The 71,373-nt window shown below is 40.7% G+C and overlaps 4 protein-coding genes and 1 pseudogene across 7 annotated transcripts; 1 reads left to right on the top strand and 4 right to left on the bottom strand.

Annotated features, from left to right (window-relative positions):
• Positions 1–552: 552 nt before the first annotated feature.
• Positions 553–12,419, bottom strand: dnajc3a (DnaJ (Hsp40) homolog, subfamily C, member 3a). The gene is made up of 12 exons (XM_068328754.1): positions 12,224–12,419; positions 11,605–11,712; positions 11,118–11,242; positions 10,611–10,685; positions 6,617–6,769; positions 6,332–6,513; positions 5,750–5,869; positions 5,327–5,432; positions 5,117–5,237; positions 3,451–3,583; positions 2,954–3,102; positions 553–2,672 (listed from the first exon to the last, which is right to left on the bottom strand). The coding sequence occupies exons 1-12, from the start codon at positions 12,303–12,305 to the stop codon at positions 2,527–2,529; spliced, it is 1,500 nt and encodes a 499-aa protein (XP_068184855.1). The 5' UTR covers positions 12,306–12,419; the 3' UTR covers positions 553–2,526.
• A 266-nt stretch (positions 12,420–12,685) lies between these two features.
• Positions 12,686–14,618, bottom strand: cldn10c (claudin 10c). Its single transcript, XM_068330007.1, has 5 exons — positions 14,274–14,618; positions 14,006–14,167; positions 13,852–13,933; positions 13,437–13,544; positions 12,686–13,345 (listed from the first exon to the last, which is right to left on the bottom strand). The coding sequence occupies exons 1-5, from the start codon at positions 14,503–14,505 to the stop codon at positions 13,159–13,161; spliced, it is 771 nt and encodes a 256-aa protein (XP_068186108.1). The 5' UTR covers positions 14,506–14,618; the 3' UTR covers positions 12,686–13,158.
• A 2,119-nt stretch (positions 14,619–16,737) lies between these two features.
• On the bottom strand, positions 16,738–19,984 carry cldn10l2 (claudin 10-like 2). Its single transcript, XM_068330001.1, has 5 exons — positions 19,658–19,984; positions 18,783–18,944; positions 18,607–18,694; positions 18,365–18,472; positions 16,738–18,291 (listed from the first exon to the last, which is right to left on the bottom strand). The coding sequence occupies exons 1-5, from the start codon at positions 19,887–19,889 to the stop codon at positions 18,096–18,098; spliced, it is 786 nt and encodes a 261-aa protein (XP_068186102.1). The 5' UTR covers positions 19,890–19,984; the 3' UTR covers positions 16,738–18,095.
• Positions 19,985–20,507: 523 nt separating this feature from the next.
• On the bottom strand, positions 20,508–25,054 carry LOC137605361 (claudin-10-like). 4 transcript variants are annotated; one of them, XM_068330002.1, is made up of 5 exons: positions 24,762–25,054; positions 21,652–21,813; positions 21,482–21,563; positions 21,284–21,388; positions 20,508–21,130 (listed from the first exon to the last, which is right to left on the bottom strand). In XM_068330002.1, the coding sequence occupies exons 1-5, from the start codon at positions 24,973–24,975 to the stop codon at positions 20,914–20,916; spliced, it is 780 nt and encodes a 259-aa protein (XP_068186103.1). In that variant the 5' UTR covers positions 24,976–25,054; the 3' UTR covers positions 20,508–20,913. The 4 variants fall into 4 exon arrangements, with proteins under 4 accessions (XP_068186103.1, XP_068186104.1, XP_068186105.1 ...); XM_068330003.1 differs by lacking the exon at positions 24,762–25,054 and adding an exon at positions 22,428–22,747; XM_068330004.1 differs by having other exon boundaries at positions 20,916–21,191.
• A 2,264-nt stretch (positions 25,055–27,318) lies between these two features.
• LOC137604571 (ATP-binding cassette sub-family C member 4-like) lies at positions 27,319–59,584 on the top strand (annotated as a pseudogene).
• The last annotated feature ends 11,789 nt before the right edge of the window (positions 59,585–71,373 follow it).

Consider the following 71,373-nt stretch of genomic DNA (forward strand, 5'->3'; position numbering starts at 1 on the left):
GGAAATGCTATAGTGACTACTTTCTTCCAGAAGAGGCAGGAACATAGGGTGACCTATAAGAGTGGTGGTAGGAGCACACAGGTGGACTACATCTTGTGTAGACGGTGTAATCTGAAGGAGATCAGTGACTGCAAAGTAGTGGTAGGTGAGAGTGTAGCCAAACAGCATAGGATGGTGGTGTGTAGGATGACTCTGGTGGTGAGGAAGATTCAGAGGGCAAAGGCAGAGCAGAAGACGAAATGGTGGAAGCTAAAAAAGGAAGTGTTGCATGACTTTTAGGAAGGAGTTAAGACAGGCTCTGGGAGGCCAGGAGGTGCTTCCAGATGACTGGAAAACCACAGCTAATGTGATCAGGGAGACAGGTGGGAGAGTACTTGGTGTGTCATCTGGAAGGAAAGTAGATAAGGAGACTCGGTGGTGGAATGAGGAGGTACAGGAGTGTATACAGAGAAAGAGGTTAGCTAAGAGGAATTGGGACACTGAGAGGACTGAGGAGAGTAGACAGGAGTACAGGGTGATGCAGCGTAAGGTGAAGGTAGAGGTAGGAAAGGCCAAACAAGAAGCTTATGATGACTTGTATGCTAGGTTGGACAGTAAGGAGGGAGAGACTGATCAACCGGGTGGCAAGACAGAGAGACAGAGATGGGAAGGATGTGCAACAGGTTAGGGTGATTAAGGTTAGGGAAGGAAGCCTATTGACAGGTGCCAGTAGTGTGATGGGAAGATGGAAAGAGTACTTTGAAGAGTTGATGAATGTGGAAAATGAGAGAGAACAAAGACTAGAAGAGGTGACTGCTGTGGACCAGGATGTAGCAAAGATCAGTCAGGACGAAGTGAGGAGGGCATTGAAGAGGATGAAGAGTGGAAAGGCAGTCGGTCCTGATGATATACCTGTAGAGGTTTGGAAGTGTCTAGGAGAGGTGGCAGTAGAGTTTCTGACTGGGTTGTTCAACAGGATCTTAGATAGTGAGAAGATACCTGAGGAATGGAGGAGAAGTGTGCTGGTGCCCATTTTTAAGAACAAGGGAGATGTGCAGAGTGGTGGCAACTACAGAGGAATAAAGCTGATGAGCCATACAATGAAGTTATGCGAGAGAGTAGTGGAAGCTAGACTAAGGGCAGACGTGAACATTTGTGAGCAGCAGTATGGTTTCATGCCAAAAAAAAGTACTACAGATGCAGTATTTGCTTTGAGGACATTGATAGAGAAGTACAGAGAAGGCCAGAGGGAGCTGCATTGTGTTTTTGTAGCTCTGGAGAAAGCTTATGACAGGGTGCCCAGAGAGGAACTGTGGTATTGTATGAGGAAGTCTGGAGTGGCAGAGAAGTATGTTAGAGCGGTGCAGGACATGTATGAGGACTGTAAGACAGTGGTGAGGTGTGCTGTAGGTGTGACAGAGGAGTTCAAGGTGGAGGTGGGACTAAATCAGGGATCAGCTCTGAGCCCCTTCTTGTTCGCTATGGAGATGGACAGGCTGACAGATGAGGTTAGACAGGAATCTCCATGGACTATGATGTTTGCAGATGACATTGTGATCTGCAGTGAGAGCAGGGAACAGGTGGAGGAGAAGCTAGAGAGGTGGAGGTTTGTCCTGGAAAGGAGAGATATGAAGGTTAGCCGCAGTAAGACGGAGTACATGTGTGTGAATGAGAGGGACCTAAGTGGAAGAGTGAGGTTACAGGGAGAAGAGATCAAGAAGGTGGAGGATTTTAAGTACTTAGGGTCAACAGTCCAGAGCAATGGAGAGTGTGGAAAAGAGTTGAAGAAGCGTGTACAGGCAGGATGGAACAGGTGGAGGAAAGTGTCAGGTGTGATGTGTGATAGAAGAGTTTCAGCTAAAATAAAAGGAAAGGTGTACAAAACTGTGGTGAGACCAGCAATGTTGTTTGGTCTAGAGACAGTGTCACTGAAGAAAAGACAGGAGACAGAGCTGGAGGTAGCAAGGATGAAGATGCTGAGGTTCTCTCTGGGAGTGACCAGGAAGGATAGGATCAGGCATGAGTACATCAGAGGGACAGCACATGTTAGAAATTTTGGAGATAAAAGTCAGAGGCCAGCTTGAGATGGTTTGGACATGTCCAGAGGAGAGATAGTGAATATATTGGTAGAAGGATGCTGAGTAGTAGTTGGTGTGAGAGAAGAGGATGCAAAGGACAGGGTTAGATGGAGGCAATTGATTCGCAGTGGCGACCCCTGAAGGGAAAAGCCAAAAGGAAAAGAAGAAGACAATAAATGGACTGGATCGAATTGTCCAAAAATATTACTGTACTTGCACTTCAGGTAAAAGCTGCTTCAATCATTGCAGACATTTGTTAGCATGGCAACAGACCTTCCCCAAATGGAAATCAAAGTTGTTTTATTCAACAACAAAGATGCATCCTTAAGGTTAGTGAACTTAAGTCCCAATCGTCTCCACATTTTGTAAGACTTCGCTGTGTGCACAGACATTCCATAAATCTGTGATCTTCCTTTTAAATAGGGAGAAACAAACAACGCTGCTCCAGCTGTGAGGGAAATGAGCGTCCTTAGTTGAAGTTGAACTTGAAGTTGAAGGGACCAGAACCGAACGGATTGAAACCCTGGAATCCATGGAAACCTCCGTGGAAGCCACGATTCTGCTGACTCTCTGGATCCATGGGGTCCTCGCCATGGTCAAACTTGGTTCTCATCTCTGAAAAAAAACCCCCAATAAATGACATCAGTATAGAGCAACTTAACAACATATACACTGTAATATTTAAGTCTGTACAGGTTGATGTTATGTATGCTACACTAACCAAGACAAATACAGCAGGGCATTTATAAAGTGTGTTCTACATGTCATCAACTGACTCATACACTGTTGTTACATGGATGGATTTTGATCTTCCATCAGAATGATCTGAAATTTTTTTTAAATCTGAAGTTACTTGGACAAGAGTGATTTGTTGTCCCGACCCTGACACTTCCTACCTGGGTCAGTGAGAACCTCTTTAGCCTGAGCAATGTCTATGAACTTCTTCTCAGCTTTCTTCTTTTCTTCTGGATCCTGGAAGTTGTCTGGATGCCACTGCTGCGCCAGTTTCCTATAGGCTTTTAGAATCTCCTTTTTCTGGGCAGTTCTGCGAGAATGGCGAGAGTGCAAGTCGTACATTTATTGAAGACTGAATCAATCTCTCTTAACCATAAGCTGGAACTCATAACATCCAAGTGTCAAAAGAGAAGCTGTTTAGATTTCATTTTGACCACCTTAAATGATGTCTGTTTGGGCTTGTCAGCAATTTTTGATAATAATAATATATGGTATGTAAGACATATGGTTTCTAGTGTAGTAGGGCACATTTGTGGGCAGTCAAAAAACAAAGCAGATAATTTGTAAAGAAATACTTCTAGTTTTTCCCTTAAGGATCTACAAAACTCCCTGGTGATATCAATAGATCAATATCCAAACTCCACTGCGTCGGTCTCACCTCTTCACTCCAAGGATCTTATAATAGTCCTTCTTTTGAGATTGTTTGAGAAGTCGCTGAGCTCTCTCCTGGCCTTCTTTTATCTGACGGTCATTCTGGCTGTGTTTCGCAGCAGTCTCATAGTCTTTAATAGCTGGAAAACAAAAACATAGCATAGAATTGGAATTACTTACTCATCTAAAGCAGCCACTGAGAATAAAGTGCAATATTTACTTGATGAACAAAAAAAAGACAAGGTTTCACATGGATCAGTTCATAGTCATTGTATTATTTTCAGCCTCAATTTAACCAATGTGAGAGAGCATGTGTACGTAGTGTCTTGATTCTTTATTGACTGGCATTTTCACCGATACAGCTGAATGGCACTCAACAGAACCCATATCTTCACCAAGGCCAAACAGTCCCTTTCTATGAAACTGAAGCCTGACGCAAACTCAGACAAAGACGTGCCCAAACAAAGTCCACTCTTGGAATTTAAAGAGGGCGAAGAAAAAATGCATACATGCCTTTATCAGATCTATGTCAAAATTCAGCAGTTCCATTTTAAACACATATACTGCTCTTACACCTCATCAAAATCCATCAGGTGTTTTTTTTGCACATTGGTAGTAGAAGATCAAGTAGAAGGTAAAAGGATGACTGGACAGATTATTCTGAGGATTTCAACACTGTTATCACCGGAGACTGGTTTAACAATAGATCAGAGGCTATTGTTTCAAACTAATCCCTACAGCCAGCCAAGACTTAATGGTGTGTGTGAGTGTGTGTGCTGCCACTTCTACCAAAGAATAGTTTTAGGCTTGATAAACGATAAATACTCCACAATTCCTGCAGCAGTGTGGGGTAGCTCTGAATCTTGCAACGTGCTCTACACCTAATTTTAATTACACTATGGGATAAACATTCTAACAGATGATGTTTGTCTTCTTAGGCATAGACGTTATATACTTTCAACAAATAAAGAAGTGGCATCCTTGCTGAATTTAATCTACATTTAATCCGTTGCTTATTTAATTTCAGAGTCAAATGGAAGAAAAATGTTGTTCATTGAGGCAGACTTTAACTGGAGGTGAGTGTCCTCCTCTGACTGCGTGCTCAATGAAGGTTGGCTGAACTGCAGAAACTCTGCATAATTGTAGTTCAACACCACCATAAATAATGGTGTTTCAGCTAGAATCTAGGGCAGGGGTGGGTAAACTTTTTGACTGGTGGGCTCATCACAGATCTAGAATTTGACAGCTCAAATTGCAAAAAAAATTATATAAGAAGTTTTGCCCTCTAACAAGCAGCAAAGCATACATATGCGAGGCTTATTGTAAAACTTATTTTACAACTGCATTTATTTAACAAAATTAATTATATAGTTTAAACAGTTTGGTGGGCTGGATTACAAAGCATAACGGGCCGAGTATGGCCCGCGGGCTGTAGTTTGTTCATGCTCTAAGGATTTACTACAAAAGTTTTATATAAGTAGAATTATCAGCAGTTTTAATGAGCAGATTTTTCCCAAAATAACTGCTGAATTGATATTTCCTCAATATTTTTTGATAGATATAGGATAGATATAGGATTAGATATAGGATTTAAACTACAGTAGCTCTTAAAGAAAAATCTATACCATTCATAAAAGTAAGATGAACATACAAATACAGAAACCCTCCGTTACCTTCCTCGTACTGTTCGTCCTGGATGTAGGCCTCAGCTCTGTCCTTCAGCACGTTCACGTTCTCTGGGTCCATCTGCAGGGCTTTGCTACACACTGGGATCGCTCTGCTCGCCTGCTGATCCTGGTCACGACACACAGACAACACCCCGGTAAGAAGTCCTGTTTGATGAAGTCAAACTATGAGTTAACATACTGTGGCGGTGGTCTTACCTGTGTTAGCGAGTGGCAGATACGCTCGTTGGCAAGAGAAGAGAAATACTGCACATTGGGCTCAGTCTTCATAACTGCCTCATATTTGCTCACTGCTTCTTCATACCTATAAAAAAAAAACCCAACAACAACCAGGAGGCAGGTTTGAAAAGCAGTATCTCTGTTAGTATAGCAGAATGTAAGATGGATCACTGCCCCCACTTCCCTCCTGCCACTCGTGTTGCTTAGTCTTACAAATATATTCTGTCAGATATGATGTGACATCAGGATAGAAACGTAAGACCAGCGAGCTGGAGTTCTTCAAAGGAAGCACAGCTCTTAAAATCCTCGGTACACAAAGGGATTATAATTTTTAACAGGGCTACACTATGACACACACACACACACGCATGCACGCACACACACACGCACACGCACACACACCTCTGCTCTTGGATGAGCTCCTCTGCAGACTGGATCTGTTTGTTGAGCTTCTTGACCTGCTTGTAATGACTGAAACACTGCTTGTGATCAGGATCAAGCTTCAGGCACTCCCGAACCTCACTGCAAAATCAGGTGTGAGGGGGAGACAAGTCAGTCTGGGTTTATCATCCTTTGTGACTGATCAGCTCTGTTGCTTGGTTACAAATAGTGGACCAAAATTACAGGAAAGGTAATACACAGCATTGCATTTGTAAAACATTTATCCAGATTCAACTTTCTTGGAAACATTTTTTAGTGTAGCATCTACATACAGGCATCTACATGCAGTATTTAAACTGTTCATTGAGAGTCTGGAAATTAGGCTGGTAAAATTAAGATAAATTACTATTAGACGTTTATTAAGCATCTGAAAATAATAATTTCAAAAAAATTTACACGGCAATAAGCTTGAAGCTTGGCCTAAAATCTGTGGCACCAACAACACTTAATAGTTGGATCGAAGTGCAGCAGCGCCACCTAAGTCCTCCTATGTCCTCTGTGTGGCTGCTTCCTCAGTGTAAGCCATCTGTAAACTGCTCTTACGTGAGCGACATCTCGTGGTCTCCGAGATTATAGTAGATGGTGCTGAGTTTGTAGAAAGCCTGGGTATTGTCGTTCTTCAACTTGGATGCAGCTTTCAGGTCGCCGATGGCCTTCCCCATCTCTCCCATCTGAACGAAACACTCTGCTCGCATTTCACGTGAGGTCACATCCCAAACACACGTCTGGAACAGGTAGACAATGACTTACAAACTGTTCTACAAACCAACATAGACAATGTCACGCTTGCATGTAAATTAGTCAATGCTGGCATGGTATGGATCTTACCTCAATGACGGTGTCAAGCTGGCTGGCAGCCGTTAAATAATCGTGGCTGTTGAAGCTGCTGCGTGCTTGAGCCACCAGTCGCTGGAGTTCGTCTGACTTTGTGAGCTGACTCTGGGCTTCCTTCTCCTCTTTGTCATTGGGGTTGGACTTGAGCTGGAGGATCAAAAGGCAAAGAATTACACCACGTACTTATCGTCATAATTAAAATACAGTATTTTCTGCACTATAAGGCGCACTGGACTATAAGGCGCACCCTCAATAATTTGTTTTATAATTTATTTCATATATAAGGCGCACCGGATTATAAGGCGCACATAATAAAAAAATAAATAAAATTTGATAAACTGCAGGGTGGCACGGTGGCGCAGTGGTTAGCGCTGCCGCCTCACAACACGGCGGACCCGGGTTCAAGTCCCGCTCTGTGCGGAGTTCGCATGCTCTCCCCGTGTCTGCGTGGGTTCTCTCCGGGGTCCTCCCACCTCCAAAAGCATGCGCTTCAGGTTGATTGGCCGTTCCAAATTGCCCGTAGGAATGAGTGTGTTTGTGCATGGTTGTCCGTGTTTGTGTGTGGCTCCGCGGTGCACTGGCCCCCGCCTCAGGCCCTGTGCCGCCGAGATAGGCTCCGGCTCCCTGTGACCCGCTGCGGCGGATATAGCAGTGGTAATCTGAAAATGACTGACTGACTGATAAACTGCAGCGGCTGTAGTTGCGCAATCCGTCCACTAGATCAGTGGTCCCCAACCCCCGGGCCGCGGACCTGTACCGGTCCATGGGTCATTTGGTACCGTGCCGCTCAGAAAGAAAAACTTATTTACATTACTTCAGTTTTATTTATTTCGGAGTCTGAAAGAGGTTAAATTTGAAAAGTGACGTCTGTGTGGAATGACGCACTGACAAATTCATGCATCTGTCCCGCTTGACGGGTCTCAGTTACGTGATAGGTTATCAACACACACACACAATGAAGCGCCCATACACGCACCAGTGTTCTGGATTAAAGTCAAGGCAGATTATCCTGAGATCGGCCAAAAAGTATCGAAAACCCCGCTTCCATTTCCAACCTCCTGTCTTTGTGAAGCGATTTTCTGCTGTGACCGAAAACCAAACCAAACTGCGGAGTAGACCGGACACACTTCAGGTGTCATTGTCTCCCGTTACACCTAGATCAGCGGTCCCCATCCACTAATTCTCATTATTGTAATTACTATTATTTGATTGACTTGTTCACCTTTCTATTGGAAATGATCAATATTTCTCCTGCGTTGAATGCACTGATTGTAAGTCGCGAAATTTCAAAATAAACCTCATCAGTGCAGTCACTTGAATCGAGTTTTTAATGTAATTATTTCTTATAATTATTTCGTTTACAGAGACGAAATAGAGATGTTGATTATCAGTTTATGAAAAAAAGTTTGTTTATTGTCTGTTGATGTCTACATTTTACATAAATCCACTGCGGACGATTTATTATTAGACTACAGCTGTCCTGGCATCATTAACGATTATCGAGCAAATGAAGACCGGTCCGTGAAAATATTGTCTTAGATGAAACCGGTTCATGGCGCAAAAAAGGTTGGGGACCACTGATCTAGATAGAGCCGCGATGCTCAGGCAGTCATGATTGCATTCATGACTTCCTGACTACCTTTGAATGGGCCCTATTGTTATGTCAATAAGCCATTCTGAGCCTCATCAAAGAAACCTGATCACTTGATCACTTTGCCTTCTCAGTAAGAAATCAACACGCATATTAAAAAACCTGACATTAAAAACTGGTTAAATTCATTACGAGTGCAGTCAGTGCGAACAGAGCGGATAATTTCCTGATCTGAAATTCGAAGCAGATATTTAAGCTCCGACGTTCGTCTTCGTTTATTAATTATTGTTTCGATGGATCGGTAGTCCAGTCGGAGGTGAGGTGCAGCTATTTGCTGCTGTGTTTCCTCAACAATTTTTTAACTAGTTTTTAATGTCAGGCTGCTAATTTACTGGCAAATATGACGCTGTTTTACTCCTAGAACTGACTTTAACGTCGGTGTCTCACCGCAGTGAATCTCACCGCACGTCTCTGCAGACACAATACACAAGCCTGAATGCGCCCCTGCGCCGCCCCCCCAGAGCTATCAACTACATTTATAAATCTATAGCAGCACACCCGTTGGCACCTTTGTCTAGCAGTGACTCTGCTCTTGAAATTTCAGAAAAGGCTGGAAGTTCAGCTTTGAGGGTCTTTGATTCACCTTATGCCAGTTTCTCCGTGTGTTTCCACAGACTAATAGAATGGACCGTCACTAGATTCCAGATTCCAGCACAAGGGAATTTTTTAGACCAATTAAGTTTAAAGTGGGTTATTTCCAACGCCAAATAGTTAGTAAATACTGAGATCAGTCAGTCAGTCAAACTTTATTAATAGAATTGTTGAAAGTTCCTTATGTTTTGCTACGTAATCACCGGTGCTCCTACAGTCTGCTCTACTGTCTGAGAGCAGCTCAGTCAGAGCCGGGACTTCGGTGACGCCCCTTGACTACCGCTGTTAGGGGGCGTGGGCCCGAGTGCCTTTTGAGGGGGCTCCTCTGGTGGCGGAGTGCGGCATGACTGGCGGCCAGACTGCCGGCTTTTTTTCAGCGATCATGTTTTTAACCAATATTAATATGAATATTAATCCATATATAAGACGCACCGGATTATAAGGCGCACTACGGGTTTATGAGAAAATTTTAGGCTTTTAGCTGTGCCTTATAGTGCGGAAAATACAGTAGTATAAAAGCCAAGAAGCCAAGAAAGAGAATGGAATATGAAGTGAGTCTCATGCACTGCAGATCTGAAAACTCAAACTTGCTTCAATAATTTGATTCGGTCTTTCACTAGAGCATTCAATGTTATAAGTCTTATATTTCTCAAGAGGTTTTGTGCCAACATTGCACTCTTGAAGCGCTGCCTATCAAAGGAATAGAAGGATTTTTTTATTATCCAAGCCCATGAAATTATAATCTTCCTCATTATAGGGATCATCACACTCACAAGAGCAATCTCAAGTAATAGTATAGATTTTACAAATAGGTAGGTGGACATATATAGTAACTGGGCCCTGGATATACTGTATTACACATGATACCAGCAAAGTAAGTACAACTTAATGTATATAGCACCCTCTGAAACATGCTTCCATAAAAACAAAACCAAGCAGTTGGCATTTAGTGGGCATCTCTTCCTCTTAAAAGAGGAAACTTCGCACTTAGTTGCAATTATAAAACTTTTCCATTCCCTGAACAGAAAGTGACTGTTTTACCCCGGTATATAAAAAACCCCCCCAATAACCATGTTTTTTTTACAGCCTGAGCTTTTACATTACAGCCTGACAAACAGCAACACAGAACAAACGATGGATACTTCTACTCAAGATGAACTCAGTTAAACGTTGATTGGCTTCCTGTGTCTTCAGTCTGAGGAAATGTAAACACAAGAAGCTAATGGTCGAAAACATCCCAGGAGGCTTCAGGTCAACCACATGTCTCTAGGAAGCTAGAGAACACAGATAGAACCCACAAAGACATGCTGAGAACACACAAAGCTCACACAGGAAGGTCCCGGGTGGGATCAAATCGGGGATCTTCTTGCTGTGAGACTACAACACTACAGACTGTTCCACCATTCACCTCTTATCCATATGTAAACTTCTTTATTTCAGGCTTAAGCCCCTGCATTTTATTAATAAACCTCATGCAGCCAATCATCATGTAGTATAACTCAATAGTGCAGAGACAAGAATCAAGTCAAGCAGAAAAGAAAACTTCCTTCAATATTTTTAATTTGTTTGTTTCTTAAAATAGAGTCCTTAAGTGAAAGATGAAAAGCATTACATTAAGTTTTCAATTCACATGCAGGTTACAGATCAACACTGACATCTCCTGGTGAACTCAACTGGTCAATGAAAGTAAGTGTCTTCTCTCACTGTGGTCGCTGTAGAGTGGCAGCTGGATGTGAATGTACTTACCACCTTCTTAAAATCACTCTCTGCTTCGTCCAGTCTCCCATGCTTCAGTAGGAGATTCCCCCTCTGAAGCCGTGCCTGTGAAGAGAAGGAATGTGTTCAGCATCAGGCTGCAAACAGATTATCATCACAGCTTACAAAACTGACAGATTGCCAAAGGATTTTGTTTTACTTTTTGTAAATATGTACATGCAAGTTCGTTAATTACTTTAGTTTTTAAAAAATATTTATGTTAAAAACCAGTTTTTTGGTTGAAATGATAGCTTTAGCATTTCCTTTAAACACAAAATATAATCGTGTCTTTTTTGGTGAGGCTAAAACATGAAACTATGAAGTGAACTGAGTTTTATCTCTGTAGCACCACTATGCTTTTTTAAAAACAGTCTGCCCTGACTCAATTTCACTCCAAACAAATAGGTACTCTAATGTGTTGTATCATCTTGGCATTTGGATTAACCCTTCTTTTGACTCTCAGGCTTTCCTTCAATCCAGATGAACAACGACACTCACAGAGGTGAAGTCTGGTTTGAGTTCAATGACTTTGCTCAAATCAGGCAGCGCAGCCTTTGACTTCCCCATTGCGAGAAACACCGTGGCTCTTCTGTAGTAGGCCATGTAGTTCTTGGGATCGCCATCTGATAAAAACACAAACACAACACGACTAAACAAAAGGGCTGCAACAAAATCACCAAATATCATCCAAGCATTGACAATGTAATGTACGCACAAGTCGCACAACATGATCATGCTGTGCACATCATTGCAAGATATGCAATGATATGCACAGCATAATCATGCATATCATTGCATGATTATGCATATCATTGCATAATCATGCATGATTATTATATGCATGTATTAAAGTGTCATTCTTTAATACAGATTATATATTTCAACATTGTTATAAAAGGTGGACTGCATGTAAATAATACAACTGTGACACATTCCTGATGGTTATTACAATTTATCTTACACTCTGCATGTTTCTGTCACTTACCCACAGCAGCGTGGAAATGAGACAAGGCATCGGCTAACTGGCCAGCAGCGAGCAGCTTCTTCCCCATCTCCATGTGATTGTCCACACTCCCCCCGTCACATTTCACTCCTGACAAGTACATTACTGTATGAGTCCTAAATACTGCCTAGTCCTTAGCACAGCACCTACTGGTCCATTCATTCAGTGGACAATGACAGATGGCTTCATGCCATTAAGATCAGACACAGAGGTCTACCTGAACTTCAGTTCGAGTTTGACATTTAGCTTTAAGTAACGCTAGGTGAGCTTACCACTGACACAACCAGCTGTCATGTTAACTGAGAAGTTGTTATATTAACAAACATTTTTGTTCTAGCAATTATGATCAAGATAAACGACTTACTTTTAACCTATAATGCAAAAGTCAACCTGACAGGCTGCTTAGCTACAGCTAAGTTAGCATCACGCTAGCTGACATTTATCGATTTAACTGTGTAATATCTTTCAAGCTCATATTAGTTTGATAGAAAACTAGCTGTGAAGATCTTCTCAATGTTAGTTAACTTAGTTTAAGGTAATGTTAAGTGGTCAGAAGCTGTCACCACCTGGTACAGTGAAGTAACTCTGGTGAGTTTCCTACCTTCATATCTCAGATCAATCAAAACAAGAATATACGGGATGTAAGTCAGTATCTTCTGAGCGACATGGTCGATGGAAACCATGGTTAGACTTTCACTGGGTCCTGTCTCGTTCTATCCCAGAGGATTATTTTGTTTCTGTTTCACTTAGTCCTCCAGAGTCCCATGTGTTGACTACTGCACAGCATTGCTTCTCTCTTCCAGTCCCAGCAGAGCAGCGCTAACGTCCTACCGATCGTGGGTGACTGTGATTGGCTGAAATGCCCTGAAACCCCGCCCATTTGGCTCAGCAGCAGCCACGGCAGCACTAACCCGCTAGAGTGTGGGGACGTGTGTTGGGAGGCACAAGCGTGTTAGAATTAACTGTCCAGTCATAGCGGGAATAAATTATAATGCAAGCCCACTGTCAAATCAATCCATCAGTAACAAAAAAAAGCATCAATACTTTTTGAAATTACTCTTGTTTTAATAGAACACAGGTGCAATACAATGTGTGAAGTTAATATTCCATGCTTCAGCACTTTAAGGAACATTTTTTAAAAAAGAGAACATATAACAATCCCTTATCTATGTTGTTCATTAATAAGATCTGAATACTCTTTAGTTATTTAGCACTGCTTAGAACTTTTTTGCATGTTAGTCTGACATATGTAGGCATACACACAAGATAATGTGAATCAACCAACCAAAACTGTTGGGCTAGTGACTTAAACTGAGCCAAAGTATTGACAAAGAATGATAAAACATGAATAAATAAACAATGGAAATACTACATACAAACACCTATTCTATATTATTGCAAGTAATCTGATTGATTGCATGAATGAATGAATGATTTTATTATGTCACATATAGTTTCAGTATCTTTCCTGTTGAACAGGTTTTTTATGAAGGACAGAAGCAGAAAATTGTGTTTGAAAAGACAGGTGACACATTGTCATATATAGCTCCCTGATGTTTTGGTGGAACTGGTGTTCCTAGAGATGCTGCTGACTCTGCTGCCACTGCTGGTCCCTGACTTCTGGCTATCATTGCTTCCTGTGCCATCCAAAGAAGCAACGCTCTTTTTTCCCGGAACAAGTGTGTAAGGGTCACGATACTGGTACTGAGGAAATGTTTTAGGGCTGTAGGGATTCCAAGAATAAATAATTACTTAAAACAATAGGCAGGAAAGTAAATTCTGGGAACATCAATAACACAACTGCAGCCATTTACCTTGAGTGGCAACCTTCTTTCCCTGCAAAGATACTTAAAATTAGACCTCCAACAACAAGTAAGGTTGAGCCTCCCCAGCCAATGAAGACGCCAACTCCTATTTCAAACCTGGTGGTGAACAAATGAAAATAATATATTAATACACAGTTTTCCTTCATGGAATCAATAGTTAAATGTTGATAGATCAGTAGAAATAAGTTTGTAAAGTGTTATTATTATTATTATTATTATTATTATTATTATTATTATTATTATTAATAATAATAATAATAATTAATAATAATAATAATAATTATTATTATTATTATATTATTATTATTATTATTATTATTATTAATAATAATAATAATAATAATAATAATAATAATAATAATAATAATAATAATAATAATAATACACTAAGATTTGTATGTACCTTTGGGGTTTGAAATTAGGGTCTTGGAATTCTGCTCTTATTTTGTTTCCATAATAGGAGAAGGCGACCATAGCTGACATCCCTGAAATAACAGGCACGTGTTGATTTTATGATCAAATATGTACTATATTTCAACGGGATTATAATTTTTTACCTCCAATGAGGTAGTTCATCCCGCCAGCAAAAGTTACTCTTGCATTAGCAAGCTCTGATCCTCCAATCTTAGTACACTTCATTCCCACTAAGACGAGTATAGATCCAAAGAAAGCCAGGATTATGGAGATGATGATGAGAGCACGGCACATGTGGATATCCCCTGTCCAAGAACATCAAGCAAATGTTTAGCACGCTTTTTAGACATGATTAAAGGTATCTTTCTCTTAATTATTCCTGTGCCTTGTGCTAAGATGCATTTTACTTACAGTTCAGTGCAAGCATAGATGGAATTCCCTTGCAGTCTGATACTCCAGTCGAATCAGATATACAATCTTTCCACAGGTTGGAGAAGTAGTTTGAAGTGGTCAGGACTATGCTGTCCACTTCAGACCAGGTCCAGATCTCAGTGGGCATAGTGGAACAGACCAAGATCCATCCACACACACAGACCGCAAAGCAGCCGATCTCCATGTACATCACTACAGTCCTGTAACTCATGGTTGCTTGGATCCCTGAACAGAGAAAAGGCTAATTCAAATGATGGCACTAAGCTCGTGTCCAGTGCTGTCCTCGTCAAAGTCCCTCCTGAGGTACTGCATGCAGATGGAAACCCACATTTAGCTCAAACATAAAAAGTCAAAAGTGGTTTGTGTATATCATCACATGTTTTGCCTTGAAATGTGATTTGTAAAGGTCACTTTGGTGTGTGTTTGTTGTTGGTATGACACCGGCATGGGTTGAACCATGTGTACCACTTGGCTCACAAGTCTAAAATTGAGAACAAGGAAGTTACACACAGATAAAACAAGGAGAAAGTTTAATCTCATTCTTGAGCGGTAAAAACTTAGTAATTGGTAACAAAATTTGACAAAACGCTACTGATTTTGACCACCAAATAATGTCCCAAAGTCAACTTTCAGGAATGCTTATGAGAAAGTGCATAAATCATTCTGGTAAAAGACCCCTGTGACCTTTACAAATGCAGGTCGTGTCATACAACTACTGACAAAATCTGAAAAGCAAGTGGGCTGTTGTAGGTGAGTGGGTCACAGGCAGGACTTTTACCCTGGGGCCTGGAGTTTAAGTTTAGAGGCCAGCTTGGGAAATGAACACATTCTAGGTTAAAAATACACACCTTAACGCATGTGATGGTCAATGTAAATGGGTGTGGTAAAATGTTAGTCCAAATGAAACACAGCCACATATGACACACAGGTAGCAAATTTAGCACACAACGGATCTAGACCAGCAACATGTGCCTTGAGGTGTGGATCTGGACCTAACAGGAAGTCTGCTATTTTGAAATTTATTTAGTTATTTATCATTTTTTATCCTCAACCTACCTAAGTCTATATTTAATTGTATAAAAAAAAATGTATGCAAGAAAAGACTTAACAATTATTCTACTGAACTTAATATAACCACTAGCATAGCCATAGCAATTATTTTGACTACCTTTATGTAATTTAACTATGATTTATGATGAATGATGAATTCAAAAGCTTGTTTTGGACTGATCTGTAATGTCAGGTTGGTAGATAATAAATGTCAGGACACAATATTGAAATCCAATTGAAGATAAAACTTTGATAGTTAATCAGTAACCATGCTGTTATTAGAATTCTATCAATATTCTACTATCTTCTGTATAATTATAATAATAAAAATTATAATAATGTTGACATTGTTATTAGAATTACATCAATATTCTAGTCTTCTTTACAATATAATAATAATAATAATAATAATAATAATAATAATAATAATGTTATAATGATGGTGATGATGATAATGATGATGCTCATGATGAGGATGATGATGACAACGATGATGATGATAACAATATTAATAATGTACTGCAATATATACAGTATATTTTACATTAAAATCCCTCACACATATAAATTCTTATCAAGGTGCTGCACCCTAGAGGAGTTATTGTAGTCCTCCAAGAGGAGATATGTGAATAAATAGTAGCCCTTTCACTGATGTTGTGTCCTGAAACATCTTCCTATGAAGTCACTGATTACTGACCACGTGTGTCCTCTGTGTAATATTAACACAGTATGCATTACTCATCGAAACTGGATGGTAAGCTTGTGATGCAGCAGCAGAGACGGATGCCTCAGAGTAAATAGGACAGAACCTTCCCAGCAAAAAAAAAAAGTACAACTCCCAGTTCATACGTTCAGACAAACACCTGTGCCAATACATGTCTCTCATCTACTCGAATTTTACCTCTGTTTTACATTTCTTTCTTGTATACCACCATCAATGGGTCAAAAAAATATAATGGTGTGATGATCTGATGTGAGTAGAGGGATCAGAGGCCTGAGGGAAAGCCAGTTATCGGCCTCTTGAATAATTTTAAACATAAAGCAAGATATACTGTTTGTCAGAAGCCTTATGCAGGCGCTTTGTTGTAACGCTGTGACTGTCCTGTATGAAATGTCTTACCTTAAATATTACCTTGGAAGTTTAGCAATGAAACTAGTCAGTCATGACAGAGGGTGCCAGAGGTCAGAATAAATCTCTTGGAAAGCTTTCAGCGGGGAGAATTAAGGCTAAACATTGACGTATTTGGAAGTAAATCAGTCATTTTCTTTAATACATCTATATTTCAGAGTGTCTCTTTGTCTTGAGCGACAATGAGCTTTGTCCAATGCATTTAAGCCACTTGAACACCAATAATGAAAACACCTTTAAACATAGAAAGGGCTAAAAGAACAATGACAAGTCTTTCAAGCATCAGTGAAAAACAAAATGGATAAAGAAGCCTGGCAGGGCCAGTGCCAGAAGCTCTAGTCACTGGGGACTCCAGCTGAATCACTGACATAGACCTTCCTCGAGTAGGGAACCCAAGGGAGGATGACTCTTCCTTCAGGTGAAGCACTTTTCCTACTTGACAAAGAAGCAGACACCACCACCAACCACAATGCCCCAATTAAACTAGAAATGTTCCTGATGTAAGTGAGAAACTAAAATTTTGTATAACGCCCCTTCATTTCTTAAATCTTGAAATTAGACCAGGTAGTGTCCGGTCATGTCGAATCAGCAGCAGTATGTCTGTACCAGGGACCAGGGCTTATGAGGGATGTGCACAAGTGTGTCTGTTTGAAAATGTTTATTGTAAACTTTCTGGGCCCATTGGAAATGATGCACATCAACCCTACACAACTGTTTCAGGTTTAATCTCTCTATCCACACAGAGAAAAACTACTTGCATGTTGTGTTTTTACATATAAAAACAAACTAAAACAGACTAAAACAAGCACTTATCGCTAACTGAAATGTCTCATTATTTTTGTCCCAATCAATGACAGAATATTAGGAAAAAGTAAACCCGCTAAAACTCCATTCATAATATAGTGGTCAGTTATAAATGGGCAATGTTGGCCTATCAGGTGTCAAACTAGTCAGGAGTGATGCTGAGTCCCATGTATAGGGTACAAAGTGCTAGAGACTGTCAGGAGTAAAATAATCATACACTATCCAAAGGCATAAAATCAAATCAACTGGAGTTATAGAAAGTTCCTTGAACTTCAAGTCCAGCTGGATGGATGATAAACTTGACAGAAATCATACACTATAACCATCATAGACAATGATCTGAGGGCCACAATTCTCGTATCATTATTACTTTTTTTTACTTATATATTATTATACATGACATTCTACTTGCAATTTCTGCTTAATCCAAAAAAAGATGGTGACTGATGAGCAAACAAAAGAAAACAAATTCTGTATGTCCTATGACAACAAAAATTACATGTTTATTTAATTGTTCATCTATTCAGGCCCTCTTTCATACATAAACCACCCTTTAATTTGCCAATTCAATAACACATTGGTGCACTTATTTGGCACTTTTATTAATTGGCACTGACACTCTCAAGTATAAATCGATATGTCTACAGAAGGAGCTGTGTCTGAAGAAAATTTATGTACTTTATGCAGCAGAAGGTAAAGAATGAATGCACATATATATATAAAAAACATATAGCTGTCTGTATATTAATGATTTGTGAGACGGAGAAAATCTGTGTGAAAGAAGGTCAGAATGAATTATGGCTTAAAATCCACCAAAACTATACAAATGCATCTCTTTCTGAATATTTTGTTGGTGTTGTTTGCGAGATCTTTGAGATCTTGGAACTGCTGGACTGTCCTGAGCCGACATAAGATCCGTATAGCCTGGAAGTGTCGTAGTATCCAGTGTACAGGGTTCTTCCTCTGGAGCGAGGAACAGCGTATGTGTTTCCCCCATAGGCATACACCACAGTACTGCAAGACCATAAATTTGTTAGTGATGCCAACAGCCACTGATAAAATGATGAAGATGGATAAATTTGATTACCTCTCAGGTACGACTACTCTGTAGACTGTCACAGCGTAAAATATAGCCCCTAAAAAGATGAAAAAACATCCCACCAGTCCTAGAAATATGGGCGGTCCAAGGTCATACCTGCAATTAGGCAAACATAGGAACTTGTGATGCACTATAAATACATCAATATTTGCTAATTATATTACAATGACATTACAGGGGAATGTTTTTCCAAGATAACCTGGAATTTAAACCAGTGTTAAAAAATGTACCGTAACTCTCCTGGTGGCAGGATGGCAACAAATGTTCTCCTGGCAACCCTGTTGATGTATAAGCAGTAGGCAGCTAGATCGGACACACCTGCGAGAACAGGTATCATTGAAACCAAGAAGTAATGAGGGCAAAACATTTTTGTCATTTACAGAAACAAACACGTTTGTGTAATCACCTCCAGCGAAATGAAACACTGCGCCAGCAAAGAGCATCTTGTCCTTGGTTTTATTGGCCCCTCCTATATAAGTGCACTCCATCCCGAGGAAGCAAAGCACGACGGCAAAGAACCCAAGAGTTAACCCGCACATTAACAATCCTCGTACGCCCTGGACGTAAGCTGGAAGGTTCAGGAAAGAAAAACAAGAAGAATGTGTTAAATAAGAAAATGGAGTTTCTAGGACTTGTTCTATTCCTCGCATAAAACAGAAAGAACTATGAAATATGAGATCAAGTCTCTGTTATGGACATCTAAGCTCCTGTTATTCACTATGAGCACAAACACTGGTACAAAACAAGCAACTTAATCACCAAGGGTTGGATTCAAACAGGAGGTACACTGAAGCAAACATATTTAGCAACAAACAGTCTAATTTGATCCAACAGAAATATGAAAAGTAAGTGTAAACTCATTTCTTTTAGAGATGAGTTGAACCAATACCTCCATGATGAAGCTCTAACAAAGATTTGACTTTATTATACAATTCACTGTGTTCAGTCTTAGAGATTAAAGTGAGTCTATGTGACTGGACACCAAGATGTGACGGAAATGGGTCAATGTTAATGCTAAAGTACTAGAACTAATACAAAAAGAAGAATCATTATGTTAGTTCATTAACCCAATAAAGTTAGTCAGATAATATGAAGTTATTTAGCATTAGCCACCAAAGCTACTGATGCTGCAGTGAAAACACCTGATTGTATTGTGATGAACAACATCTAACTGCTTCCTCAGGACCTCACCTTAGGACCACTTCAGTCTATTCCTGCAAAGTGAAGCTATAGAAACAGAGGCACTGCTGCTGATTCTCATACAGCCTGTGGAACACTTACGGGTGACAGACCAGAGCACAGGGAAGTCTCTACAGTTGGTCACAGCTGTGGAATCAGTGAAACAATCCTTCCACAGGTTGGACCAGTACCAGGCCACTCGGATGATGAAGGAACCCCCTTGTCCTCCTATTTGGCTGATCCTCCAAAAGTCCATGGCCATGGTGCACAGCACAAACAGCCATCCCAGTGATGTCAGCAAGAAGCCAAATATCTGGATGAGACGTTTCCTCATGATGAGACTGCTAAATTATACCAGTTAGCTTCCACTCAGTTCCACAGATTACACCAGAAGTCTAGTCAGCATTAGTGTGACTGAACTGTGTGCCATTATTGTTTGTATAGATCTGCCGCAGTTGTGTGAAGTGTTTACTGTAAACGGTATTGGAGTGTGCCACCCCTTTGAGATCATTTCCACCACCTCCAGCTATGTTATCAGGGTTTTAACTGTTTTGCATCCACACTTCACAACAGTAAATCTGATATGTTCTTACTAGTTCAAAGCATTTATTTTTATCCAGCACATTAACTGCATGAGGTTTTAACAAAGTTTAATAAAAAAATCAAAAAACACCTGACACAAAAACACCTCTGTGATCTTAAAGAGAAAAATTACTCAAGGTGAAAAATTGATGTTGTTTTCAAACCTGCTGTAAATCATATAACATCATGTAACCACGTGCTGTAATTGATACATATACTGTATGTACTTGTGCGAGAGTGAGAGTGTAAAGACAATGATCACAGTCACATATGATCATAAGACAATGAGGGATCAATAACGTGTGGATTATTATTATTATTAAGAGTCCATCAACATTTATTTATTTGTAAGTACTTTATTTCTGTTCATCATCAGCCACACATTTCACAACATAAATTCCTATTTAATGGCCGTGTTAACAATAAACAAGAGAATATGTGTCCAATGCAATTTTAATTATTGCTGTTACAGATTCATAACATGTGCAGGTCAGTTGAAAGTACTGTTAAATAAACAAAATGGAGCTATCTTCCAAAACCTTTCACAAGGACATCAGAAAAAAAAAATAGAAAACTATGCACAGTTGTTATTGAAATGGCCCATTTGCACCAAATGCTTCTGATCTGGCTGCTGAATCCCATTACAAACATAACAGTAACATTCAATAAACAACTATCAAATACAGAAAATATAAATTCCCAAAGATGATAGAGTAAACTGCATTATAAAAGTTAAAATTTGTGCCTGTACAACAAATATGAAAATAGTTAACTCCTCATGAGCCACAGATCAATATCAATAAATTCCTCCTCTGCTGGACTGAAAACAACTTTTCACACGCTGTGGTGTATCTTTGAAGCTTTGCATATAGTATATACTGTAGATCAAGATTCTCTTTGACTGACAGTATTTTACATTCAAATCCGTCACACATACACATTCTTATCGAAGTGCTGCACCCTGGAGGTGTTGCTGTAGTCTGGGGGTGGCCTCTGGGAAGAGATACGAGAATGAGAGGCAGCACCTTTATAGATGTAGTGTCGCTGACTGTGGCTTTAAAGAGACGCAACACAGACACATAACAGGTTATTTACAACACGTAAGATCTGTTCGATGTTAACATAAAACGTGTTACCCATACAAACCTTTTGGAGAAAGAACCTGCAATGGAGAAGCAGAGGATGCAGCCCCCGAGGATGCAGAGGACAGAACCTCCCCAGCCTATAAAGAGAGCAGCTCCCAGTTCATACCTACAGGCAAACACCAGCACTTAGTTATGATCATATTTTCTGAATTGCTTGAGTTGCATATAAACTGTCTGGCTCTGTGATCACAGTGCTTACTTCTGTGCTAGGTACATGGGATCGAAAAACTCGGATGTTATCTGGTGGGCATAGAGGGAGCAGGCCGTGAGCGAGCAGAGGCCTGAGAAGAGCAAGTAGAGACAAATCCAATTAGAACACAGTTGTTGTTTTTTTAACAGATATTGCACAGAAAACTCCGCTGTACTTACCACTGAGGACAAAATTCACACCAGCAAAGCAGGCAATCTTAGCTTTGGTTTTGTCAGGTCCGCCAATTTTGGTGCATTTCATTCCAATGAGTGCAAATATAGAACCAAAAAAGCCCAGACAGACGGCAGCGATCATCAGGCCCCTGCATGCTTGGATGTAGCCTGCAAAAACATTTGATTGAGGTCAATGTACAAACAATCAAAGAGGCCCCAATGCATTCTGGTCTGAGGTTTTGCACTTTGTTATTATAACGTCAATGAGTTATTGACCTTGTGACTACTTTACACATCCAGCAGGATGTACATGAGCCAGACTACTCCTTTGTTCGGAAGCACTTTGTTTCAGTTTCCCATTGAGTTGTAATTTTGAGACAAATATTGCATTGGGATCTAACCCTTGAAACTGGTCAACCAGGGGAAGTGCCTGAAGCTACCAGTAAATCACTTGTATAGCAGTCAGGCTGGGAGAGGTGAGGCTAAACACTGACACATTAGGAGTGAAATGAGTTGTTTGTTGAAGAAAAGATTTAAGCTTGACTTTTTTTTTTTTTTAACACATTAGGCGTAGGACGCTTGGAAACTGAATGTGAATTATTATCTACACGAAGAAATCAGCGGTTAAGACCAATAACAACTTGTTCAAGCATTAACATGTGCTCTTCACCTGCAAGACCAACAGAGCAAAATACATTCAACAATGATCGACCAAAACCGATCAAGAACAGAGAGACAGATGCATGAAACAGTCGAACGATAGGAAATGGAAACCAGCAGACCACTCAGTGCCAGCATCGAGGGGAATTCTTTGCAGTTGGTGACTCCCGTTGAATCGGTTACGCAGGCCTTCCATAGATTGGACCAATAGGTTGCCGTGGTGATGACTGTTCCGTCAAGTGTAGACACCTTCCAGTATTCTGTCGGTACGGTGGAACACACCAGCACCCACCCAGAGGTGGCAAAAATAAAACCCACAATCTCCTGCAACATACTGCAGAGAGGACTTCTCCACACTGTTGCGTGATGGACGGATGAGCTAAAAAAACTGATTTGATCCTTATGACAGTAACGCTTGTTGAGATTGTGGCCCGGCTCTAAACCTCAGAGTTGGCTGTGATTGATGGTTAATGTGTTAACTGTTATATTCTGTAGGGAGGGGTTTTAAACGTCAACAAGCTGCCTGTTAGAAAGGTGCCCACCCTCTCAACCAGTAGACATCCCTGTGGCTCAAATCATAGATGACGGGGACTGAAACTCCAGAATATAGCCAGCAAGGCATCAGTGATGAGGTTTAGAATTAAAAACTGACTATATTTTTAGGAAAGACTGTAATGGTGCAGAGGGGTGTCTTTGTGTCTTTGGGGTCTTGAATTTATTGTCCTGATAGTCAAAGTATTTATTTTTCCCTTCTTGTGTTTATGTCAGTGAAATCCCATTGTTGGATTTTATTTGTATATACTTGAGATAGGATATAAAGAATCCATCTACTTCATCTTCAACTGCCACTCATAATTATTAAGCCATAAGGGCATTTGAAGTTCCTCATACACCTAAAGTAGCTGTATTTAGATCAGTCATGTACAGCAGGTCACTCAGATTCTGTCAGATTACAGAAGAGTTTGTTAATTTTCAGTTAGAACTGAAGCTCCCTCCTGGTTTAGAGGTGCCTTTCTTGATTTTACCTCGACCTGGATGACTGAGAACCTACACGGTCACTAATGTTCCTGTTATCACACTACCGCCATCATCAGGTGTACCTGAGAATAACAGGATTTGTTTCAGAACAGAATGTTTCGAAGCAAGTACCTGTACAGTATTTTTTTTATCCCAAAAAAATAAAAAAAACAAAATATATATATGATATTACATAAAACTGTATTTTTTCATTCACTCTTAGGCCTTTTGGTAGATCAATAAATGATAAATTGATCACAAAATGAATTTCAAATTAAAATTGATAAAAAAACCAAACATTTATGAACACAGATAATTGTTAATAGAAAGTAGCATATCAAATGCTTTCTCATTCATCTTCTGCCGCTTCATCCGCCGTAGCAGGTCACGGGGAGCTGGAGTCTAACTCAGCTGGCATAGGGCGAAAGGCGGGGGACATTCCGGGCATGACGCCAGTGCACCGGGCAGCCACACACAAAGACAGACAACCATGCACACACACACTTACTCCTACGGGCAATTTGGAACGGTCAATCACCCTGAAGCGCATGCTTTTGGAGGTGGGAGGAAGCCGGAGAACCCGGGGCTAATGTTTTCTCATTAGAACAAAAGTAACTGCAACATGAAAAAAGCAAAAACCACATTTTTAAATGAGCAATTTTGTCCTCATATATAATATAAAATGTTTATGTTATTAAAGACTTTAATTCATTCTCATTGACCTGTTGCTCTTACAGTATCTTTATGTCCTTCCTTTCATTAGTCTGAAGAAGCTTCCGTCACTCAGACACAGTTCGACATGCCCAACCAAAGATTACACATTTGCCCGTTAATGCATGATCCAGAACAAAGATTATTTATGACTCACTTTGTCACTGTGAGGTGACTGAGCTTTGTCGTAAATATGAAAATTAATTTGTGACGATATAACTATTGATGATGATAACATTGCAATCTGAGACTCCACAGAATGAATCTAATTTATTAAGGACTAACTGTTTCTGTTTACGTCACTGATAAAGTCACAAAATGTGGTCAGACCATGTCTGCTTTGACTGACTCTTCATAACGGATTAGTTCTTTGTTAAAACACATTGTTTAAAGTTACCTTATTCAGAACATTTCAATTCGCAGAAACATTCAAAGTCTTCAGACTATATATTATATATATATTGAAAGTGATATTTTTTGAAATAGTATTTGACTATCCGCTGGACATGAAATGTTATGGATTGGATTTAGACTGCTTCATTTGAATCTTTGAAAGCGTTTGACAACTTGCTTTTTTAGAGCACATTTTTTAAGCTCAGCTTATTTATTTGTTATATATATTTATATATATATATTTGTTGTATATATATATATATATATATATATATACACACACACACACACACACAACCCTTGTATATGGTCATTGTGAGACCCTCTTAGCTTACCTTGCAGCTGCAGGATGGTGTGATGTGGTCTACAATGCAAAGCTCCAATAGCATTTCCAGCACAGTTATTCCACAGACCCTGGAGCACCCACGTCGCCGTGATGACTGAGGATGCCCGACTAGTGGCCCTCCACTCATTGGACACTGTGGCTCCAATAGTGGCCCCCAGCCCAGCCAGACCACTTACAAAAGCTACAATCTGCAAACAAGACATCCGGAACTTTTAGATATATATAAAGTCTTATAGGCGATTCAAGAATGTGGGAAGAAATTAAAATTGCTCCAGCCGGGCAAATTACACGGAAGACATGTGTTTCATTTAGATGATTTACAGACAGGCCATCTTGTATCTCTAGTGGTGAGGGATGGAAACGGTTTTCTGGCTGTGAAACGGCACAGGAAGCATGAGCTGGCGGTTAATTATTACATTTTGGGAAACAGAATTTGAAATGGTCTGCGTTTCGGTCAAATATAAGGTCAGGTATCATATTAACATTTAAACAACAGAGGAGTAATCAGTAAACCTAAAAACAAGAGGAAATGTGACAAAGTCCAGCTACTGGTTCATCTATTTCCAGACACAATATTTAGCTCTTGAACAGACAGTGATCGCTGGTTTGTACATGAACACCTATGATGTTGTTTCATGTTTAATATTCTCACTCAGAAGAGCTTCAATTTGACTTTAAATTTGAACTAAATCTGCTATAATGTGAAACTCTAAGACCTTTTTAGGAAACATAATATAAGGAAGATGGTTCACATGGACGTGTTATTACTGTGTTCAGTAGTAACAACCTGGTAGATATTACCAGATATTGCCATATGTACTGTATTTGCATTACATGTGTGCCTTGAATTCTGTTGATTAGTAACGCGTATGCATATGAATGATAAGTAACTGTATGAGACCCTGAGGCAGTTGGTACAGAATTAATTAGGACAATCTCTAGACAACAAAATTAAACCAACATAAATAAATAGTGCATCGGATAAATTACAAGCTATGTGAATATGATGACTTTCTGTGGTCCATAAATTTGTAAGCAGTTCTGAAATGCCTGATTTTTCTATTTCACAATTCAGATTGACTTATTCTTCTGCAGATGACACATATAGTCTTTGACGTACAGTCATCACACTACAAAGATTTGACTGACTACGAACAAATTTAAATTATGAATGAACATAAAATCTAATCGCAAACCTAATATAACCTACTAAAATAATGACTTATTACTCCACAGTGTTTCTGGGATGAAATAGAGAGCATCTGAACTTGCATTCTGACTATATGTAAAAGAAAATCCTATTTTACTTTAGACTGATTCATTTTTTTGTGTAAGTGAAAGGGAGTAAGATCTCTTGCTTCATTAGGAGTCAACTGGCCTCGATCAATTTCTGCATGAAGTTTCTTGTTCTTTTCTATTCACTGGCCAGACGCCTTAATGCATTTAGTTTTCTAAAGGTCCTCACTCTCTTTGCAGTTTTTGCTTGAAGTAGTCCTCAATGACAAATTATTCCAAGCACCATTCCAAAAAAATAAAAACAAAAACAAATGCAGTAATGATGTCCTGTAGATAAGAAACAGATCATTCTTCTTCTTATATATAAAGTACATGGTTACAGTACAGTATGGTTCAAGTAAAGAAAAGGAGAGACTGATAAACTTTATCTTACTAGTGAAGTTTTGGAGGAGTGTTAGAATGAATAAAGTCTGAAGAGGAAACATCAGACCTACTTGTTTATGGAAAATGCAATGCTTGTTGATTGATTCTTTTTATGCTGCACATACGGTTGTTCTACTTCTATAATAATACACTGAAGTTTTGTGAAGAGCACTTTCTCCTTTGCTTGAGATTTTTAAGGGGAAACTGCTGGAGTGCAGTTTGATGATGATTTGTGTCACTACTGAACTGTGATTTGTGAAGTGTTATAATGTGTCTGCCTTCTGATAACAAGATTATTCCATAAAATACATTTTATTATCTAATTGAGGGTGAAACAATATCTAGAGTAAAGTATAACTCTCGGCAAAGTCTAATGATGATGAACACACAACTAGTAGTTAGACAGTGCTGTGCCAGTGATGTGGGGACTTTATATTTCATATCCAGTTTATGATTAAATCAAATGCATAAACACAAAGTAGGCAGCACCATTATTTTGTTATGACCAAAATATGTCATCCATATTCTTTTGTGTGAAAATCTGTAGTCTAAATAAAATACAGTCAGTCTATGCATGCAAAATACTGTAATATTGAATTTTGCTGCTAAAAAGATGAGAAAATAGTGATTTTTTGGGGCAATTTTCACATAAACCTTCTTTCTTGTAAGAGTACATTGACTGTACTTTGTAAATTGACTGAGTGCATTTCTTTTCACTTTTTAAAGGTACTGGGACAGGGAGGTTCAACAGGCAGTAAAAGCTCTGTGCTCACCCAGACTTACCAGAGCCCTTGTTCAGTGTTACTTGACATCATACTCGTACTTGGAATGTACATCTTCATGGAGGTACAGCGCTGTTTCTCAGTGTAGCAGCTTAGCAACTTAAAATGCTGACTGGAAATTCATTGTCTGCTGGCAGAATCTTCTTGGCTATTTGTCTCTATGGAGCGGTCAGAGTCACTATCACACTCCTCTTTCCCTTTGCCATAGAGAAGGTCACTGAGACTCTCATCAGCATCAAAAGAATTCAAGTAAATGCACCACCAATGGAGGGTATATTTACTCAATAGTGTGGATTAATGTTCTGTTTGTGGAAAAATAATCTCTGAATTCTTCTTCCAAGAATTTCCTTCTACTGGATGAAGTTGCTCCACAGCATCAAGAGCTTCCCGTGGCAGATAAGAGGGACTGTATGGAGAGGTTTTAATATGCTACTGGGATCAGGTGAAGAATGTTGTTTCAACGTGTCTTTTTCTATCTATGCAATGTAATCCAAAGGTGTTTAAATGGATCCACTGGACTTGTAGGAAGTTAGTACAATTGTAGCAGATTCATTTAAACACTTTTGGATAACCATCACCTGGATGAAGTAGAACCTTCAAAGACATCTATGCAATGATTACATGCAGCAATCCTTCGACACCCTCAGGAGTCAATCTGAAAGAGAAAGTGACTGCTAGACAGATAATGCAGCCTGTCTGACAAATTTGTGATTTTGAGCTATTTAAGTAAACCTATAAGTAACAGAGTAACATGTAGTAACTATGTAGTAAGTAAAGAAACGCCACATAACCATTTTTTAATGTTTGTCTTACAAATGCCCAAGGGTACAACTTTATGTCACGTGTCTTTCACAGTGAAACCAGAGCAGCTCCTGGTGATAATTGGGCCTGTTGGGGCTGGAAAGGTGTGGTCTGTAGTCTCAGTTTTGTAGTTGGAGGTAAACATGAACCTGAGAGACGTGAAATAGCTCAAAACCGTTCTAAATCCATTGTTTTACGCTAAAGAAGCTTAAAAGTTCATAATTTTATTTGTTTTCTAAATTTGCTTGGGCGTGTTTAATCAGTTTTTTGTTACGTCTTATTGTCTGACATCATGTTAATTTCAACAAGACCAGAAGCACCATGAAATGTTGTAAAATGTAAAAATGATTTTTTAAAGAATGATAAGAGAATTTTTTTCACTGCAATTTGTTCTGCACCTGCCAATTATTAAAATCCTAGATCTAGGATAATGACCTTTTTTCAAAAGTTACGTACTAATTTAGAAATCTAGACTACTGTATTTACTTCTAGACAGGATTTTTTAAAATTCCACTCATATCACATCATTTTAACTTTTAATATAAAAGAGTATTTCTTGTATAGCCATTGTTTTTTTTTTTTTTACAGATATTTCTTTCTTTGTGTTTGTCAGTCTTCCCTCCTCAATGCCATCCTGGGAGAACTGAGGTACGGAAGTAAGGTCAAGCATGGTCAAAGGAGAGCTCACATACACGTCTCAGCAGGCGTGGATTTAATCCGGTACGATCCAAAGCAACATCCTCTTTGGCAAACAACTAGACCCTCAGAAGTATTAAACAGTCCTGAGAGCCTCCACCCTCAAGAGGGTGAGATTAAAGTTATTGTTCATGACATGCTCAATGTAGCCGCAAGAGGACACAAGCCAGTGTCTTATTGTGCCGGTCCCAAGCCCGGATAAATACAGAGGGTTGCGTCAGGAAGGGCATCCGGCGTAAAACTTTTGCCAAATCAAAGATGCGAATCAAACCTATGACTTCCATACCGGATCGGTCGAGGCCCGGGTTAACAACGACCGCCATCGGCGCTGTTGACCTACAGGGCGCCGGTGGAAATTGGATTACTGTTGGTCGAAGAAGGAGAGGAGGAAAGTGCGTTCGCACGAAGAAAGAGAAGAGGAACACCAAGAGTATAGGACTAAGAGTAGGGACGTTGAATGTTGGAACTATGACAGGAAAAGGTAGAGAGTTGGTTGACATGATGCAGAGGAGGAAGGTAGACATACTGTGTGTCCAGGAGACCAGGTGGAAAGGTAGCAAGGCTAGAAGTTTAGGAGCAGGGTTTAAGTTGTTCTATCATGGTGTAGATGGGAAGAGAAATGGAGTAGGAGTTATCGTGAAGGAGGAGTTTGTTAGGAATGTCCTGGAGGTAAAAAGAGTGTCAGATAGAGTGATGAGTCTGAAGCTAGAAATAGAAGGTGTGATGTTCAATGTTGTTAGCGGGTATGCTCCACAGGTAGGATGTGAGATGGAGGAGAAGGAGAAATTCTGGTCGGACCTTGATGAAGTGATGCAGAGCATGCCTAGAAGTGAGAGAGTTGTCATTGGAGCAGACTTCAATGGACATGTTGGTACAGGAAACAGAGGTGATGAGGAGGTGATGGGCAGGTTTGGTATCCAGGAGAGGAACGCAGAAGGACAGATGGTAGTTGACTTTGCAAAAAGGATGGAAATGGCTGTAGTGAATACTTTCTTCCAGAAGAGGCAGGAACATAGAGTGACCTATAAGAGTGGCGGTAGGAGCACACAGGTAGACTACATCTTGTGTAGACGGTGTAACCTGAAAGAGATCAGTGACTGCAAAGTAGTGGTAGGTGAGAGTGTAGCCAAACAGCATAGGATGGTGGTGTGTAGGATGACTCTGGTGGTGAGGAAGATGAAGAGGGCAAAGGCAGAGCAGAAGACAAAATGGTGGAAGCTGAAAAAGGAAGAGGGTTGCATGACTTTTAGGAAGGAGTTAAGACAGACTCTGGGTGGTCAGGAGGTGCTTCCAGATGACTGGACAACTACAGCTAATGTGATCAGGGAGACAGGTAGGAGAGTACTTGGTGTGTCATCTGGAAGGAAAGTAGATAAGGAGACTTGGTGGTGGAATGAGGAGGTACAGGAGTGTATACAGAGAAAGAGGTTAGCCAAGAGGAAGTGGGACACTTAGAGGACTGAGGAGAGTAGACAGGAGTACAGGGAGATGCAGCGTAAGGTGAAGGTAGAGGTAGCAAAGGCCAAACAAGAAGCTTATGATGACTTGTATGCTAGGTTGGACAGTAAGGAGGGAGAGACTGATCTATACCGGTTGGCAAGACAGAGAGATAGAGATGGGAAGGACGTGCAGCAGGTTAGGGTGATTAAGGATAGGGATGGAAGTCTATTGACAGGTGCCAGTAGTGTGATGGGAAGATGGAAAGAGTACTTTGAAGAGTTGATGAACGTGGAAAATGAGAGGGAACAAAGACTAGAAGAGGTGACTGTTGTGGACCAGGATGTAGCAAAGATTAGTAAGGATGAAGTGAGGAGGGCATTGAAGAGGATGAAGAGTGGAAAGGCAGTCGGTCCTGATGATATACCTGTAGAGGTATGGAAGTGTCTAGGAGAGGTGGCGGTAGAGTTTCTGACTGGGTTGTTCAACAGGATTTTAGATAGTGAGAAGATGCCTGAGGAATGGAGGAGAAGTGTGCTGGTGCCCATTTTTAAGAACAAGGGAGATGTGCAGAGTTGTGGCAACTACAGAGGGATAAAGCTGATGAGCCATACAATGAAGTTATGGGAGAGAGTAGTGGAAGCTAGACTAAGGGCAGAAGTGAACATTTGTGAGCAGCAGTATGGTTTCATGCCAAAAAAGAGTACTACAGATGCAGTATTTGCTTTGAGGATGTTGATAGAGAAGTACAGAGAAGGCCAGAGGGAGCTGCATTGTGTTTTTGTAGATCTGGAGAAAGCTTATGACAGGGTGCCCAGAGAGGAACTGTGGTATTGTATGAGGAAGTCTGGAGTGGCAGAGAAGTATGTTAGAACGGTGCAGGACATGTATAAAGACTGTAAGACAGTGGTGAGGTGTGCTGTAGGTGTGACAGAGGAGTTCAAGGTGGAGGTGGGACTGCATCAGGGATCAGCTCTGAGCCCCTTCTTGTTCGCCATGGTGATGGACAGGCTGACAGACGAGGTTAGACAGGAATCTCCATGGACTATGATGTTTGCAGATGACATTGTGATCTGCAGTGAGAGCAGGGAACAGGTGGAGGAGAAGCTAGAGAAGTGGAGGTTTGTCCTGGAAAGGAGAGGAATGAAGGTTAGCCGCAGTAAGACAGAGTACATGTGTGTGAATGAGAGGAACCCAAGTGGAAGAGTGAGGCTAGAGGGAGAAGAGATCAAGAAGGTGGAGGATTTTAAGTACTTAGGCTCAACAGTCCAGAGCAATGGAGAGTGTGGAAAAGAGGTGAAGAAGCGTGTCCAGGCAGGATGGAACGGGTGGAGGAAAGTGTCAGGTGTGATGTGTGATAGAAGAGTTTCAGCTAAAATGAAGGGAAAGGTGTACAAAACTGTGGTGAGACCGGCGATGTTGTTTGGTCTAGAGACAGTGTCACTGAAGAAAAGACAGGAGACAGAGCTGGAGGTAGCAGAGATGAAGATGCTGAGGTTCTCTCTGGGAGTGACCAGGAAGGATAGGATCAGGAATGAGTACATCAGAGGGACAGCACATGTTAGAGGTCTTGGAGATAAAGTCAGAGAGGCCAGACTGAGATGGTTTGGACATGTCCAGAGGAGGGATAGTGAATATATTGGTAAAAGGATGCTGAGTTTTGAACTGCCAGGCAGGAGGCCTAGAGGAAGACCAAAGAGGAGGTTTATGGATGTAATGAAAGAGGACATGAAGGTAGTTGGTGTGAGAGAAGAGGATTCAAAGGACAGGGCTAGATGGAGGAAATTGATTCGCTGTGGCGACCCCTGAAGGGAAAAGCCGAAAGGAAAAGAAGAAGAAGAAGAAGAAGTTCATGACATGCTCCGTTACATTTTTATTGGTGATCTTGAGAAAGTATTTAGCGTGGCTGCTGTAGCTTTTACTGAGTCCAGTGTAAATGTGATTTACAGGTAAGGGTTTCATTTGGACCCTGTTCAGGACATGGACCTGTTACCAGGTGGTGATTTGGCAGCTGTTGGGGACAGAGGAGCCAACCTCAGTGGAGGCCAGAGGGCAAGGGTCAGCTTAGCCAGGTGTGCTGCATAACTATTCATTTTAATTTTTTTAGTGAACAATCAGACAAAACATCCAAATGTGTGTATCTTTAGAGCCATTTATCGGGATGCAGATATTTACCTGCTGGAGGACCCATTCAGTGCCATTGATGCTGAGGTTGGAAGGCACGCCTTTGAGGAGTAATTCCTGCTTCTTCCAACAAAAAATTCAGTTATTAGAAGATTTTTATTCATTTTTTTAAATAAAATGTTAGCACTTTTTTTATTCCTGCATCAACAAATGTGTTTTTCTTCAGGTGCATTTGTGGACTTCTAAAGATGAAGCCTTGTATCCTGGTTACACACCAGCTGCAGTATCTGAAGGCTGCAGATGAAATTGTTGTTTTGAAAGAGGCATTTGTGTGTGTTTCTGTGTGTGTGTGTTTATTTGACAAGGGTCAACATGTACAATAAAAGGTGAACATAACAACATAACAACCATCTATGAAGTACAGATGGTTGCTATTCAGTTTTCTGGGCTTGAATTCTGCAATGTTCAAACATCCCAGAACAATTCTCTACATCCTTATTATTAAATTTTTTAAAGTTTTAGACCAATGGGTGAGAGAAGAATGAAGGAACAACTAATGAAGGATACTTACAAAGACACTCTCTGACAACTCAATATCTTCTATATCCCTCAATCCTCCTCACGGTACTCTTTGATTATGGGAGCAGATCCACTTGCAGCGGTACATGCATTTGAAATACGACTAACATTCAGGCATTAAGTTAGTATTTTTGGCAATTTTGTTGTGTGAAAATATTTGCTGTGCCTCCTGTTAGCCACTAGAGGGCAGAAGGCATTCACCTGTTTCCTGCCGCTCATCTTAGCCTGATCTGAAATGTTGCTGGATGAAAAACATTTACTCTGGTGTCTACTGGTAGGTAATGCAACCAGCAGAAGAGGAAAGCCGCTCAGAAGGAATCATCGGCCTGCTTCTGTATGTTCAGAATTTCAGAGCAGGTGCAAACTTCCTGGTCTTGTTGGTCCTCATTTTACCCAATTCCATAGTACATGTGAGTTAACTCCTTCAGTTATTATTATTATTTGTTGTTTTCAATGAATTCTGGTTAACCAGAAAACATTCATCTCATCTGGATATTGCAAGAATTCAAATAATAGAATAATTGGTGGTTGAAATGAGCCCTTTTGGTAATTTATTATTATTATTATTATTATTATTATTATTATTATTATTATTATTATTATTATTATTATTATTATTATTATTATTATTATTATTATTATTATTATTAATAATAATAATAATAATAATTATTTTATTTTATTTTATTTTATTTTATTTTATTTATTTATTTATTTTAGATTACTTTCTTTCTGCAGGTTTGGTGGCTTGCTCACTGGTGAGATTTTGTTTCTTTTGCTTCCAGTTAAAAATACAATTCTGACGAAATGAGAAAAATGTTTTAAAGTCAAACTAATGTATTGGAAATTGTGGATGATTTAATAGAAAACGACCGAACCGAACAATTTTTGGCATTATTTGTAACTTGTTGAAACTGACCTCGTGCTTTTCAGTTAGAGGAATGTGTTTTGTATAGTCTCTTCATGTTGCGGCTTCCTTTCTTTGTTGTGTTTATTTGTCCTTGTGGATTTGTGTTTCTTTTGTGGCTGATTTGCAGGGCGTCTGAACAGAAGCACATCTATGTGACAGAACACCTCAATGGCAGCTTCTCTTGACAGCTGGACCTTGACCTGTACCTAGGTGTTTACGCAGGTAAAGCTCGCTAAGCACACATTGCTTTATTCGTACTGCTGAGGCTCTGAATATGCCAGGCATTCAGTGAACAGTTCTTTGGCTATTGCCCAAGGGCTTCAAGGCCCAGTGTATTTTTACATGGGCCTCAGCTGTACAGAAAGATAGCAGTGCCTCTCTTTTTCGTTACTGTTGGATTGTTCCAATTGTCTCCTTTGACTCTCAGCCGCTTCACCCTTTCAGGCTTTGTATTCACAATGATAGATCAGCATTCAAAGCAAATAAATAAATAAATAAATAAATAATTGAAGGAAAAACTTTAAGTGGAATATATTCCCTATTCTATATCATTCATCACACTAAATAGCTCTTAAATTCATAGCTGACCTTGAAACAGTCACAAAGATGGTACTGATGGATTGGACTTTTTTCTGTGCTTTTGTCAGGCTTTAACAGCTACTTCAGTAGTGTTTGGATTTCTTCATAGCTTCCTCTTCTTGAATGTCTTGGTGAGATCAGCCCAAACTCTGCACAACAGTATGTTTCACGCCATCCTCAGGACCCTGGTGCATTTTTTTTATATCAACCCAATTGGTAAGTGGCTCTCCTCCTTTGAAGGTTTTCATTGAAGTGCATTACACAACTAATTTTATTACATACTTGAGATGATTCGGGAACGATGAAACGATACAGACACATGTTAACATCTGGTTGGACCAGAGCTAGAACCTGTTGTTCTAACATCTGACCACTAGAGGACAGACTTCTACTTAATTTTCGTGTTTCATTTTACCTTTCAAACGTCGATTGACTTCACCTAAACTCTGTTTCCCATCAAGTTGTATATAAAATACTTTTGAAAATCTAACAGTTTTGATTTGAATATTAATAGCTCATTGTTTTGAAAGATGTCATAAATTTTCCACCATTATTCAAGTGTTTATGTAAACCATCTATGTAATAGAATTTAAGAATGAAAAATGATTATCATAAGATCTAACTTGAAGACTGTCTAACTAAACATAAACAAAGACAGCTTTCATCTTTAGTTGGATTTATGTGCTTTAATTAAATGTGACTGGAAATGAATTGGAATCTAAAAAGTTACTGTCGGGATATAAATCCTGTGACGGGAAAACAAATCCTGTGATACGACTTAATGTATGGCCATGATATATTTGAAAGTGAGCAAAGAGATTGCTGACATTTTTATTGTAAGTCTGAACAAAAAGCAAACAATAATATTGAATAAATACTGTTTGCACTTGATCTTTGACAGCGTTGTGTTTGGACTGCAGAGCTGTGTCAATACAGACATATTTGTCTTGTGCGCTGTATCAGAAATCTTCGATTATTTCATTAGCACTGTAGGCTGTAGCTGCTGGGTCAATGGAGTGGGCAGATGACACGATTTTAAAAGTGAGCAAACACTCCAAATGCGTCTGAATTTGCTCAGGGAGGGCTGCTGATATTTCTTCAGGGTGGCTCACACAACCTTTTAAGAAAAGGAAACAACATAAGCGAGAGCACGTGCCAAGATTTATTAAAATGATTCTGTAAAATATTTTGTGCTCCTTGTTATTTTACCTCAAAGGTTTTGGGATGATAATTAAAGACCTCTTTTAATTAGGCGAACCAATGCCACTACAATCTGCCATTCACATCCAAGGTCTACTGTCAAGTGGCTCACTTTGATAACTTTAATTTTTCTGAAGCATTGTTCACCTGCCAGAAGATAATTACTCATTCTAATCTCTTAATAGTGACATGCATGTACAGCACAATCAGGTCGGGTGGGAATTCTCGACAAGAAGGGAACTTGTTTCTGCGTAATGAGTCATAATAAGCTGCTAACACAAGTCTAAATATGATTTGAGGGTGTTGAGGAGCTTGCGGTTTCTTCTGGCGTTAGAAGTGAGTGTTGCGACAAAGCTTTCCTTTGCAGAGCTGTGTTTGGAGCAAACATCACAGGTCTTAATCTTTGGCTTTTGTTTTTACTGCTCTCTTTGTGTTACGCATTGGACTACCTGATGGCTTATCTGGGTGTGCCTTGCCTGGGTAATCTGCGCACGGGAGGCGGACAAACACTTTGAATAATGTAATAATCTGTTTAATAGAGCAGCAAAGGAGAGGCTTAACAGAAGCTGCTATCTGATTGCTGTTGTGCTGCTATCAGTAACCATTGTAAGACCAGTCCAGTTATTACAGCTTGGCCTCCAGGCGAGCAAACACAACTGTGTGTCTGACTGGATTTACAGACAGTTTCTCCTGTCCCTTCAGTCTCCACTCAGATTAAACATGAACTTGACCTTTTCTGTTTTCTCCAATATAAATAAGTGTCCTTTCATTTGCTATTTCTGCTGCTTCTTGTTCTTGTTCTTGTTCTTGTTCTTGTTCTTGTTCTTGTTCTTGTTCTTCTTGTTCTTCTTGTTCTTCTTGTTCTTCTTGTTCTTCTTGTTCTTCTTGTTCTTCTTCTTCTTCTTCTGTCCAGTAATGATTCAGAAATAATTTGACCAGGATGTGGACAGATGTTGGTGCTGCTGGTTTTTTTTTTTTCTTTCTTGCTCTACATTCTTTTTTAACGTTTTGCTTTCGTCACTACATCTGTCTCTACCGCCACTTCTGTCTAACAATAAGTGCCAGTAAATTGTAACCGCATGCTACTACGGATTTGACAACTGTATACATGTGTAAGTGACAGGTGTGTTTGCTGCTGAACGGGCATGGCGTTAGATAGCCGTCCACGGAGTTAAAGGTTACCATTACAAGCATCAGTGCACAAAGGTTTTATTTGATATTCTGTGAACGGGTTTTGTAACAATAGAGATTGATGGCGGTGTGATGGCTCTGGTATCAGCCTCTGAATGCCTCTGCGACATTTGAATTATATTTCTATATTTTGTACCATGCAGATTTCCAGGTTGGGACTTTTTATTTGATGGCTTATAAGATATGTAGATGGCATCAATAACATTTACTTTTGCATGAATTTATATCAATTGTCCTTTCAGTCTTGCTCAGTTTTAGCATTATGTACAGTATTATTGCTCCTGTTCATCCAAATATGATCCCGTTAAAGCAGCACAGACAGCAGTGGATGTCTTGAGCTGATGTTGATCCCTGTAATTTAGTGTCATTGAGTGGGCTAATCCCCTCAGAGACTGCAGTCCAAGGCTTCAGCTCATCAGCACAGTCAAGGAGTGGAGTTTCAGTGAAAACACACACGTGCACACACACTTTTACTGCCCCCTTTCACATTGGCGTAGCATGGCCATCTCCCTGCTAGGTGTCCCTTGGCTAGTTGTTGATAAAGGGACCATTAGATCTTCTGTAGACGCTGATGTGAGATTCTAATGTGTCTGCAGAGGCAACGTGTTTAATGTCTGTATTCCAGGTCTGGGATGCAAGTGTGTTAAAAGAGTGGAGGAAGTGCTGCAGAGAGGATGATGATATCGAGGTGTGTAAATTGAATGTGGAGATGGAGCCATGTGTGTGTGTGCAGTATGGCTGATAGGGCTCCCCCTCGTGTGGCACTTCCACTATTTAATTGCATGAAAGGGAAGGAGAGGAGATTGCAGGAGCCTGGCGGTGTGAGCGAAGAGAATGGATTTAGAATGTATTAGTATTGGCAGCAAGGCGCCGGCGGTGGGAGGCTGCCCCAGGCCTCTGGGCCCTTCATGGAAGTGCAGGTGAGCTGTGCCACCTCCAGCCTTGGCAGCCCCCTCTCCAGTATTCCATCATTATCGTGCTTGCTTCCCTGAAAGACTTTCCAACTGTACTGGGGCCCACACATGGTGCGGCTCTGAGTCGCTCTGTTATCTTGATGTTTACAGGGTACAGCGATTTGCCGCACGCCCCGCTCTAGCTGGACCCCACTGTTCCACTTCTTTAAGTGAGGGTCGGGGCTCTGCTCACCTAATATCTCCACCTGAGTGGCCCCTTAGTTGGGGAGTGCTGATATTTCTTTAGCAAGAAAAAGTGGTGCAAATCACCGCTGGAGTCTCCCACCATGAAAAATTGCTTGATACTAATGCTACTGATATCCTGAAATGTCTATACCCCTCTCTGCACAATAGGTGATATTGTTGACAGCCTCCCATAGTGATTGAAGCCATTGTCCCATGCCGATCTTACCTCATAGGTATTTCCATGCAATGGATGTCTTTGTGTAACTGCATCACTGTAATGTATCCTCTCCATAGTCAGCGCAGGATGGTGAAGGGTCTTTACTTCATCCTCTCTGGAACTCTCTGTTAAGTGAGCCGCTTGTCAAACAGCTGATAGCTGACAGATGTTCTCTGCCCTCTAACCATGGTATGATGTAACTCAGAGAAACCTATCCTTTTCTCATTGGCATTGTTTGTGAGACATGCATGAATTTGGGTCATATATGGCTTAGACAGTAAAATTACATAAAATATTTTTGGATCTTTCACAAACACTGCTTGACATGTACTCCCCCTGTTCTCAGGCTAAAGCTGCTATATTCTACACTAGTGTGGTTGCAGCTTTACCCCCTTGCTTGAACCCTCCCCTCAGGATGTCTGTATGCTAAAGGGGCACTCACACAGTGAATAAGATTAGTCTGCCTCCAAGTGTACAACATGCTTACGCCACTTGACTTTGAATCAGCGCTGATTTGGAGCATTGCTGGGTTGTTGCGGGGAATAATGGTTTGGCTGGGTTTATGCAATGGCTGTTATGGGGAGCCCGGCCTCGTCTGCATGCATGTTTTTAGGCGGGAGCGGCAGTTTGGATAAAGCTGTAAGCTGCTTACGGCCGTGGAGAGAGGTGATTACAGAGCCCACCTCCGTAGGACTGACTGGAAGGCTGGGAGGCAACTTTTAGGTCAGTGATGCCACGGCTCTGCCACGCCTCCAGTCTGCCATACCGCCACATCCTGCCAGTCTGTCGTCCTGCCAGGCCCTGGCCCAGTCCCGTACCAAAGGCTTCCCTGGTTCAAGGCCCACTGTGTGAGTGGAAACCAACTCATCTGCATGCTTATGCAGTTAGTTTCACTTTATCACAGGTTGCACCCAAAATATGTAAGTGCTGCTATATTCACATCCTCCACTGACGGGAATTTGTTTGCTTAGTGATGTGTAACAATGAGAGCAAATGCATTGTTTAAGCACAGCATAAAAACGTCACACTACTTTGGAGGCGCTTTGACACGATATACTACACTCTGTAGATTTACGACTTGTTGGTGTCTTTCAGCTTGAGACCAGCTCTAGTGGCGGCACCAACGCTGCATTGTCACCACAATAAAAAAGAGTCTGAGGGCTTCCTTTAGGGATGGAGATAGAGTGAGTCTTTCTGTCGGTGTGGGAATTTGCTATCACTGACCCTGCTGTAGCAGTGTGTGAAAGCAGCTGGAGTGTAATCTCATGTGCTGTGCGATCAGAATAGAGGAACAAAGTTTCCGAAAGAGTCAGAATAAAGGGATGCAGCAGCACCTGCACTGCACTGGTCAAAAATAATGAACACCTGAGCAGATTGGAGGCAAGTCAATTAATGTCAGCGACACCGCCGGTCAGGACATAAAAGCAGGTACGCAGCTTCTGTTGGCCTTTTGTGTCTGAACAAAAGCATCCCTCACATGTTCAGCCAGGAGTAGGCTGGTCTTTATGAAATGCTAGACAAATAATGATTCATTGTTTAGTCTAGATACGGCTGTATTTTTCATTTGATATCACACTCAGTGTTTAAGCTCTCTTCTATTAAATTGGAGGGTACCCAGATAACAGTTGCTCAATAGTCTGGTGAGACTGCGACAACTGTAAAAAAGAGAATATTATTTTTTTCATGTGTGCAGAATAACTAAGGCATGAAGAATATACAATGCTAATTATATTTCATTATAAATTGTCAAATGTTTCCTCTCATTGCCATTTCCTCCTTTATTTTCCTACTTCCACTTTTGATTTGTTTTTGCCAGTAGAGCGCTCAACTGTCATTGCTTTGATTCCATTATTAATACACTCTATCTATCCTATTGTCATCTAATATGTTCTCTCATGTTGTGTTATTTTCCAGGAAGAATCCTCAACAGGTTTTCAAAGGACATTGGTTACCTGGACTCGCTGCACCCGTGGACATTTGTGGACTTTATCCAGGTGAGTCTCACCTCGGCAGGTTTGGTCGCTGGCGCTGCAGCATGGGAAGGCCATTTCATGCCTGGCTAAACTTGCTTTGTGGTCCGGGTCCCCTAATCTGGAAACAATTACTGTAGGATTACCCGCCAGCGCAGCCCAGTGCCTGCACAGATTTAATAAAAGTGTGCACACAGGCTGAGGGCGTGGCTCCCTCAGTGTTACACAACAGAAGCGGCATCTTCAGAGGATGTGTACGGAGACGAAGCAAGTGATTGTGAGAGAGAGAGAGAGAGAGAGAGAGAGAGAGAGAGAGAGAGAGAGAGAGAGAGAGAGAGAGAGAGAGAGAGAGAGAGAGAGAGAGAGAGAGAGAGCTACCAAAGAGGAAGTAAAGGCCACAGTATGATGGGTTCCGATGTGGGGGGAAAACAGCGGGAAAGGCGGGGGGTGGGGAGTTGGTGAGGATGTTGTGTTGAGTGGTAAAGAGAAGTGTGAGCAGCAGCAACACGATGTGTTGTGGAGTGAGGCTGGAAACGTGGTAGAGGGGGAAGGGGACAGGTCAGTTGGAACGGATTTAGACTGGGACTCGCACCTCTCAGCCCAGTTCCCCTAATGCACCAGTCTCACAGCCCTGGTAGCCAATGGCCACCATGACGCACAACCAGGTTGGGTTACCAAATGCCACCCTGCCACCGTTGAAAGCCATCTCCCTCGAAAGAATGCAGAGAAGAGCCAGCTCATGGAACCTAGTGCCACAAAGAAGGGAATGTTCACTACACAATTCGAGGTAGAGGAGCAGGCGTGGCTCTTTGGTTTGGGCCGAAGAATAGAACAAAGGCGCACTGAAAACGAATCCCCCCTCCACAATGCCTGAGTGATGTTTGTGGCAGATACCCATCTCACAGTAGACAAAAGCCATCTTAAATGCTGAAAGCACAAAAGATCATATTCACAAAAGCTTTTTTGTCTGCTATAGTTTCCCTCATTCTGATAATTAGGGGAATAATGCTTGAGTAAAATAATAACTTTGTAGACGACCAGAAGTCCATCTGAAAACAGCAAAAGTAGACAAGGTCATGACTGGAAACAGTCCTATATGTGTTCTCTCTATTCGTATTACTCATCCATTCCACCTTTTGGAGTTTTATGCCCTAAAGTTCATAACCACGTCTGTACGTTACTGAATGATAAGTGAAGAGTATCCAGCTAGATCATGTGCAGATGCTTCTGTTCATTGTTTTGCGGCAGCAGAAAGTGGGAAGTGATTGTGATGATGACAAAGGTGGCATCCTTTGGACAAAACACTTTTGTTTGTGATGCTTTATTCTCTTGTTTGCAGGTGTCTTTCATGGAGTGGCCTTTAATGCTTTCAGGAAGGAAGATTTTCACTCTTTTTATCAAAGTCTTAGCCACGCAGAAAAGCTGCTGATCCTGACTATTGTTGCTCATTCGCAGAGGGACATTTCCCCCATAGTCATTGTTTAAATGGTTGTCAGTAGGGAATAAAGTGAAACTTCATAAACAAAGCCCTAACTGGTTTATCTCTCTCTATGGGGACTGGCTGCTTCTGTGCAGGGATTTGCGCCAGAGCCTCCCCCATTATGGTGAAGTAAGCACTTCACAGCCCTTCAGCACTGCCCCCTGTACTCGCCTAACAAGGGGATTCCCTCACGCCGGGGGGAACCTGGTTACACGCCATAGCCACATTTTTTTTCCACAGGTCTCATTTAGTAGTAATTTAGTGTATTTGGAAATAGGCTCTTTTTCTCCCCTCTTTATGGCCATGGGACAATGACAGAAATGTCAATTAAAAACACCTCAGGCTTTGGGGACTGTCAGCTTTGTGTAGACTTGACCTTTAAATCCTGGGTTGCCTCTATTTTCAGAGAAGGGGCAGAGGAGGAGGGCAACACAATAAGGGGTGAGTACAGGGGTCTTTCATTGGAGGACTTTATGTGAAGGCTCTTGACCAAGTCACATCACAAACTGTGGGGTCCATCACAAGCATCTTGCTTTTAAATAGACTCCGGTGTGTGATCTCACTAATTTAAATGGAAAATAGAATAGAGAAAATAGACAAGTGCTTGTCTACAGTAAGAAGACACAAGCACAGTAGCACCTAAGATGCACACAAACACCGAGGGAAACCGGCCATTGTCTAGAAACACTGGCGGGTGGAACATTGTGTGAACTCGTGCATTGTGGCACATTGTGTGTCAAGGCCTTTCAGCGGCTTTGTTGGATATGAGAACTGCTGACGTAACCGTGAGTGCTGTAGGATGGGATTTCACTGGCTTTTTCTGCTTCTTTACCACTGGTGACAGAAGAAATGAAGAATGCTCTGGCTCCAGGCGATACACAGGTTATCCTGAGAAACACAGAACACAGTCCAGTATGGAAACACATTGACTGGACCGTAAATGCCCCCCTTTGAGTATTGTTTTATGACAACACCACCGTCCTGCTTAAGGTGAAACATACGTGTGACAACATAAAGATCAGAAGAGGGTTTAAATTTTACTTTCATTTATCAAGTTTTTATAATTGATACCCAGAAAAATGGGCAACCCAGTGTGTGTGTGTGTGTGTCTGTGTGTGTGTATGTGTGTGTCCTGTTTGCTTCTGGGTGTGCTTAAGCGGCCTCTCAGCAATACCACACATGGTCATTTGATGGCGAGCATCGGCCGGCTAAAGCTTTCAGTATGTGTATGTGTGGTCTCTCATGATGCTGCGGTCCAGCACCTCAGCTGCTCTGACTCAGATATGCAGGCCTGGGGACTTACATAACAAAGTCTCAACATAATCTTGAATCTCACCTCATGTCAATATAATGAAGAGAAAGGGCTTCAGTGCTTTCCGGCAGGGAATTTTTGTATTTGTGCGTCGCTGTTTTTGTATTTGTGCTTGAAAAAGTTTGTTTTCATGATGGCAAGTGAATAAAAAGGAAGGGTTAGACCGAATTAATGATTTGGTGGAGTGATTTATAGTAGAAGGACAGAGGGAAAGAAAGAAGGAGGGAGGGAGAGCATTTCAAAGCCTTTCTCTTATTTCCAAAATGGGTTTGGAAATCAGCAGCTTGACTGAGCCCAAATAAGTGACTTCTTTTACCTTTTCACAGCACACAAAGGCCTAATCCTAGGACTACTTGAGCCACCAATGTAGACAGCGACTGAGACCACCACAGTATGTGTCAGACCCTCCTCACCACACACAAAACACATTGACTGCAGCTTTATGAAGTGAAAATGGCCCAGAAAGGCAAAATGTGAAGGAGGTGTCCACAGTCATTTCTCCTGAAGAAAAGCCACAGCATCTGGGCATTTAATGGTAAAATAAAGCCCAAAGAGAGAGCAGAATAGATTGTGTCACTACTATTGTTCCAGAGTCGAAGTGGAACAGCCCTGTTTTGTTTCAATACTACTGACCTTTGCATCTTATTGTCCCGTTTCGTCACCAAAAAGTGTGGAGCAAAAAAATCAACAAAAAAAAAAAAATTCCAGGAATGACAGAGGAATTTTCCTCGTCCCGCCTTCCCCTATTTCCTGTTTTGTTTGCACTTCTTTTTTTCCCAGTGGCAAATATTGCACGCTGTCAGTAAATAAAGGGAGGATGAAAAAGGGTTTGTAAAAACCGTACTGAGTCCCTGTGTCCGGAGGGATGTTTAATTAAAGGCAAGTGTTTATTTTTTTGCTGCGGAACAACAGCAGCTATCATTGCTGAACACAAATATAGCAATTAACTTCAATTTTCTACATTTATTTGGACATCAAAGAGCTGATAGAATCATTGAGGAAATAAAGCAATTAGGGTCAGCATAGATTTCAATGGTCTTTGGACACAGGGGTGAACCCAGTGTGCCTGAATGACTGAAACACATGCGTGCAGAAGCTTTCTTTTCTTGCTAAAGAGCAATTAGCAGTAAGTCTTTATTTGAACTGTTTGTATACAAAACCTTTCATCCTTTTATCCTCTCTTATGTGCAGTGGGATGTGGTTTTGGGAGTTTTCTGTTCCTGTGTGGTTTCACAAGAGATATGGATGTGGTCTAGGGGGTCGAGGTGTACGCTCGTCGGATCACATATCGGAGTCATCTGTGTAGTGTGGGTGGGGGCCACGGTGTTCCCGATGCTGACATGATAAGCGCCAGACCACGCAAATGGATCACATCAAACGGAGGCCTTGGCGACATCGGGCCCTGGGGAGCAGGAGGAGGCAAGTCTGCTATCTAATGGTTCCTGTTCCTCTGTCCCCTCAGATGACCCACTGTCAGATAAGACAGTCAGAGCTTCCAGATTAAAGTAGACCTGGTTAGAATTTAAATGAAACAATTACCAGACATGAATGACCAGTGTCACTGTGTCACAAAAGAGCAGCAAGCGAGTAAAAGGAAAGTAGCATACAGTGCGCCCTCGTTTCTCGCGATTAATGCGTTGCAGGAACCACACGCGATTAACGAATTCCGCGATAGAGCGAGAAACTATTTATCTCATTATTTACGGTAATTTAATCGTTTATGAACCCTCCCCATGCTGTTATTAAACCTCTTTCTATCTGTTTTACCTTTTCCCACACTCTTATCAACTGTTTAAAGCACTGTTGTGTCTCACGGAAGTCCGAGACTCAGGGAACGTAGTGCACTTCCAGGTGCCGTAAGCCAATAGAAGGCGCGCACAGTATCACGGGACCGCCTACCAAAAATCCGCGATGAGGTGAAGTCGCGAGCGTTGATGCGCGAATGCACGAGGTCGCACTGCATATGATAAGACATTTGTTAAGTTAATATTTGATTTCTTCTAGAGAGGCTGGATAACATGCAATAATGACTCATGTGCTACCATCTCACTTCTCAGTCTGGTAGCCTTCCATCAAGGCTAAGATTGAAACTTATGTACTGTGAAATTCTTGGGATCAGTTGTGCTTAGTAGCTTCCACTCACTGTTTGATTGTGTGGGGCTCCACTACAGCAATAGATGGACTAGTAATACCCTCTTATCGGAACAGCAAATGGAATTGAGTAGCTTTTCATCATAAGGCTACACTGAAAGTGATCATGCTTAAATATGTGCTTAAGTGGCAGATAACATCCGTAATTAAGGTGGTAAATTAAATTTTCATCTCTCTGGGCTAGTCTGAGACCACTGAAGGTAACAGTTTGATCCCAATCTCCACGCTCAGGATTCATCTCTTTGGATGTGTCTAATTTCAGGGTGTGAGGTTCCAATTTTATCATCTACCATCTGAATATGAAATGTGTACATTGTATACCTTCAGTTAAGGAGAAATGGTCTCGCTGTTATTCAGCGGCGGTAGAGGTAAATCAATCAATGTAACACAATAATAACACACTCACAGTGAATACACTAACAATGTGTACAAGTCCAGCTATAGTATAGATGTACAACAGTAAAGAAAAAGGTAGAGTTAAAGTTATATCCATGGTAATGTTTACTATTTAAAATTCTCTTATCTGAAATTTTTTTTTGAAAAAGATTAAACTGTATGATGTTTTCCTTCCTTTCTAAATTGTAGTAAACAATAAGTATACAAGTGTAAAAAATGTTCACTCTTGTGAAATACACTCATCTCAAAATGGCATTTCTGTGCAGTTCTTGAATAAATGTACTTGCCACCACTACCAATACTAATTTAAATGAGCCAGAATGAATTGGTGCCATTATTTTGGTTGTACAAAGTAAAAGCATAAAAACAGTAAATTTTCTGCTCTCATCATTATAAGTAAAGACTATTTAAAACAAAACATTTGAAAATGTTGCCATGGTTAAGAAAAGCACTCTCTATATAGAATGACCTATTTCAGTCATCATATATAAATTAGTACTGTATTAGGATCTCAGATGCACAGGTTGGCAGGTTGGTCTGGAACAAACTCTGCATTCTATTAGCATAGCAACTGCAGGAGTCAGATAGGTAAAAGAATTTAGTCAAATAAAAGTACAGAAGGGCATGAAGTGGAAGCACTTATGGAGTAAGATTAATAATAACATCATAATCCTAACTTTATTCATCAGAATCCTGCTTCACAGTATAAACACAGTACCGATGTGACTTTGTCATCAGTGTCGTCAGAGGCCTTTCCTCCAATCCTGCTCAGGCAGCTCCGGTATTGCGGTCTAGATGTGTCACACACCCATTAACACGGGTCAGGAGTCACTGTGTTGTTGAGGTCTGTGTGGTTTGAGTGTGATGTATCACACACCCACAGTGTGGTTCCCAGAACCCTCTGCCAGTCACTGTGGCCATGCCTGCTGGCCGGATGCTCTGCCAGACAGGCTTACAGGCCAGAAGTGTTGAAGGGAAAGCCCAGGAGAGCTGGGGTATTTGCTGCAGTGGCCAAGGAGTAAATTCTCACCTGCTTCTAAGTGAGAATTAGCCCTGCATTGGTTTTCCTTTCACACTGTGTGTCATAAAACCTCAGTCCCTCAACCTGTAGTTACCTTATTGCACTTCTATGATGATCTCATACAAATACAACTGGCGGAGTTTCTGCTGTTTAGCTTTATAAAACAGATCTTGCTTTCCCAGTGTTAGCCAATACAGTATCAGCAGAGCTTTTGACTCATTGGGACATGCTGTGCTCACACATCTGCTTTTGTCACAGGTATTTTTGCAGGTCACTGGAGTGATTGCAGTGGCTGCTGCAATCATCCCCTGGATCCTCATTCCTGTCATTCCCCTCCTCGCTGTCTTCCTGTTTCTGCGACGCTACTTCCTGAAGACCTCCAGGGACATCAAGCGCCTAATTTATCTATTTTTGGGTGGCGGGGTGGGAATGTTCATTTGTGGTAATAGATTAAAAAAAGGCAGTCTACAGAAATGCTAATAGACCATTGAAGGCCATGGTCATTAACATAAAGGCTAAAGGTGGCGCTTGTGTATGGCTCAGCCACACGCAGTTTCCTCTAGAGACGGGAGTTCATGACATTACATACAATGGGAAAAATGCCAAGTGGCAAGACGAGGTCACTGCAGCCTTCAGTTCATCTATTTTGCTTTGAGAGCCCAAAAGCACATTGTCTACAACAGATTTCATCTTAAAGAACAAAAGTTCCATTAAAAAGCTCAGGTGGTGTCTTTTGTTTTGTAATTCTACCAAATATACAAAAGGCCACTCAAAAGCAACCTTTTCAAATATTAAAACTTTTCAGCATTACATTAAATTATCATTTACCATTAAATTATCAAAATAAAAATATTGCCATTTAAAATATGTAAGTCCAGCATGGCATTTATCCATGTTCTTTAAAATTCTAAGAGATAAGGTTTGTCAACATTTCTTTTACTCGGAGTTCGGTGTTTTCCCACCTTTCATTCTCTCTGCAAGGGCTGAGCACCATCCGAGTCTTCAAGTTCCGGAAGGGGTTTCAGCAAATGTTTGATGATTGTCAAGATTGTCACTTGAGTGAGAATAAAAAGGTATAATTCAACTGTGGTTATTCAGCTTTTGTCACATCCATCTAAAGCCAATTAAATTAATGTAGTATCTGAACCATGTGTTTGCTAACAGAGGCCTGTTTCTTGTTTCTCGCTGGTTCGCCGTGCATCTTGTTCATCAGTGGGTATTCAATATACTGAAGTGGAAGTTCTAACATCTTTGTGTTTTCACTAAATAAAACAATTTAAAGAACATATTATTGCTTATTCCTTAGTATGTACCCTGAAAAAAACATTTTTGATGGATGGCATCAGTGGAGAGAGTAGCTGAGTATGCAGAGCTGGAGAGTGAAGCACCATGGGAGACGGACAAACAGCCTCCATGTGATTGGCCCAAGATGGGCTCCATCAATTTTGACGGAGTCAACTTTGTCCACAGTTCCAGTGAGCCTTTGGTCCTAAAGAACCTGAAGGTCTCCATCACACCCAGAGGAAAGGTTCTTGTCTTAATTCCCTCCCATGATGGCTTCCCTGTGTGCACAGCCCATGACTCAGGCTCATATGCAGCCACCGTGGGTCTGATGTGATTCTTTTTATGTGGCATTATTTTCAAATCAATTATTTAAGGGACACCATATTGTGCTGCTGAATCTTCAGGACTATACCATTTGTGATTCATGGAATACATATCATGTAATTAAGACTGTTCAAGTGGATCCATTTGTTCCAATTTGCATTTTGAGCTACCTGACGGTGACAAATGTTTATTCACTATAAAAGAGAGGCCTAGAAAGAGGAAGAGAGAGGGGAAAGCAGGGGAAGATGGTCGAGGATGATTGAAATTGTGTTTAATGCAGGGGGTGTATTTTGCATGGATATGGTTGGCCAGGGCGGCTGATTTCACAATGGATGGGTTGATAAGTATGGAGTCCCTGGGAAGGAACTGCCACATGCTATGGGGTGAAAGGCTTTGTGTATCCTGACAGCTCCCTTGACACCTTTTCACGAGGAAGCTGCACCTACCACCTACAGTACAAGATCTATTCATTCTGGGCCTCTTTTCAGTTGAATACACTACTTTATCACATAACAGATAAGGTGATCCTCCTTTGTTTTGAGAGACATACAGTAGCACGGTGAGAGCATGTTCTTTATCGCCTATATGTAAGAGTACATGTACATCACTGATGTACATTTTATTAGAACCTCAGTCCTAAAAAAGATATAACATTTTGTAAAATTCAATCCAAACAGAATACAATTATCAATAAATCCCTTTCAAACTAAGTGGTTTGGTGTGCTATGCAGACAAAATAGTTAACATTCAAATGGGTATATGCTATTGTTGTTTTTTTTAAATAAATCTAGATAGTCCTGTTCCTCTTTAACCCAGAGAAAATGACATCCATCCTAAAAACTAGCTGACAAATGGGAGCACTAGACTAGAGGACAAGCTTGCCCTTTGCATCATCCCTTTTCTATATCAGCTTGATCATGAATTGCATGATATAGTCTTCAATTGCATTTACTGTATGTGTCTTGGTTCAGTGTTACTTCCTTGCTCTTTAAATGCAGCCACCTCTAGATTGTCTGTATAAACATCATCTTTTGATGATATGGTGGAGTAGAGATGGTGACATCCTCAAAGGCTTTACAGCTGAATGATGAAAAACGTTCTTAAACTGTGTCAGGAAGTGGTGAAGCTCTCCTCGTTTTTGCTTGTCAGTGACAAGGATCCCCTCTCAGATACAATCGTGAAACCAGCAACCTATCATTTAAGCTCTTCATGACTGCTGTGTGATGATAGTATAGAGATGCTTTGTTGGCACCGAGTTCACGATATACACATATTGCAAAGATCAATGAGATGGTTAGTGTTCATTCATACTCTTGTCTATTTGTACTTAAGTTACAATTCATTTACGTTTCGCACATGTTCAGATCTACTTCATTTTGCTTGTTTTATACACTTTTAGGCACATAGGTAGAGATGATTGGGTGATTTTCATCCTGCTATAATTCTGCTCTGACAGGATGGTTTGTCTGCATAGGCACACATTTTTTCTAGTAGTTAGGGTGTCTGTGTCCATAGACACCAATCCTATTATTTCTCATAGTCTAATTAAAGTTATTAACAGCTACTGCAAGTGTGACTAGCAATACTGAATTCTGTTTCAAATTAATAGGGGACTGTCACTTTGATAGACACAATCATTACTGGTCATTTGCTCAAACAGGCCATAATAACATTTCTTTATTTGGACTGCAACTCAGGAATTGGTACAGAATGTAGTGAAGCTTGAGTTGGATGGACAGACATGTTCTTTACTTATGTTGTCCCCTACTGTCTCTTCTTAAACACTGAATGGTGCAATTGTTCAGACTAAGAAAACCTGCATAAAGGCTATTTTTAAATTCCGCACATCATTTTGGCGGCGATCTTAAACAGGCTTGAAGCCCTGTCACACAGTATGAAATTGTGTCTTGTAAAACATTTACCCATGCTTTGAAAGTAGTGACATTTATGTAAGCAGTGCAGCAAAAGAAATATACAAAGAAAAATACGGAGAATGAAAACATGTACTGAACAACAGTGATCATTTGTGATGGCTGCCATGAAGGAATGACCTCTATTGTGTATAGTTCAAGGATTCCACCTGTGAATCAGTGGCTGCAACATTGCTTTGTCCTACTTCTTTGAAATACTAAAAGTGTGAAAGTCCTCCATCTTCCACATCTGAGTATTCTATAGGCTGCTACTACGTAACCAGGAACAGCTCAGACCCACTGGTCAACTGTATGTCTTTTGTCATTTAAAAGTTTTTATGGATTGACATTGGCAGTGGTGTTGGCTGAAAGATTCATTTTTCCATGATTGCAGCCTCTCTGTGTTTTCACATAAGGTACACAGACAGACACACACACACACACACACACACACACACACACACACACACACACACACACACACACACACACACACACACACACACACACACACACACACACACACACACACACACACACACACACACCAATTCTATGTTTTGTGAGCAGTATTGTTGGTAAAATCGTTCTTCAACAAGAGAATACCCATCGGATATGTAATGCCATAAAACAGGCCTATGTGATTACAGACAGCGGTGTGTGTGGCACCAGTAGCCCAGTTCATTGGAGCAAGTAATGATGCTTTATGGTGGCCTAATCATACCATCACTGAGGCCATTTCAGTTTGACTTATGTGCTGAACACAATGGTGCATGGGCTTTGGTTTGGGTATGCAAAGCCCTTGTGGTTTGACTAAGTAGACCTGCAGGCACACTCTGGTGCCAGGGTGACATTACTCTAGAAATAACCGGTAAATCTTTCCACTACTGTAGGTCAGATTATTTGTTTTTGTTCAAACTCAAGACAGAAAGTGTAAGCTAGAGAGAGTAACAACAAATTTCCAACTTAAAGACATTGTCATATGCTACACTATGTGAACTTCAAGCAATGTAAAGGAGTAAAAATAATAATACAATAGAATCGAGCAATAAGTTCACTTCTGAGATCTGACCAATTAATATTAAAAGTTATTTAATAATTTTCTCTATTATCTGTCAAGTCATGCGACAGCTGTGTCCTGTGGAAAAGCATTTCCATCATCTCTTCATGCACTACAAGTGCTCGTTTTTATGAACATTATATTTTGAATTTTCTGTATATTTTCTTTCAAGAGTATTAATAAGAATTTTAAATAATCCTCAGCTCCCTCTTGTAGGTTGGCATTGTAGGATGCACTGGTTCTGGTAAGAGCTCCCTGATCGCTGCCTTATTCTGACTGGCGGAACCCGAGGGAAGAATAGTGATTGATGGCTTTCTGACTCAGAGATGGATGTGCACAAACTACGCCAAAAAATGTCCATCATCCCACAGGTGCCATTTTAAAATCTACCTCAAAACCAGCTTTTGTGTCTTGACACTAGAAACTGCATACAGTTAGAAATTGTCAACATTTAATAGAAATTTGTCTAAAATAGACTTTAGATATCATACATTGGAATGTAAATACTTGTTCAGTGTGAAATTATGCATTAAATGTTGAACTCTCCCTTTCACAGGTTCTTAGATTACTTGTGATTGAGAGAGTCAGACATGACAGATGAACAACAGTAAGAGACACCTTCCTACTTGGGCCCTTTTTATGCACATGGCTTCCAAAGAGCTAAAACAAGTGAGGAGAATTACAGTCGTCTCTTATGAGATTTCTGAAACTGAGACAAACGGATGCCTTGAGACAGTTTAACTTTATTTCCGCTTGTTGAAACTGATACGGCATTAAGAAAATGCCAGCCTGCGGGTGAGTGTCAGCAGAGTGGAGGTAGGGGAGAAGACTCCCACGGCCTGTACTGTGAAGAGAGCAGTTCCCCATCCCTGACAGAGGATTAGCCCTCTACCCCCAAAACATGGGAAAGCTGCTTAGATGAAGTCTCCCCCATCCTCACAGCCAGTCCCCTTGTACACCATCACTTTGCCCAAGTCTCAAACATTTCCAGGGTGCAGCCAAGATGCCCAAAAACAGTTTCATTAATGCTCCTCCGCGGATTTGATAGGTTTCTGGCATCGCCACCACTTCAGATTAAGTTTTGCTTCCCAGTCCAAACTAGTTTGAAATGGATGATTTGTGTTTGATGTGATTTTGTTTACTCTCTTCGTCTCTCCTAGAGGGTGAGACTTGCACAAAGTGTCACGTTAGAACTTTAAAAGCACACCCATCTGTCTCACACACTGGATGCCATTCTCACGTTAGGAAGTCTCACCTGCATTCAGACGGGTCGAGTTTCTCTGTGTCGTCCTCTCGGTTCTGCAAACTTATATAACAGGAAGCCTCTCGGATATAAGCGAATTCGTCTGAAAGCTTTTTTTTTTTCTCCTTCTAGACATCCATGATAAAGTGATATTCAGTCAGCCTTTCACATATTAAAAAATGTGTTATAAATTGCTTCATGTGGAATTTTGAGAGTGTGATAAGTCTACTATCCATTGCCCATGAGGAGTTTCATTATTTGTCACCCACAGATTTGATTACGATATGCTTTTATTAGCATATGGTATTTAAAAGGGATCCATTTCAGTTTCTATTGAATTCTCAGGAATGAGTTTTGAAAAAATGGATTCTGTAGCAAACAGAGAGCTTAGAATTGGTGAAGCACATAATCGGTCTATGGAAAGCTGTGCTTGAAAGCAGTTTTTCCCCCACCTAACGTTGAATCCTCAATTAAAGTATGTCACAAAACTAGTTTGAATTGGGACTTCAGCTGGCGTAATGACAAGGCGGTGTTTTGGTGACAGAAGGAAAAGCTCATTGGAAGTAAAGAGGTAGAACATTTGCAGGAGTCAGGTAGCAGGTTGGCGTCCTGAAAGCTTTATTTTTGTAGATGGAAACTGAAGCAGTTAGTCTAGACTCTCCTGACCTACATGGAGGTTCGTTGAGACACGGTTTTGTACTGCATGTGTACAAATCTGTGAGCTCACACACACACTGTAAGTGAATGCTGGCTTGTCCTCTGCGTTGCTGTCAGAGATCTGACTTTAAACCTGACCTGGATGAGAGCAGAGACGAACATCTGGATTGCAGACAGTGATGGATTCACAATGACAGGATCCTTTTAGACCTACAGTACGCCCTTGTACCTCGCGGTTAATACATTCCAGGAACCACACGTGAATTACAAATTCCGTGATATAGCCACAAAGGATTTATCTTATTGTTTATGGTAATTTAAAATGGAAGTGCGTTGCCTTCCGAGACTCACGGAACATAGTGCGCTTCCAGATGCCGTCAGCCAATAGAATGCACGTACGGTATCACGTGACTGCCAACCAAAAATCCGCGATGAAGTGAAGTTTCAAGTGTTAATGCGCGAATGTTCGAGGACGCACTGTACTGAGTATTTACTTTTAAACTTACCAGTCGATTATTTCCTATTTTACGTATAGGTTAGATCCTTATCTGAGCTGAGCTGGAGTGATAACATTTTCCAAACTGTGATGAAGAAACAGTGAAAGTCTATCTGGTATTTAACTGACAGGTGCAGTGTTGTGTAACATCTACTGATGTGATGTTACATATATCTTTAAAGCTGTTTTCATTGTGACTCATTATACATTATAATAACTTAGATATCAAAACATCAGTCTTATATTTCAAGAGAAGGCAGAGCTCTATTTGTTCATTGATAAAAACAAAGCGAAAATGATGTGATACGAAAAGCTTATCTAGAGCCACTCCTTTGGCGAGACAGAAAAGACGGTCACTTTATGACGTCCGGGGAGAGTTCTGGTGAATGTTCAGCAAAGATCACTGCAGGATTTATGAATAAATATCTGTCCTGACACGAGGAGCTGTCAGCCCGCTCCTGTTTATCAGGTTTACCTGGCATGTTGGATGAGTGCCTGTGTGGACTTGTGAGCTTGTTCCAGGGAAGTGCAATAAAGAGCTTTTTTGCTCTCTTAAAGATTTCTGTGTGGCTGAACCTTTATACAGGTGTGTGGTTCAACATAAATACATATCTGGGACATCCCAGCTGTCTGAGATCTGAGGCTGTCCTTTTATATGGGCAGTCAGCTGATGAGATAACCCTTCCTAACAGATGCCGGTACATTTGACTGAGAAAAGCTGTTACTTTTCAACATTTTGAGATTCTAATCTGTAATTTAGATACAGTATGAAATCCTTTGTAAGGTAAAAGTGACTATATTGATCTATTTTGTGTTATATATGCAGACAACCTGGTACAGCTCTGGTTTTCTTAGTAAAAAGATCAACTTATTGATGCATTGTTGTCCAGAGCGTTGAATGGAGCTCCTGAGTGGAGCGAGCCCTTTGTGAACATCTTCCTTTCAAACATTGCGCATTGGCTTCCTATAAAGCTTGCCCAACCCTTTCATATATCTACCCCCTTGTCATTATCTTAACTGGCCATGGCCTTCTCTTTCTATATCCATCTATCCACAGGACCCAGTTCTCTTCACGAGCACCGTGAGGAAGAATCTGGACCCTTTCAAGCAGCACACAGATGAGGACCTGTGGAATGCACTCCAAGAGGTACTCCAGCATGGCTCTGAATGATTCCCCCTCACCGGCCCGGGGGGGATCCCTCTGTCCCTCTGTACAATGCTGCCATTCAGCCTCCCTGCTCGCCACAAGTCATGGGGGGAAATCCCATTAGGGCCATGGGGCCCAGCTCAATGTGCGGCTTGTAACTGGGAACCATTGAAAGTGCTGGGGTAGATGTGTTTGGGCAGTCAGGATGAAGGCTCCCCCCACAGTGAAGGGCTTCAGCTCCTGGTCCTGCCTCTGAATGGGTTTGGTGGCCTGGATTAAAGCTAGAGGCTGGCCACAAGGGAGCACTGGCCAAGGTCATCAGTGGACCTGGCCTGCATTGTGCCAGGCGGTTAATGGGTGTGTTTGGATAGCTCTTTAAAGGCATCCCTACAGGAAGTCTTTATGTAGGGCTAATGAAGGGTTGAGGTTCTGCTCTCCTTTTCTCCAGGTGCAGATGAAGGCCCTGGTGGAGGACCTGCCCAACAATCTGGAGAAGGTGCTCACTGAGTCCGGCTTTAACTTCAGTGTGGGCCAGAGGCAGCTGTTGTGCATCACCAGAGCAATCCTCTGGAAAAACTGGATCCTCATCATTGATGAGGCCACAGCTAATGTTGACCCAAGGTCAGGGGAGTGGAACCTACAAGGGAAATAAAAATCATCAATATGCAAAAGGTCTGCCATTGTTGAATGTGGCTTAATTTTCATAAACTATCAAAAATCTATAATAAAAATAGTCATACTGCTGAGAAAAGAGCACAACCCTAATGCACAGAGAGTATTTTAAACATCCTATTCCTTAATTATTTGAGCATTAATGGCAAACCAGTTGTTCCAGACTTATCATCATACAGTGTCTGATTATTTAAATAAATGTCAACAAATGTATGACATTATAGCATTGTTTCACTCAAGTAAAAAAGTGGAATTTCAGCAGAAGGTCTCACAACACAAAACAGATAAAATATCTAACAAAATAGACAAGAGTAATAAAATCTGCTTTTGTGAGCTGTGCTATCCTTTATCTTTCATGCCTACAACTGCACATACCTGGCTGCTGATGAGCCATTGTTCTGTGTTAAGTAAAATCCCTGCCCAGGGCTGTATGGGAGGAAAGTTTTTTTGTGTTGAGGTGTTGTGTTCCCTGCTCTCTTAGAACTGACAGCCTCATCCAGAAGACTATCCGGGACAAGTTTCGAGAGTGTACAGTCCTCACAGTCGCTCACAGGCTTGACACTATCATTGACTGTGATAGAATAATGGTGAGTCAGAACACTTCCTATTTGTCCACCACTTCTTGCAACATTTCAGTGTTCAGTTATTGTAGTTTTTTGTAATAACATAACAAAAAGCAGGCATTAAAAAAGAGGATCAGTAATTTTTGTCCAATTTTTGTCCAAACGTTTTATGATATCCCTTCAAAGGATTTGAGAACCACTCCTTATTCTTCTCCATTCACACTGCTGTTTATCGAACGCACCTTTTAAACACTTTTTCTTATTTTGTTGTAAGAATTCCACTACACAATCTTTACTAGCGAATTTTGATTCGCTCAGCCCATTCTGCAACAACTGGGCTGATTTCTTCCTCAACAGTGTTCCCTTTCATTGAACTTGTGCTCATGCCACTTGATCTTTGGCTCTTTGCTGCTACTGCCTGCAGAGGTGCCAATTAGTGCCATTTGTGGCAGCATTTGTTCAGCCTCTTTGGAGGACAGGGCACGACCCAGTGGCTGCTTGGTCACTGAGGGGAGGCTGAGGAAGCCAAATATCGCACAGCGGGCGGCGGTTCACACCTACGCTCCTGTTAAATGCCCCCAGATTGTTTGGCACTCGGGGAGAACTAAATTAGGGCCTGCCTGAATTGTCTTGTCTAAATCCTAAGCTGCACCATATTTAAAGATATTTTCAAGGTGCATCGTGTCCTGCTCTTAAACTGGAGATTACAAAAGGAGAAGTCTCCCTTTCATATTGAACACTGCCTGAAACTGGGCTTTGGTGATAACAAACTGCTCATTACAGCTGTATGAGGATCGAGCTTGTTAAAATTTGTCTGTGATATAATTGTAGTCTTTCCCAAACTGCTTGTATTGGCACTATTCTTTGTGTGCTTTATATCACATATGATGACACAGAAATTATGGTGATTTTCTAGCGTGTCTTCAAGGTATGATTGTTGGATTGGACTGAAGACCACCCCTGAGCCTCTGAAATGCCAGGATAAATACATGGATAAATCACTGATCTTCAGTCTGTCAGAGTCAGCGCACTTGACTGTCGCACTGCTAACAGGCTACGCTCATTTTCTATGGCCCTGTTGAGCAGAAACAGGCGTCTGTGTTTGTTGTTGTATGAGTCACATCAAATGGATGGTTCTTATGTGCAGAGACCTACTGTTTCCCCATTCATCTTGCACTGTCTGCATGCATCACTCAGCAGTGAAACAGCTGAAATGTCAGTTTCCCCTTAAAGTAAAGTATACAGGTGGTGACGCACAAACACATACACACAAAACACAGATTTGTATGTGTGATTGCAGGTTCTTGCTGCTGGCAGAATCCAGGTGTATGGCCAGCCATATGTGCTGCTCCAGAACCAGGATGGGCTCCTTTACCAGATGGTCCAGCAGACAGGCAGAGCTGAGGCAGCCTCGCTGTTGCACATCGGCGAAAAGGTAACCACACCCACGCTTGTCCCCGGACGGGCTGTCACTAAGGAGCATCCAGCTATGGTACTTTAATTCCAGACTGTTCTTAAACTCCATACTTCATTACTCACCTCCAAAATAATACAGTAAAGCAAGAGAAGATGTCCATAACCCTGACAATGCAAAGACACATGATTTCCATTTTAATTTAAAACGCCTAGTTGGAGCAATGCAACGCCATAACTTTAATTTCAAGAGAGAAATTGTCCCTTTGTAGATTTACATCCTCTGATTTTATCACAGAAACTCTCTGTATTATCTCTTTCCTCATAATGTAATTTTGAGATCATTTTGGAGATGATTCTAGAAAAGCAGCTTTCTTTGCACTATATCTATTTGGAAATATTGGCTTTAACTCTATTGCGATTTGGGATAAACTTTCTATGGGGATTACAGTAATAGAGAATGTCCATATTTCCCCTCTGTAAAATTCATTTGTGATGTATTTCCCCTTCAGACACTGAACAGATAAGAGCTGGCTATTCATTGTTCAATTCCATTTTATGTGCATCTGTCTGGGACTACAGATACCACATTGCAACTTCAAACAGGTCTTTGTGAAATAAGAAAAAAAGTAGGCATCATTTCATTTTCTCTCTGTCCCTCGCACAAATTTATCAGCTGAAGTGTATCTTCTCAGCCAGAGGAATGAAATGAGTAAAATACTGATTTCAAAGACTCAGCACACTGTTGTATTATTTGGTATCATCTTCTCCTGCACACTGGTGGATTGGTAGCAACATTATTCAAGCCCTCACGTTTTCTTTTCTTTATTGTAGGTGCTGTCCTCTGATCAGATTATGGCAGCATCTGTAACTGTCTAGCACCACTTATTAAATACTGAGATGGTACGCATGTTGTGTGTCAAGTTTCTATGGTTGTCAGTCAAATTGTAAATGCATTCAATGATCTGATACGAGCCTCGAGTTCCTTTGTCAGCGTTGAGAGAGAATTCCAGAGCAGGCAGTACATCTCACATGGAGGCCAACCTGTCCTTCTCTGAGTCAATTCTGTGTAAAAAAATATTATAGATGTTTTGACTGAACACGGGAAAACTTGTGAACACACACACACACACGCACGCACGCACAGTGGCGTGCAGTCAGGTGATTTGAGATGGACTTCAGAGTGAAGACAAAAGGACCAAGAAGTCCTCCTTCAAGACTGTTGAAAAACTGATGAAAGTAATGGAGAGAATGGTAAAAGTGTGCAAAGAAGTCATCAAATCAAAGGGTGGCTAAATCTAAAATGTAATGTCTTTTGGGTAAATTCACTTTTTACATTATTCCATGTGGTCATTGATAGTTTTGAATCTGAAATGTAGGTACTTATGAAAATAAAGAAAGCAAAATAAGTAAGGTGTGTCCAAACCTTGGACTAGCAGTGTGTGCGTGTGTGTCTGTGCGTGTGTGTGTGTGTGTGTGCGTGCGTGTGTGTATACACACACAGTTTATAGAGCTAAATAAGCCACTTTTGCATGCTTCAGCAGGTGACAAATCTTCTTGCCGTGCTCTGACAGGATCTGTTATAAATCTCTCCTTAACAGATTGCAGCTCAAATTGGACTGTGCTTGTTTTTTGTGACACTACTTTCCTTTGGTGCTTGCAGGTTTACACAAAGAAAAAGCGAGTGACAGACGGTCACCGTACCGAGGACAGCCATGTCATCTTTGAGACGTCTCTGTGACAGCGTGGAGTGCTCCTTGGCCTTTACGTTTGTGAGCACTGACCAGGTCTTTTATATATATGCGTGAATCGCTAACTGTGTATTAAAATGCAAAGCCCCAGCAAGTAGTAAGAGGTAATGTAGTGTGTGCTGCTCTTAAATGAAAGAACACTTTCCTCCTTCACAACAAGGCAAGTATCTAACGGAGGATGTGCCTTTATTGACAGTGTATCACTGCACGGCTCGCTATTGATTCCATCCTGCTATGTTTATGTATGTGTGTTCTGGTCTCCTGGGTAGCTTCAATCCTGCACAGCTGCTCAAAAGAGCAGAGATATCAGATGTGTTCAATCTAGTGCACTAAATTATCTGTGGCTTAAGATCTCCTCTAACGGGTAAACATTGTTTTATCAGACTGTGTATTTTATTATTAGGAAAACAGCTCGGATAACCAAGAAGCTGAAAAAAGACATGTTTTAAGCATTTATTGTGCCTAAATCAAATCATTGATTTTTAAATTTATTTATTTTGCACTGTTTTCATTGAGTAACCTTCCAGTATGTGATGATAGTGGTCTTATGTCTACCTCAGTTCTTGTCAGGGAGGGAACTAAAGTGTAAATTTAGCAGGACATGCATAGCAATGTGAGAAAAGAAGAACAAGTGTTTAACTTCAATGCCTCTGACATTTTTTCCAATGTAATATCAAAGACTCCTGTTACTCTTTTGATAAATGGGTTGTTGCTTGAAGCGGGTATCACAAATAGAGCTATTTTTTACATTAAGTATGAAATATGATAAAAGTATTTATAGCTGCTCTATGTATTGTATTTATTTATAAATTTTTTCTATGTCATATATATACAGTGTATATATATATATATATATATATATATATATATATATATATACACACATACATATCAAATATATATATACATCAAATCATATACAATAAAAGATTATTTGTTGAATGTATCAGTGCTTTCTTCATTGCATTTAAAACATCATGTCATGTTATGACTCACCATTTCCTCCCATCATATATTCAGATGTCTGAATGGTGTGTTTGCTTCAGGTCAGCGGTTTCAACTGGTCTTAACCAAGGTGCTACAAATTGTTAAGTGGCTAAGGAAAACAACCTCATGATTATTCTGTTGAGTCAAGTGATTTTAAACAGACCCGTGGTGGTAAAGTGGTGCAGCTATTATTCTAACATGTCGGTGGTGTAATATGACGATAAGGTAAATGTTATTTTATAATCCCTTGATCAATAAGAATAGAGCTGTTTAATTATCCTTCGTATAGACAAGAACAGATCTGGTGATTAAACACTCAGAGATGGTTCTCAGTCAACACTTAGCTTGCTATAAAAGGGAGCATTTAACCAGGCCAGGATTTGGGGTGTGAACTGTGGGACATCAGTCCCTTGAAAAGCTTAGTGATTTACACAATTCATTAAAGCCAGTGAGTCTTCAGCCAGCGTCATATTAAATGGTTACTTACTCCCAAATAGCCCCCTGAGAGTTGAATTGTTGGCTTGCAAATAGATTAAAGTTAACATTGAAAAGAGAAATTGAATTCAGAGGTAATCAATAGCATAATGGGCCAGTGAGAGGAGCCTGCTGCCTGAAATGAAATTACCATATTTTTAATCTTAATTTTCCACTCTGTTTATCTGACACTGTGGATGTGCAATCCAAACAGATAATGAGAGAGAGGGATATTGACAGTGGGGTCCTCTGGAGTGCTTGTTTCAGTGATTAAACGCTGTGATCTGTGATTACTTTGTGTCGGGTGTCAGGCTGGCGGCCAGGGCCCAGGGAGACGCTGGCACACAGCAGCTGGAGCATCATGGGTCTCTGAGGTGCTAATGCACCTGACACAGCATTGACAGCATCCGAAACCCTATCAGGGACCGCACCACACGGCAGCTGCCACAATACGAATACTCGTGGCACTATCTACATCAGAGTCAGCATATATCCTCTCTGCTCTCCCCCTCGATAACAGCCAACACAAGAATGGTGACAACAAAGTTTGCACAATGAGTATTATTTACCGGATACCTTCCTATGGTGCCCAATAATAGTGCCATTTTAAGGCATATTTGAATAGGTGTGCAAATAGCACAGCTATCAGCATCGTGCTGATATGGCTCTAATAAATAAATGTCTGAGAAACATAGCTGTCCACACAATGAAGTATCATCCCAAAGGAATAAAACACAAAATAAGAGTCAGCACAATGTGGAGGCAGTGAATGAAATAATAAATTCACCCTGGAGCATTTATCCCATCCACACTTTAAGAAAGAAGTGATACGTTGGTGCTGATTTGAAGACGTGATACATGTTCTGTTCAGTTAAAGATGTATTGTCAGCAGAGAGAATAATATAACAAGTATCTACAACAACTGAAAGTGTTGTAAATTGTTTAAGGCTGTTTTTCATGGACCAATAAATAACTTGTCTCAGGGCCATTTTGGATTGAGGAGACAATGTTTTTCACAAACTTTCTGTTGTGCCAGCATTTTCTTTTGTCATGGATACTGCTGTTTGACAAATGGAAACAAATTGCACGGTGCAGGCACCTGAATGGCAGGGAGTTGGGGAGTGTCAAACTCGGCGCTGAAAGACGATGAAGCGAGAGCCTCAGGTTTTTGTGGGCGACTCAGACCTGACTGATCCCAACATAAAGTACCTGTTGAAGAGAGGGAGAAAAGGGGAACAGGATTTCGACAGGCTGCAGTGAAATTAGGAGAATTGACTATGGCGGCTTTGTTCCTAGCTGGTGACATGGGGAGGGGGAGATGGGAAGACTGGAGTGATTCCCCAGAGACTCTATGCTCAGCTTTTTTAAAGTGACTACAAACTGAATATCTGACAAGTTCCCAAGGCCTGACATGATTCTATGTAGGGCTAGAAAAACAAACAACAAATGGCACGTTTTAAGATATGTGTTGGGGCACTGGATGTAGTGTGTTTGGAAATGACTTTTTGTGTGTGTTAAAAATAGATTTAAATAAACAGAATATCACGATGCTATATTTTCTAGATTGCTGCAACAACCTAGTTAGACCTAGATTCTCCTGACAGACTTTGTCAAAAGTACAAAAAGAGAACTGCCAAACTTATTAGACGGCTAATAAGTTTCAGTTTCTCTTTGATTATGTGCAACAAATAAAGAAAATTAGACATTACATTTCATGTAGTACTTTTCAGCATACACATATAAGGTCTGACCAGCCGTGCTGCATCATGGTGCCTCAGCGGTCTAGTGACCAACCTGGGCTTGCCTTATGGACTAATACCGCTGCAAACAGTAATTATAGGTCATGCATAGTAATGGATGATTATGCTCTGTGAACTCCATGCTGTGGTTTGTTTGTAACCATGTAGAGTGCCAGTATATTTAACTCACACACTCTCATGTATCAAAGCAAATTTTAATTTAAAAAATTCTTTTAAAAATCAGAAACAATAAACAAAAAAGAAAGAAATAGACTTAATGTTAAACTCAATTGGCCCTGGATCTTTGAAAGGCCAACAAATGGGACAACTGCTTCAGTCATCATCCTGGCCATGGTCTGTAACCTTCCAAAAAGTGCTGTTTGATTCTTTAACTGCACGAAAAAGAAGAGAAGTGTTGGCTAGACAACAGCAGAGGGCTTATCTCATCAGTAAATAAGGCCTGTTGCTTAAAGCTATAAAAGACGATGCCTATTGATGATGTCATCCTTTTGTGGAAGATTGATGAAGCTTGGTGAAAACGGGGGGGGCACGATGTGTGGTTTTGTCTGTCTGTGTGTGTGTGTGTGTGTGTGTGTGTGTGTGTGTGTGTGTGTGTGTGTGTGTGTGTGTGTGTGTGTGTGTGTGTGTGAGTGCGTGCGCGCGCACATGCGTGGTATCCATGTGCGTGTGAAGCAGGAGGCCTGGTGCACCAAACTGGAGAATTTCTAACTTTCCCCTGCAGAGTTTGATATGACTTAAAATGTATGACATATATTTTAACTGCTGCTGCTCTATAATTGCAGTCTGTGGTGGTAAACTAACCCAAATGTACTTCAAAGTTCCATCTGGCCAGGGGGCTTTTATCCTCAACCATGAGAGCGGTTGATGTTCTTTGCATGTAAACGTGCAGCTTTGGGTAAAGGTGGGGACAGCTTGTGTCCCCCATTATTGTCTGGTTGCATTTTCGTGGGTCCAAGGGCCCACTGTGTCTTTTTGGGTTACTTTCTCATCATTTCTCCTAATGTAGAGACCCACAGGGTTGGTGGCAAGCACACAATGTGGCTGTTGTATGGTTACTGTCAGCTCTCTCAAATAAGGCTTCCTGTTCATTAGACTTCTTTTCACCTCCACACAATGAGTCGGCTTTGCAGCAATAGTGAGTCGACGCCCATCTCTTCAATGCCATGTGAATAGTTCTAAATAGTGTTTATGCAAGCCATTGTTGTCCATTGTGTGTCTAGTCTTAATGCACAGTGATTTGCCCGCTTTTGTAGCCTGGGATACATTATCTTGCCTGTGTGGCTTCAGATGCATGCCTGGCCTTTGAGCCAGTAAACAGTCTAAAAGTTGACTCTCTGTGGACAATGCTGGAGATGCCTGATCAAGTTGGACAGAGTAGGACTGACCCATTTCATATCTGTCTGTAATTAATCAAAAACGTTCCTTTTTTTAGTGTTCCTCTTAAACTTAGCACATTCTTTTTTCAGAATTTCTGAAATAGGTCTACTGATCTAAATTAAAGGAAAGTTTGGATAAAAGAGTTAACATAACCTTAAAACTGATTTTAAATCTTGATCTGTGATTATCATCTTTTTTTTTTTCTTTCTAGTAGATACACGGTGAAGTTCATACTGTTGCTTTGAAAGATTAGGTTGACACTATCTGTTGCACATCTGGTGAAGAATTCCCTTTCAGTGGGGGAGATGCATTTAAATCGTGTGTCTTCATTCTTCAGACTGTCAGTATGAATACAGACAGACAGCCAGGGGGATAATCTGACGTACATCACAGTCGAAGAAGAAAAAACAACATTCAAATCTTAAAGATAATATCAAAAGATTAGATCAAAATATGTCACATAATGAAAAATGTATGTCTCATGGCTTCCATCAGTTACTTTAACGCGGGTGTCTGTGGTTAAACTGCGTGTTCAGTGTTATTAAAGGGATGTGTAAAAAGATAAGCTGTGCATTAATCTAGTTTATGTTCTGTTTGTGGCTTGCTTGATTTTATGTTTCACAAAATACTGTTTTGTTGGTAAAAATATTTTCAGATATTCCGAGGTTGTTTTAAAGCACTTAGACTCTTAGTTGATTTTGATGAAAAAACCTAAGCTTCTACTTCTTCCTCCTAAAAAAAAAGAAAGAAAAAAAAATTGGCGGCCCTAAAGTGTTTTTCAAAAAAGAAAACAAAATAACCCTGAAAATTGAGAGAGCAGGAATTGGTTGCATATTATAGCCTTCATCTGTTTGTGGCATTGTTCTAAAGACCATATACATCACCTCCAGAGAGTAACTGATAGGCTGGACCATTCATGTCTTGGATAGATGCACAAAAGCAGTAGATATCTGTGGTACGGATTACATTATAGTCATTTCAAAAGCATTCACAGCAAAGTATGCAGAGCAGAAAAAAAAGAGATGCTTTTAATGCTGGCCAGTGATTTCAGGTGAATGATGTAACTGATAGTTGGCCCATTATTGTTCAGAGATTTGGTGTGTTTGACCCCCTGAAGCAGTTTACTGCCAAGGGAATTTAAAACAACCTTTTGGACTTGGAGGAAAGGAATGTTATGATTGCTCTCGGTGACACCGATACAACACTGTCACACTCCAGAATTACAGGAGGAGCCTCTCCGTGGCTGAGCCCAGCCTCAACACGCCGGCGCTTAGTAGCAGGCGTTTTATTAACCTTTCAGAGAGCGACTGGATGCTGCTTTGTCTTCGTTGCCACATGTCCTTATGCTCGTGCCGCAGTTTATCCATTTGACCTCCATTAGCCCACCAGGTGTGGTTCACATTTTATTTAATGAACTGCAGTCATAAGGTAATTCATCGCCTGCAACAATACTCCTTGCAGCAAGTTATTTTTTTATTTTTTCCGCAGCAAATTTGTGATGTTGACTGGTGTTGCTCCTGGGCTGATATTTTCATTAAAGGCCTTTTTATCAAATAATGAAATAAATATCTACTTCTTGCCCAATGCTATTACCTCCCACAAATGAAAAGGTTTCTTGTGTAATGTCTTGCCTCCCATGCCAGTTAATTAGGTAGCGTTGTGCTACATACTAATGCTACTTTCATGAGAATAATCTGAGACAATAAACCTGTCGCTTTTGTGTCCTTCCACACACCCTCTTAATTAATATCAGCAAATACAAACCAAAGTTAATTGAAATTTGAACATCACATCTTTAAATCACTTTTGTTTTGTTACCGTTGTTGAATTACTATAATAGCTGGTATCATATCTCTATTTAGTGTTTAATTGATCACTCTAGGGAATGCTGCAGAAACATAAAAGAGAGAAAATGTCTTAACTATGAGTAAACACGAAAGGCAATATATGCAACCCCAACATTGATTCAGACTGAGACATTAATATTCACTCCCTTCCAGATAATCATAGCAAGGTGTACATGATTTGTTTTCATTGATTAAGTGACATCGCTCCAGCGTCTCACACCATGGTTATTAATATAGTTTGCATTGATATTATTTCTACATTAACAAAAATTTCACCATGTGAGAGAGATTGCAGGAATGATGCAAAAGAGCCGCGTCTCGGTGGCAGCTAGCTTTAATCAGACCCCTTTTGATACAAAATCTTTACAACTTTGATCAATTTTTATGGACGAGCTTTTCAAGCTATATGGAAGTTTGAATAGCATAGTTTTAAAGAGGCTGTGCCCTCCTGTCAGATATCTGATATGTTTTGCAAATTACAAATCCTTCTTGGAATATGAATTAGGTTGTAGCGCACAAGTGTTGGTGCACACAGTTCAGATTTCACTTGGTTTACATGAATTCTTAGCCCCAGTTAGTGTAATCAGGCCAACAATTAGCGTGGGATTGTTGTAGATAGAGACCACAACAAAGCCTAATCTGGCATGCTACTATTTCAGAAGGTTTTTTTTTTTCATATCACACATCTTTTGTCATGTTGGCCCATGAACAGAAATAGCTAAACAAAATAAATAAATAGATAAACGGTGGGCTGTCTTTATAGCCTTTATGCAGTACTATTTCAGAGCCAAGAACATTTCTGAAGTTAACAGTATTTATTTTCCGGTAGTGTTGGTCACAGTCTGTCACACATTATTTGCATCTGCATGTCCGATTAACAAATATGACAAATTTCTAAGATCAGGCTCCTAGCACTCTAACCACCCACCATGGCAATTAACTGTCTACTCAGCTAACAAGCGTAGCACACATGCCTGATGCAAGCCAGTAGAATATCAAGCTACTCTCTTTAGATGTATCCCTGTTTACCCTGTAGTTCCACTGCAAACATATTGCACACAGATGCGGGATAATTTCAAACGATGGTGAACTCACAGCTGTGGACTGAGGATCTTTACTCTCAATACACTGTTTACAATGTGGGACAAATGGTGAGATGAAGAGAGACTTTATAAAGAGGAGAAAGCTATCATACACATTCAGTTGGCTTTTCTCTGAGCTTATCTCTATGACTTGGGGACCATTATCAGTGAATCTACTGAAATAATCAGCACCGATAGTCACTGGCGTGCTCAAATCACACTGACCTTCACACTGCTTGGATGTGTTATCGCATCAAAAATAGGATGACAATGCCTGAATCTTCACAAAGTCAGATCAATAGATAGTAGCAGGAAAAAAACCCCCTGACCTGGTACATTCATCTTACTGTGAGACATGTACAACTGGACTTTAAAGAATCCACTTCTGACAGTAACATAACCTAAATCTGTGTGTGCTTATTCTAACAAGGAGTCCAGTAAAGAAAAAAATATAGATACTAGCTGTCATTCTACCATTGCTGTGGGTTCAAGGATTGTATCCAACGTAACATCAGATGGCAGAAGGTATTTGTTGATTTCTTCACAGCATGCTTGCCACCAAACTAAACAATCTGTTCTACTTATTTCTAAAAAAGGATTGACCACCGGGGCATAGCCAATATGGAGGTTAATCCATTCTAGTGTCTATACTATGGGATGCTTATGGAAGCATATTTGCTTAAGGCAGCCATGCAAATTATTACTTACTGCCCTGTAAGCTGATAACGCAAATTAGATACCCGTTAAAGTTGAACAATGTATATAGAATGAGAAAAGATTGCAAGTGATACCTGAAGGGATGCTTAAGTCGTATGGCACTAAAATATGCCTCATGCTTGCAAACTTCAAAAGTGGATAGATGTTTATCCTTGGGACTGGAAGATGCATAATAGTAATCTCATATGCACAGAGGCAGCTGCCAGGTGGAGGATAGCACACAGCATGTTTATGAATAGAAATCATTACAGGGACTGGGGAGCATACCGGCATGGGCCATTGACACAGAACTTTTTTATCATCTACCCGGTGTACGCTTCAGCACTTAAAAGTTAATGTGCTCAAATGTTTAGCTCTAGTTTAGCTGTCATCATTTTGTGAGGTATTAGATTTTTGTGTGTATGTGTGTTTTTCCTTGTTGAACAAATCCAAGACTCAAGGGAACATCAGGCCTCCTAACTTTTAAGTGCTAACCCGATTCAAGAACGACGTTGTTAATGTGATCCTGCCCCCCTGAGGGGTCTGTGAAATCGGAGGATCGCCAGCTTTAACATCAGGGCAACAACTTCTCCGGTCTCTTCTCGCATCAGATGAGCCACTTTAATTCAAGTGCAGCACCTCTATAAAGGTGAGTAGAAAATGGTGAGCAGCTTTGAAGAGGTGGAAATGCTATTTGTGATTTTTTTTGGGGGGATGAGAGGGGAAGTGCTTCAGGCCTGCATGGGAACCTCGGATGCTTTTACCTTTGACTTTCCTGTTGTTGTGTCTGAGCCCCTTTCCCCTTCTGCTCCTCTGGCTGATAGTTAGGGATTCATCTCAAAACCTCCCCTTTGTGTGACGGACTGTGGAGTCAGCAATTATTCTTCAAACTGACGACTTTCAATGCTTAACTGTGAAAGAGATGAAGCTGAAACACAAAGGGAAATTAAGGGTACAAAAACACTCGCCATTGTCCCATTGTTGAGGGTCACAAATCGTCAAGTAAAAGCAACACAACGTGGTTGAAATGTATTCGCCTCTATCCCTTTTCCCCCCTCCCTTCCACCTCTCTTTATATTCATTAGATTCATTATAGGCCACAAAGGATTGCCAACAAAACAGCTTGTGATTTTAGTTGAATTCATCCCCCTCCGAGGCCTGCAGGGAAATTAAAGTAGGTGACTATCACTGGAGGGGGAGCAGGCTTGACACATCTGAAGCTTTCAGTGATGCTAATAGTCAAGCATATCCAAAATACACAGGAGCTGACCTCAAACAGATTGTGGGGGTTTTAAATCATTAGTTTGCAAATGAGGCAAAAGTACATTGGTTCTATGGTAGAATCATCCCACTCTCAACCTTTGATTAGTGTTTGTCAACTCCCCTTTCTCTTCATACTCCCCCGCCCACTTGCAATCCAGAAATTAATAAAGAAGACATAACAACACTTTGGAGGGAAGCGCTTGCATCTCTAGAACCTGTTAAACAAATGCACTTAAGGCAGGAATGAAATTGCAGGCAGGTTTAAATTGGTGTAAAATCTTGGTTTAGATGATGTCCCTAGGGCCTACTTATTACTTGAGATTTATATAGCATTAGTTCTGCCTTGCAAATGTGGTGCACCATTCCACCTCAGTGAAATATGAAGAGGTTTGATAAAAAGCTACAACAGATTCTGTCATTAAAAAAACTAAACCTTTTAAAAATTCATTAATTTAACTTGTGGCATGCAGCTCTGACATGTACTGTGCTCATGCCTTGGAGCGCTATAAGATATATGGTGTAAGCTGTGTGAGAAGTTTGCTGACAAATTGGAGCACCTGCCACACTGAATACATGTCATTGAATTGCAAATGCGCATTTTGATGCATGCACCTACACAATAATATGCAAAATGTAATGAATTCTGTAATTTTATAGACACCTGTTGTTTTCATCAAAAAATCTGAAGTTGGCTACACACCTGCTTTGAGATGACAAGTTTCTATGAATAGCGCACATCATCGTGAAGGCTACCACCACAGAGACACGCTGTTTGTCGCGGTACCCCATTGAGCATGTCTGTTTCAGTCACCAATCTGCTTTGTTCTCCATCCTTTTCAATTTGTTTACATTTGGCCCCTAGTGGAGAGGGACAGTGTATTGATTTATTGTCACCGCTTCCTGAAAGTGCTGTTAAGAGTGCACAAGGCCCCCCCGTCTCCAGACCTTGCTCTGGCATTGTGTCGCCTGGTTGTAGGCTTCTGTCTTAGAGACAGGCCAGGGAAAGGCCCTGCCCAGGCATCACAAGCAGCCCACAGAAAGACAAAAAAAAGCCTCGGCCTGATCGAGGCCTGAGGGACAGCCCTGCAACACAATGTAGACATCTGAATGAGGGACGTCCGGGGACCACTGCCTCCCACTGAGGGCTTCTTGTCAACTGTTTTTCCAATAATTTTTATTATAATTTTATAGTAAATTGTATGTATATACTTTACATGTAATATATACACACACACACACACACACACACACACACACACACACACACACACACACACACACACACACACACACACACACATAATATTACTAAGGCAGGAATGAAATTGCAGGCAGGTTTAATATATATATATATAATATATATATATATATATATATATATATATATATATATATATATATATATATATATATACAGTATATATTATGTGTGTGTGTGTGTGTGTGTGTGTGTGTGTGTGTGTGTGTGTGTGTGTGTGTGTGTGTGTGTGTGTGTGTGTGTGTGTATCCCATTCATATTTTTTCTTGTGTGTCAGGGTGGTTAGTATTCATGTGCTATGACATCTCCTTTTGCCAACTGGTTTTTTTTTTATTTTTATGAAAAGCTCTGAAATTCTACAGAACGATTTATATGAGTCAAAGGAATCATTTTAGATGAAAGTTGAAATGCTATTGTAAAATGGCCTTTCACTCCTCCCGCTTGAAGATAAACAATTTCCCATGAATATATGGCTGTGCCTCCTATCTATCACAAAAATCAGAATGTGTCCCATACTGAGCCTATTGTAGTCTATTAAAAGAAATCCTTCCCTGTGGCAACCATTTTGCAGGTTTCAAGTTGATAAATGCTTTCCAAGAGGGATAAGAATGCATTCCTACAAAACTGCATTAAAGAGTAATGTTTGTCAACTACTCCGATAAAAACTTCACAGTCACAATTCTTTTTAGAGCCAGAAAATGCATTGGCAATGTGTAAAGCTGATTGGTCTGGGGAGGCTGCCTACAGGTTAGCAGGCCTCATTTCCAATCTCTGACAGCAATATGTGTCGCGGCGCGCTTCATCCCGATTGCTCATGTTCAACACAAACCATGGTCACTCTATATATGGAAATCTCTGTCTTCAGGGCGAAAAAAAATTAAAAAGGTGAGATTGGCACTTTAACCTCTATGCCCCCCTGAAAATATGTTTTAGTCTGATACATTATACTACTGCGAATTATTTATCAAGAAGATACAAGCTTGATATTTCAAAAAAAATAATGAGATGTTGAGGTGGCAGCTGGAATGTTCTGGTCCAGTGAGCAGCATCTATGGATTGGGGGGAATGGAGTAAATGTGACTGGCTGGGACACACCATGGGCAGAATGAGAAAGAGTGGTTGGTAGTGTACAGGTGCGATGACCAAAAGCTTAAAATCATTCCTATGTGGCCGTCTTTTAGCCTAACTCGGGAATTACAACATTGGCTATGCTGACATTCTAATATGTATTAATTGAGGTTCTGTATACGTGTGCGAACTGAAGCTGTTTCCCAAAATGTTCAAAGCTCCATGAGCAAATATCCTGCAGATAAAAATTTTACACTTTTATGAATGAAAATTGACACTGACTTGTGAAAAAATCCTCCTGTTTACAGTTTATCAAACAGCTTAAAAGATAATGAAAGTCCAATACCGAGTCTGGAATCTGTGGGACAAACAAAAATTGTGTACTTTGTAAAGTTGAGTTGGAAGAGCCACCTGTTGACACGCTGCATTCAAAGAACAAGTTATCCAGTTGTTGCAGTCCATACAAAGCAAGTGAAGAGAAAAAAATGCGTTCACACACACTGAATGGTGTGTCGTTCCTCGAATGACTGTTATTTGAAAGAACTAAACAGAAAGGCCGTGTATTAATTCACTTCAGACACTGTCAGCCACTGCTTCCTCTCCCCCATCACTCTCTCTTGCTTTG

This window comes from Antennarius striatus, chromosome 12 (genome assembly GCF_040054535.1).
Source record: "Antennarius striatus isolate MH-2024 chromosome 12, ASM4005453v1, whole genome shotgun sequence".
NCBI lineage: Eukaryota > Metazoa > Chordata > Actinopteri > Lophiiformes > Antennariidae > Antennarius > Antennarius striatus.

Excerpts from the sequence above, each read along its gene's own strand:
- cldn10l2 (XM_068330001.1), bottom strand. The coding sequence starts at position 19,889 with ATGAGGAAACGTCTCATCCAGATATTTGGCTTCTTGCTGACATCACTG. Across the intron at positions 18,473-18,606 it reads CTGCCACCAGGAGAGTTACG|GTATGACCTTGGACCGCCCA; the intron begins GTACATTTTTTA and ends GCCTAATTGCAG. Across the intron at positions 18,292-18,364 it reads AGAGTAGTCGTACCTGAGAG|TACTGTGGTGTATGCCTATG; the intron begins GTAATCAAATTT and ends ATGGTCTTGCAG.
- cldn10c (XM_068330007.1), bottom strand. The coding sequence starts at position 14,505 with ATGAGTTACAGGACTGTAGTGATGTACATGGAGATCGGCTGCTTTGCG. Across the intron at positions 14,168-14,273 it reads ATCTATGCTTGCACTGAACT|GGGATATCCACATGTGCCGT; the intron begins GTAAGTAAAATG and ends GTTCTTGGACAG. Across the intron at positions 13,545-13,851 it reads CCTAATTTCAAACCCCAAAG|GTTTGAAATAGGAGTTGGCG; the intron begins GTACATACAAAT and ends GTTCACCACCAG.
- LOC137605361 (XM_068330002.1), bottom strand. The coding sequence starts at position 24,975 with ATGTCTTGTTTGCAGATTGTAGCTTTTGTAAGTGGTCTGGCTGGGCTG. Across the intron at positions 21,389-21,481 it reads CCCATGTACCTAGCACAGAA|GTATGAACTGGGAGCTGCTC; the intron begins GTAAGCACTGTG and ends GTTTGCCTGTAG. Across the intron at positions 21,131-21,283 it reads GCAGGTTCTTTCTCCAAAAG|AGGCCACCCCCAGACTACAG; the intron begins GTTTGTATGGGT and ends ATCTCTTCCCAG.
- dnajc3a (XM_068328754.1), bottom strand. The coding sequence starts at position 12,305 with ATGGTTTCCATCGACCATGTCGCTCAGAAGATACTGACTTACATCCCG. Across the intron at positions 6,770-10,610 it reads AGAGTGATTTTAAGAAGGTG|CTCAAGTCCAACCCCAATGA; the intron begins GTAAGTACATTC and ends TTGATCCTCCAG. Across the intron at positions 2,673-2,953 it reads AGAGGTTCTCACTGACCCAG|AGATGAGAACCAAGTTTGAC; the intron begins GTAGGAAGTGTC and ends GTTTTTTTTCAG.